The 71,041-nt window shown below is 43.4% G+C and overlaps 3 protein-coding genes across 4 annotated transcripts in view; 2 read left to right on the top strand and 1 right to left on the bottom strand.

Moving 5' to 3' along the window:
• Window positions 1-20,490, top strand: part of ALG8 (ALG8 alpha-1,3-glucosyltransferase) — a 24,697-nt gene extending 4,207 nt beyond the window's left edge. The window contains 12 exon segments of the mRNA XM_021704628.2: window positions 4,570-4,602; window positions 4,604-4,764; window positions 6,802-6,911; window positions 7,965-8,032; window positions 11,385-11,511; window positions 11,975-12,078; window positions 12,892-13,012; window positions 14,608-14,747; window positions 16,184-16,323; window positions 17,601-17,698; window positions 18,047-18,119; window positions 19,745-20,490. Of these exon segments, the coding sequence (XP_021560303.1) occupies window positions 4,570-4,602; window positions 4,604-4,764; window positions 6,802-6,911; window positions 7,965-8,032; window positions 11,385-11,511; window positions 11,975-12,078; window positions 12,892-13,012; window positions 14,608-14,747; window positions 16,184-16,323; window positions 17,601-17,698; window positions 18,047-18,119; window positions 19,745-19,976 (1,407 nt within the window). The 3' untranslated portion in view covers window positions 19,977-20,490.
• Window positions 20,491-40,530: 20,040 nt separating this feature from the next.
• Window positions 40,531-51,168, top strand: NDUFC2 (NADH:ubiquinone oxidoreductase subunit C2). 2 transcript variants are annotated; one of them, XM_021704743.1, is made up of 3 exons: window positions 40,531-40,906; window positions 48,101-48,244; window positions 50,987-51,168. In XM_021704743.1, the coding sequence occupies exons 1-3, from the start codon at window positions 40,738-40,740 to the stop codon at window positions 51,034-51,036; spliced, it is 363 nt and encodes a 120-aa protein (XP_021560418.1). In that variant the 5' UTR covers window positions 40,531-40,737; the 3' UTR covers window positions 51,037-51,168. The 2 variants fall into 2 exon arrangements, with proteins under 2 accessions (XP_021560418.1, XP_044775667.1); XM_044919732.1 differs by having other exon boundaries at window positions 40,545-40,906; window positions 48,170-48,244.
• A 750-nt stretch (window positions 51,169-51,918) lies between these two features.
• Window positions 51,919-54,704, bottom strand: LOC110593430 (thyroid hormone responsive). Its single transcript, XM_021704697.2, has 2 exons — window positions 54,167-54,704; window positions 51,919-52,719 (listed from the first exon to the last, which is right to left on the bottom strand). The coding sequence occupies exon 1, from the start codon at window positions 54,636-54,638 to the stop codon at window positions 54,186-54,188; it is 453 nt and encodes a 150-aa protein (XP_021560372.1). The 5' UTR covers window positions 54,639-54,704; the 3' UTR covers window positions 51,919-52,719; window positions 54,167-54,185.
• Window positions 54,705-71,041: the final 16,337 nt, after the last annotated feature.

Raw genomic sequence — 71,041 nt, 5'->3', positions numbered from 1 at the left:
TTTTTAAGACAATCTAAAGTTTTCTGTGAATTCGTTCTTGCTTTTTGGGTTTTTTTTAGCCAGATCAGAATAGTCCTTAATAGCTGAAAAACAATTGACCTAAGGGACCAAGTTCCTTCTCACATAATAACACTATAAGTATTTGATAGGAATATTAAGGATCTGTAAGTAATTTCTTTAAAGTATCTACTTTAAAGTATTTCAGTTTGCATGTATGCAGACTAATTAGAAGACATCATATGTGGCATAGTGGTCAAAAGCTTGCAGACTGCCCCTGTGTGACTTTCAGCTCTGCCACCTAATGCCCATGCTGGGTGACCATGGGCACACTGCTTGACCTCTCAAAGCCTCAACATCCCTGACCATTAATGATAATAAGTATTAGAGTGAAGTGAATATAATGCTTATAATACTTAGCACAGTCTTGGAACAGAAGTGCTCAGCAAACATTATTAAGGGTTATTAATAATTAGCACTATTCATATAATGACCCTTGGACTATAAATGAAAAGGCAGCCCCTATCTCCCCTTTCTCTCTGACCAGTCCCTCTTTGTTTCTTTTGCTAACTCTTCCTCACCTGCACACCCTTTCAACAGCTGGTACTCTCTAGGGTTCTCTTTGTGGTCCTTGTTCTTTTAATTCTGTATTTCTTTCTGGATGTTCTCCCTCCTTTACTTCTATAATTTTCACCACTGTCTCTTAGGACTCCTAAAACTCTATGTAGGCCAGCGCTATCTTCTTTATCAGTTTATTTTAGATAAAAGAGACTTATGTAAAAGATATTCTTGGGGCACCTGGCTGGCTCAGTCAGTAGCGTGTGCGACTCTTAATCTCAGGGTTGTGAGTTCAAGCCCCACGTTGAGCGTGTAGAGCTTACTCTAAAAAAAGATATTCTAGTAATCGTATACTTCTTTATTCTTCCTGCTCTCCTCAAAAATAACAACAAAAGCCAACAAGGAGCAAAACTCAGTTGTGGGCAAGGCTTGACTATATGTGAGAGGAGGCTCATAGTAGGAGATAAGGCTGGAGAGGTACATGTGGTCAGGTCTGGAAGGGTCTTTCTGCCATACTAAGGAGAGTGAACATGTGAGCAGTGGACTGCTTAACTGTGACTTCTTTTTTTTTAAAGATTTTATTTATTTATTTGACAGAGAGAGACACAGCGAGAGCAGGATCACAAGCAGGGGGAGAGGGAGAAACAGGCTTCCCGCGGAGCAGGGAGCCCGATGCGGGGCTCGATCCCAGGACCCTGGGATCATGACCTGAGCCGAAGGCAGACGCTTAACGACTGAGCCACCCAGGCGCCCCTAACTGTGACTTCTAACCTGCCTTTCTGCTCTGACTTCAGCTTAAATTGATTGGTCTACTGATTGGGAAAGACACAAAAAGACCCATAATAAATATTTATGGAATGAACACAGTTGTTTTGAATCTTCATATGAAGAGGTTGGATGTTTCTATATTTGAAGATACAGCTCTTGGAGAGAGCAAGATAGAGTCCCTCGTGTACAGCAGTGTGGTAAGCAGCCAAGAGCGTTGCAGCTAAGACCAGATACCGTGAAGCCAGCACAGGCTGACGACAGCCAGAACTGATAACCAGCAGAACCAAAAGAAGCCTGCAAAGACCCAAGACTGATTAGACTCATTTAAAAAGGGAGGACTTTTGCAGCAAATTGTCAGACTCTCCAGACATTGAATGCGGTGAAAAAAAGGTCAGCGTCTGATGAGTCTGATGGTTTGCTGCAAAAGTTCTCCCTTTTTAAACGAGTCTAATCAGTCTTGGGTCTTTGCAGGCTTCTTTTGGTTCTGCTGGTTATCAGTTCTGGCTGTCGTCAGCCTGTGCTGGCTTGACGATATCTGGTCTTAGCTGCAACGCCCTTGGCTGCTTACCACACTGCTGTACATGAGTCAGTGCTTGACATAAGTCATTGCTTGACATGAGTGACTCCATCTTGCTCTCTACAGTTCTGTTGTAGTAGCTTAGAACTAATGGATTTTGAGTCAGGAGACCCAGATTTGAGTTCCGGCTCTACCAGGTATTAGTTAAGTGGTGGAACTGTTCACTTGGGAGAAGATGATAGCTAATAGCTTCACTGGCTTCCCAAAAGCGGTTTAAGTAAGAAAATGGCCCCAGATAGAAATCCTTGAGGTCAAGAGAACCTTCAGGCCTAGATTTGGAAAGTCTTTGTGTGGGGAATAGGGATAGCATATAGAGACCCTCTGAGTGGTTTGGGATTGAGAATAGCAAAGAAAGGACAGGGACACTTTGTTTTGGAAAAATGACCATCTCCCAGGCAGTACCTGTCCCTCCCAATTTTTTTCAACGCTTCCTGGTCCCCATTTTATTTAAAGTAATAAACGTGTCAATAAGATAAAGTAGGCATGAACCTTTTACACTTCCTATAGAGTAAGTGGCTCTTTAAGTGTAGAGTGAACTCTGACATAGAAACTGTAGCTGGGAACTGCTGATGTTAATAAAGTCCAAGTTGATGTTGACTTTCTTGGAATTACATGGAGCAGTAATTTCTCAACTTGTTTCTTTTTTTTAAGATTTTATTTGTCAGAGAGAGAGCGCACAAGTAGGGGGAGTGGCAGGCAGAGGGAGAGGCAGGCTCCCTGCTGAGCAAGGAGCCCCATGCGGGACTCCATCCCAGGATCCTGGGATCATGACCTGAGCTGAAGACAGACACCTAACCAACCGACTGAGCCACCCAGGCATCCCCTAAACTTGTTTCTTAAGTATCTATACCCTAGCAAGAAAACATTTTTGAGCATTTACTACTCAGTGTGAGTTTATTTATAAGTTATAAAAGTACTGCTTTATTAATACACTGTTAAAAATAGGCATTAAGGGCGCCTGGATGGCTCAGTTGGTTGGGCGACTGCCTTCGGCTCAGGTCATGATCCTGGAGTCCCAGGATCGAGTCCCGCATCGGGCTCCCTGCTCGGCAGGGAGTCTGCTTCTCCCTCTGACCCTCCTCCCTCTCATGCTCTCTGTCTCTCATTCTCTCTCTCTCAAATAAATTAATTAAAAAAAAATAGGCATTAAAAAGGATGAGATTAAACGATAAAGTTTTCTAATTTTTCTATCTACAGTTTAATAGCTCATCTCGTTTACAGTCCACATTGGAAACCTGGGATTAGGGAAGGAACTTTTCGTGAGTGAGAGCTTAACGGGTAGGTTCATAGCTTGAGTGCCCTAGACCCAGAGCCTCTGGGTTTGCCTCTTCTGAGGCTTCTACATTTTTATACCTGCAGGGGGAGTAGTTAGGCTACTTCTTATCTGGACCTAAAGTTGTCATTTATCCTTACCACAAAGAGCTGACAAGTAGTTTATTTATTTCCTTAAATAATGTGAGTCTCTCTTAAATAAGAGTGAGTCTCTCTCACCTCATTTTATAACACAGAACAACCCTAAATAGTAGTCCCTGTGGACACCCAGTTAGTACCCAGTGAACCCTCAGTGCAATTCCAGAAGGAGAGGAGTTTGCCACTGAAAAGAGCAACAAGTGCAGAGTAGAGAGATTATTACGGTCTGAGCTTTTAGAGGTGCCAGGTACAGGTTTAGTTTTAGGGACATCCTATGGTGATAGTAATAATTTTTAAAATGATAGTAAATAATATTTATTGATATTGAGCTTGTATCTGGTTCAATGCTATGTAAACAGTATTTTATATGTGTATGTAAAATTTAATGCAATAACCCATGAGGTACGTACTATCATCCCTGTTGTTTGGATGAGGAAACTAAGACTTAAAGAAATCTAGGAAACGTAATATCCTGAAGTTATATACTTCATTTTCATATACTCTGTATTTCACATGATCTGCATTTTCGTTTACTCATTAGTGACTGCTCATTCACTTAACTAATGATTATTTAATAATATATCAGGCACTTACTAAATGTTCAGAATACAGAAATGGCAAAGAATGGCATTTGCTCTCTTAACCTCAGTATCTCATAACCTATTGGAACAAAAGATAAATAGCATTTGTGTTGCATTTTGTCATTTATAACTGTATTTCATATGTATTATGTCAGTTAGCCCTTATAATACCTATTTTACAAATAGGGAAATGAGTCCAAGACAGAACTTGAACCCAAGCTAGTGAATCATTTATTATGTCATAGCTCCCTTTTTATATTTAGACGAGTAGCATCATATCATTACCAAGCTTATTCTTGCAAATTTCATTAACTTCCTTTGAAATATACTTGATTCTAGTTAAGGAAATTGAAGACCATATTAAATAACTTAGGAACCAGGTTTTGGTGTTCTGCTCAGTCTTACATAGGAATTACTGTATTAATTTTGGTCATTTTTTTAAGTTTATTTTTTTTATTAATCTCTACACCACATGTGGAGCTCAAACTCACAACCCCCAAATCAAGAGTCGCACGCTTTTCTGACTGAGCCAGCCAGGCACCCCCTAGGTCATATGTTAAATGCAGTTTCATTTCATATGCTTTCTTAAAGACTAGAGAACGAGGATTTTCAATCTTTACACCCTCTTTGTTTATTCAGGTATTTTAGGATACGTTCTCTCTTTGATTTTTACCACAGGCAACTTCAGAATGGACCTTGGATTACCCCCCTTTTTTTTGCATGGTTTGAGTATGCCCTGTCACATATTGCCAAATATTTTGATCAAGAGATGCTGAATGTCCATAACCTGAATTACTCCAGCACAAGGACCTTGCTTTTCCAGAGATTTTCTGTCATCTTTACAGATGTACTCTTTGTGTATGCTGTCCATGAGTAAGTCTGAGAATGTCATTTTGTGTGGAAGGTGTTGAGGACATAATACAGTGTTAAGTAGTATTAACTGGTTCCTCATTTGGGGGAAACAAAATTCGTATAATAACAAATGTTAGAACAGTCCCAAACTCTGTATTTGTGTTTTAAACTGTACAGGTAGTAATTACAGTAAACAGTCTAGCTGAATCGTCTGGAAGAAAATGTGGGATAAGGTGGGGTTACAAGGCAGAGGTAGAACAAGAGATTGTGAACATTGTGAAAAGTAGTCCCAAGTAGAGTTCCATCACCATTTCTCCTGCCTAGAATGGTTCCGTATGCTTTTCTTTCCTTTCCGTATGCCCCCAGAGGCTTCTGTGACCTACCCTATTCTTTCGGATACACACACATACTTAGAGCACACCACACTCGTGTACACACATGCATTGTGCTGACCACCAATGGAGTTTCCACTCTAGTAAACTCAGGAAACCTTACTGAGTGCTTTTGGGTTTTGTTTCTGGATTCTTTCCTTCATGAAGACTCTTCATTAATTTTAAGTTACATTTATATTTTATATTCTTATGCTTTGTATCTCTTATTATAAATTAATTTTTAGTTGAATACACATGTATACAATGTCTTGCACAGTGACTTCCAGGTAGTAAGTTCTCAGTTACTGTTTGTTTCTATTCTATCCGAATACTTAAGCCTGCAGGTATGATTGTGACAGAGCACTAACTGTGTCCCTTCAGTGACCCTTGTCAAAAATGGATCTTTTCTCTTTGTGAGGCCCTGAACCCTTGCCCCATTCAGGGAAGAGTCCCTTGGGAATGTTTTAATCCCTGATCATTATCATGGAGTGTTTCCTATTTAACACCTTAACTTTCAGTCTGTTTATCACCTAGCAAGAGTTGGAAAGGAAGGTGATTTGTGATGTACTCCTTTAAACTCAAAACCTTTGAATTCAAGCTCCCAGGGCAAGTGTATATGTAGGCAGAAAGAGGAGGAGTAGAATTCATTTCCATCTGCAATGTAGAGGGAGCAGTTAAGTAAGATAAATTGTTGAGACCTATGTGCCAGTTTCTAGAATCAGGCACCAAGTATAGATAGTAATTTACTTAATTTTCTCTATTACCCTATAAGGTTACTGTCTGTTGATGAGGAAACAGTCTCCATGGAGGAAAAGCAGGTCACTTTTTGCTAACCCCTCTTTAATTGCATCGTTATTGTCTATTTTTTTGGCTTAGATTTCTGTTTTTAGGATTTGCCAATATTCAAATGAAAACACATTTTTAAAAATCTTTTTATAGGATTATACATCTGTGTCAAAATTTTGGAAAACAGAAATGTAACACATATATACAATGCATATAAAGTAAAAATGACCCATACTTCTCCACTTACAGCTATCACTGTTAACATTTTGGTGCATATTATTTCAGCCTCTCTTCTGTGTCTGAATATAATTTTTATAAAATAAAAATAGGATCATAATTTTTGTCATCTGCTATTGTCACTTAATAATAGATCTTGACCTTTAAATGATACACGTTTTTAATAAATGTTTTTAGAATTATTTGGACAATCAGGAGCTATAAGTTCATGGCTCTATTTTTAATTTGAGTGATATATATATATATTTAGAGTGCTATATCATCTTGGTCTGCATTTTTTTTTTTAGTACAGTTGACACACAATGGTACATTGTTATACTAGTCTCAGGTATGGTCTGCATTTTTTACTCAAGGACTGAAATAGTGTGTGCCCTCTCAGTTTTCAAAATCCTTTTGGGTTTATGGTGGTTGTTTTTTAATTTTTCGTTTTATTAAATGAAGACTTTGTTTCAAATCAGCATAGCTGAGAAAGAGACATGGAACTGGCCCTGAGGTCTTTGTTTCTGCTGTCACCTTCTTAAGCAGTCAAGAACAGCATGGACAGTTTATCAGGAACAGCTAGTAAAATGTATTTGAGTGTATCAGAGTATACTCTGTAATAGTATTGTGATGTTCTAATGAAGATCAAAGTTGTTTCTGCTTCCTTCCTCCTGTTTCAATGTAGGTGCTGTAAATGCATTGATGGGAAAAAAGCAGGTAAAGAACTTACAGAGAAACCGAAGTTTATCCTATCAGTGTTACTGCTATGGAACTTCGGGTTGCTAATTGTGGATCGTATCCTTCCCTTACTTATTCTGATATATACTAAGTATAAGATCAATTATTTCTACAATGATGATTCTGAAATGTGAGCTGCTTTTGAAAATGGATGTGGCATGGGTCATTGGGTTCCCCAAACTGGTGTCTATGGGTTCTCCAACTATACCAGATTCTGGTTGTTAGAGCACTTTGTCTCCGAAAAGTTAATGATGTTCAAGAACCAGTTAAACCACCAGTAAGTAAAGCAATATACTGGGGTTTGTGGTTGACTGTCTTTAGATTAATACGTATATCTTAAATAGTTCTATAACACATTATTCTAAATACCTTTTCTAAGAAAGGGTCTACCTCAGTGTTGCATATGGGAACAGACAGGCCTTCATCCTTTTCTGCCATCTTGGCTTACCACATATTAACAAGCAAAGTTCTTAAATCTAGAAGGTTTGAATGAAACTAAAATCTTAATGATAGAAGCCTAATATTTTATAATTTTCATACAGGTAGCCACGTGTGAGGAAAACACCCAGACTTTGGTTCAAGTCTGACCTGGACTCAGCTCTTAGCTATGGCATCACAGTAGCTTTAGGCTATATATGGATTAATGGCTCGAGCTCTGACTTCCTCACAGGTTCATTGTGAGGCTTACTAAGTAAGGTTGTGTATAGATACTCTAAAAAAGGGGGTGCTGCATGCTAGCGGCCTTGAGTGGCTTTTAGGCCCTTACTTTCTCATCCCTAAGTCTAAAAAACAGAACCAAAAAACTTGCCCTGTAGCTGCTAGGTCTTTAAGGTAGAAAAAACATTGGAAAGTTTCCTGGTTTTCTTCTTAAATGTAAATTTTTTTTATCCCCTATATAATCCTTGGCACTATATACATTTTAATTAGTCTGTCTAAGATTTGACTCTGTTTCTGAGAAACATATTTATGAGAAATCCAAATTGGGAGGAATATTTTTGTTTTTAGTTTGCCCATTAGGAAAGCATTTGCATTTTTATACTCAAAAAATCTGCTGACACAGTTGAATTTGAATTTGGTATCCTTGCTTGTCTTTCCTTAACCTAAGCCCAGATATTCATTTCCAGTACAATGGTTTTTTATTTGGATTAATGTTACTCTCCATTGCACGATTATTTCAGGTAAATGCAAAATAGGCTGATGAGATTTTTTTCCCCCTTAGGTCTGACTTTGAGCTTATAAAGGCAACAGTATAATGGGTGAGGGGCAGACTTATTTGACCAACTGTTTTGAATTGCCAAGTGCAACAGACACTTTCATTGAGTGTTTCTCACAAATCCCGTCTCCTCTTTTGATAATAACTTTCTTCCTTTTACGTGTAGACTCAAAACTTGTTAGAGGGTAGCAGGCCTGAAAAAAACTTGAGGTGCTATATTTGGTTGGAATCTTTTTTTTTTTTTTTTTTAAAGATTTTACTTATTTGACAGAGAGAGACACAGCGAGAGAGGGAACACAAGCAGGGGGAATGGGAGAGGGAGAAGCAGGCTTCCCGCCAAGCAGGGAGCCCGATGCAGAGCTCGATCCCAGGACCCTAGGATCATGACCTGAGCCGAAGGCAGACGCTTAACAACTGAGCCACCCAGGCGCCCCGGTTGGAATCATTTATCTAGGAATGAAATCTTCAGTTTTACAATATAATAACTGATGGTAGGGTTTCACCATCAGAAGTAGGTAGCATAGTGTAACAGAAAGTATGGGATTTTGGAATCAGAAGACTTGAGTTGAAATACTGACTGACCCTAATAAACTGTATGACTCAGACAGGGCTCACACAAATGCATTGACTGCTTTGGGTTAGGTACATTATATATAGTATCTTATTGAGTAAACCTCACAACTATTCTGTGAAGTTATTATAATTATTACCCTCCTCTTTGTAGAGGAAGAAATCAGAAGTTCGGATTTCTGGACCACCCCTCTGTACTCTGGCTCAGAATCCTTGCATCGGGGTTTCAGATTCTACATGGAATTTTGATTCACAGTCAGGTTTGGGAACCATTAACCCAAAGCAAGTCATTTAACCCCCTCAGCCTCAGTTTTTGCATCCATAAAATGAAATGTACCCCCTTGTCACATTGTTATTTGTAAAATGGGGCTCCCCACTGGGGCGCCTGGCTGGCTCAGTTGGTTGAGCATCCAACTCTTGATCTCAGCTCAGGTCTTGATCTCAGGGTTGTGAGTTCAAGCCCCATGTTGGGCTCCACACTGGGTGCAGAGCCTACTTAAAATGGGGCTTCCTACCTCACAGGGACTTTGGAAAGATCAAATTTGATAATCTGTTTTAAAGTTCTTTGTCAACTATAAATGTCTGGATAAGATTTTTCTTTTAACCATAAAAAGCTACATAGTACTTAGAACATAATTGGCATTCAATGATTGTTGAATAAATAAAGTTTAGCTATAGAACCAGCTAGACCTTCTCTGAATTTAAATAAATTATAAAATGGGTGACGAGAGATCTGAAAGCCCCCCATTCTCTTTCCTTATCATTCCTCACTCATCTATTCTAGACCACACCCAATGAGAGAGTGAGAGAAGGAACCTGGCCTTTCAAGGTCCCTTTGACTGTCTCCTTGATGAACCACAGGAACATTATCTCATTTGATCCCCAGATTCCTGTGAGGTAGGTAGAATTCAGATTTATTTAGTTATAGCCAACTTGGGATTTTTTTGTTTATTTGTTTTAAATCAGACCACCTTTAGTTTGTTAGGGTCAAGTACTGTACTTGATGCCTTCAGCCTGGTAGTACTATATGTTACCTGATCTGTAACAGCAGATTTAAATGGTTCTGTGGTAGCATAACATCATATGTATTCTTTCGTACTCTCATTCCCAGCTCCTCCCTGGAAATCAATTCCAGCTGTTGTAAAACTGTAAGGGGGGGGCGCCTGGGTGGCTCAGTCGGTTGAGCGACTGCCTTCGGCTCAGGTCATGATCCCAGGGTCCTGGGATCGAGTCCCACATCGGGCTCCCTGCTCTGCGGGGAGCCTGCTTCTCCCTCTCCCACTCCCCCTGCTTGTGTTCCCTCTCTTGCTGTGTCTCTCTCTGTCAAATAAATAAATAAAATCTTAAAAAAAAAAAAATGTAAGGGGGAGAGGGAGAGGGATTGGATTCTCTGGGCTTTAGATCTTTAAGGGGAATTTGTAATGTGTTGTTATGATGTGTCCTGTACCTCAGCGTCAAGTTTAGTATTGAATAAATACTTGTTGCAGTAATGAACTAGGCTCAGTATAAAAACTAACTGGAATCACTTGCCTGTTTCACCTTATATTGCATGTAGAATATTTGCCCGAATTTCAAAAACTTTTTATTATAGCAAATTTAAATCATATACAAAAGTAGAGAAAATAGTACAGTGATGTACACACACACACACACACACGATTATTTTTAAACACATCGCAGATGTAGTATTTCATTCATTAAGTAGTTCAGAATATATATTTTAAAATATGTATTTTTGTTGGTATATCTTATACCTGTAATGGATTGTTTAAATTATTATTTTTTTTTATTGAGACATACTGGACAGTATTATATTAGTTCTAGGTGTACAGCATAGTGATTCGGCAACTCTGTACCTTACGCTATTCTGACCAGAAGTGCGGCTCCCATCTGTCACCATACAACATTATTACAACACCACTGACTATATTCTCTATGCTGTACCTTTTACTACCATGACTTATTCATTCTTTTTTTTAATTTTAAACATTTTTTAATTTAAATTCAGTCAATTAACATGTAATGTAGTATTGGTTTCAGAGGTAGAGGTCAGTGATTCATCAGTCTTCTATAACACCCAGTGCTCATTACATCACGTGCCCTCCTTAATGTCCATCACACAGTTACCCTATCCCCCCACCCACCTCACCTCCAGCAACCCTCAGTTTGTTTCCTATGATTAAGAGTCTCCTATGGTTTGTCTCCCTCTCTGGCATCGTCTTGTTTCATTTTTTCCTCTCTTCCCCTGTGATCCTCTGTTAAAATATGTATTTTTTTTAATTGTGGTCAAATACACATAAAATTAACTATCTTAACCATTTTTGAGTGTATAGTCCAGTATTGTTAAATATATTCACAATCTCCAGTGTCTTTTTTTATTTTTTAATAATCTTAATTTTTAAAAGTAGTTTTAGATTTATGGAAAAGTTGCAAAGATAGTGCAGAGAGTTCCTGTGCCCCTCACCCACTTTCCCCTAATGTTACCATTTTATATAAAACTATGATACTTTCATCAAGACTAAAAAACCGTATTGTACACCTGAAACTCATATAACACTGTATGTTAACTGGAATTAAAATTAAAACTTAAAAAAAAAAAAGACTGAAAAACCAACATTGGTACATTCAGATGTCACCAGTTTTTCCACTAATGTTCTTTTTCTTTCCAGGATCCAACCAGGATACTACATTACTACATTTAGTTTACCCTGAATTTTAAAGTGATATTTCCCTTTTAAATCTCCTAGAAAAGGTATATGGAAGGAGCATTTCTCTTTGCTGTTCTTCTACACTTCAAGCACATCTACCTCTATGTAGCACCAGCTTATGGTATATACCTGCTACGATCTTACTGTTTCACTGCAAATAAACCAGGCAAGTTTCAGTGATAAAAGCAAAACCTTTATTTTATTTTTCTTTGGCTTGGCAGTTTGCCTCATGAGAGGATTTTATGAGGCACAACAGATACCGCTCGACTATTTTTTTTTTTTTTTAAGATTATTTATTTGACAGAGCGGGAGAGCACAAGTAGGGAGAGTGGCAGAGGGAGAGGCAGATTCCCCACTGAGCAGGGATCCCAATGTGGGGCTGGATCCCAGGACCCCAGGATCACCACCTGAGACGAAGGCAGACGTTTAACCAACTGAGCCACCTAGGCATCCCTGAGATACCTCTCAACTATTGATCCTACAAACCCTTTACCCATTCTGACTTTTCTTTGTGCTCTTGCCACATCGTAAAGATGGTGTACTGTCGGGATACTTCTAGATTTAGCACATTGTATAAGTTATCCATGGTTGTCCATGCTCCTACTAATGGTAATGTTGCTTTTCTGTAGATGGGTCCATCCGATGGAACAGTTTCAGCTTTGTCCGTCTTATTTCCCTGGGACTGATTGTTTTCCTAGTTTCCGCTCTTTCATTGGGTCCTTTCCTAGCCTTGGTAAGTCTTATTTTTTTTTAATAAAGTAGTATGTGTTTTTTGTTGTTGCTGCTGCTGTTGTTTAGAAAGAAAATAATAAAACCAAAAATGTATAAAATAAGCAAAACTACTTTTTTTCTTACTCCCCAATGTGACTCCCCAAAAATAGAATGGTATTCTTTCCAACATTTTTGTTCATAATCAGATATGTATGTGTATATTTATATGTTTATATGTCTCTCACACACATAGACACACACACTCAGAATCGATAATCATTGTTCACAGATTTCCATATTTGCTAATTTGCCTAGTTGCTATAATTTATTTGTAACCCCCAAATCGGTACTCGTGGTGTTTTCACAGTCATTCACTGACAGCAAACATTCAAAGTGCCTAGAATATTACGCATGTTCAACAGATTTTTAAAAAAATTGTTCCCTTCTTCCCATACCCTGAATTCCACTAATTAATTTTAATTCCTGCTAAAACTGAAAAGCATCACATCTTTTGTAAAGTCTTCCTTGGGGTCACCTTCTCGTCAGTAGACTTGGATAAGCTGCACTCTGTGTCCTCCTTTGCACCATAAATTCTTCCCTTATTATGCTTCTCTCATAACAGCACGGGACTGGTATTCAGAGTATCTTGTCCCCCCTCAACAGATGAGGTTAGACAAGAGGAGGTTCTGACAACTGCTCAGGATCACACAACTACTTGAAGGAACAAAGACTGGAACTCAGACCTCATAACTTTCCACACACCATGTCACATAGTTCCCTGGTTCTCTTTTTGAGTCTGGAAAAGATTGGTCACTGTTGAATCTCTTTTCTACAGAACCAGCTGCCTCAAGTCTTGTCCCGACTCTTCCCTTTCAAGAGGGGCCTCTGCCATGCATATTGGGCTCCAAACTTCTGGGCTTTGTACAATGCTTTGGACAAAGTGCTCTCCGTCATTGGTATAGTAGCAAGCCTTCTTACTTAGACAATGAATTTGGAAAGGACGAGTCACATTGGAAAATGGAAAACACTGCTTTGTGTTTGGAATGTGTTTGGAATGTGGCTGAAGTGTTTGTTCTGCAGCTGTGCATTCCAGCTTTCAGAATGAACGGGGGAGCAGCTCTAAGAACTAAGATCTTCAGGGCAGTAGACAGACTATGCTCCTTACGAAAGCTGTTTGTGGCCATGACCTTGTTGATCCTTTCCTTGGGAAAAAAAAGAGAGTAAGATGTTATTCGGCAGTTAATCCTGCTTTTAAACTTAGTATGTGCAGAAGGAAAGAAGAATGTATCAGTTGTGACTCTCGGTGTTAAACCAGTAAGGAAAATGATAGCCATATATGAGATGAGAAGAAATGGGAAACCTAGGCTAGGCTTTTAAGTTTGGGTTGTGATTTAAAAAAAAAAAAAAATTAAGATGGTCCTACTGAAAATAATTCATTCTAGAATAACTTGCAGTAGTTTGTGAATATAGCCTAGCTTGATGGGAAATGGTAGGATCAAGAGAAAGGTCGGTAAACTTTGTCTCGAGTGGGCCAGATAGTAAGTAGTTTAGGTTTTGCGGACCACATAAAATCTTTTTGTTTGTTTGTTTTGCAACCTTGAAAAATATAAAAACTCTTCACAGCTTTGGGTCTGTACAAAAGTAAGTCCCAGGCTGGAGATTTGGCCCTCAGGCTAGACTTTGCCAACCCCTGATCTAGAGTCTGATGGGTTGGTTGGAGGCCCACCTACATAAATTACTGGCCATGGCATTGATCAAGTTACTTGACTCTTCTAGTGATTATAATTAGGGGATAATATAAGTGACTGTACCCATGCGCCATGTCATAAGAAACACACAGTAATAAAGAAATGCTAGGTTGTTAGTAGCAGGGGCCTTTGGAGCCAAACAGACCTGGGTTTAATTCTACCACTTACCACTTGTATGACTTTGGACAAGTTACACATCTCTCTGTGCCTCAGGGGCCTGAAAGTAATGGCTACAAAACTCTTGGCACATGATAGCCGCCATTACTGTTTTTGGTACATACTTGTAGGAAATCATAATGTGATATTATCCCTCACCCACTGTGAATCCAGCCTTGATGTACCTGGATCCTTACAAGGAATTTCTTAGCATTTATATTTAAAAAACCTTAAACAACCAGCATGGTATGAGATTCAAGGGCCAATTTCCTTGTCTGAGTCAGGAAACTATGCTGTACCTTGTCTTTTTATATCTGTCTCCTCAAAGATGTCTTACCTGGAAAGTCAGTGGCAGGAAGGTAGTTACTAGCTTTAAGAGAGAATCATCAGACTGAAGGAAAAAGGAAAGAGGTTAATGAATACAAAATATTTTGGTATTCCCTATTCCAATGCAAACAGCTGCTTTGCATTGTGTAATCTGAAGATCAGAGGCATTTTAGGTAGAATAGTACAGAATTTAGTCATACATCTTGACCTTGAAGCAGGAATAAGATTTAGTAGCTTTTTTCTTTTTTCTCAAGGAGTTGGTTGATAAAATATGGTGTGCTATCGATAAAAACAAAACAAAGTATCTACTTATTCTGTAGGTTTAGAATTGAAACTTCTTGATCCCAACAAAATTCCCAAGGCCTCAATGACAAGTGGTTTGGTTCAGCAGTTCCAACACACAGTCCTTCCTTCAGTGACTCCCATGGCCACCCTCATCTGCACTCTGATGGCCATATTGGTAAGAATTCACCCACGGTACCCATTTCTTGAGTTTTCTCTGCTTTTCTTATGTGTGGCTGGTTAATTTCAGCTTTCAAGTTTTTCCAACCATAGGACAGATACCATGGCTGTGATCCTGTTGCAGATTGAGGTATTTCATAGCAATTCTTAGAGTAACTTTGAACACCTTAAGGAAAGATTTACCAGTAAAACCTCTGTGAGAAAGATCCCTCACTGCAGCTGTCAGATCATCTGTTCACCCTCAGATGAGGAAAAAAGAAAAGCCCAGGGAGGAGGGGCAAGGACTGCACTGGGGAGAAAAAGAGAAATGTGTGTAGTGGGGACATCCGGGTTTCTGCTGTTGTTTTCATCCATGGCTAACTAGTCAAAAATCCAAAGTTGTCTGGACTGCATGGATATTTTTGTCTTGATGATGACCGTGAGTTAAGAGAGTCAACAATAGCTGTTTGAGCATCAAACATTGAATCTAACATGAGTCAGATGCTGTTAGGCTTCATTCATAGCTGTTTTTATGTTAGCGAACACATGCTCTCAATTTCATGATATAATTTTAGTGGCATTCAGTATAAATAACTCAGTCCTACCTATAATTACACTCAGCTTTAATTTTGGTTTCTAAATGATCAAGCCCAGCAAGACACCTGACCCCGCTTAATTAAATGGCAGTAATGGTAGGTAATTAAGCTCTGCTGGCCTGCTTGTTCCCATGTTCTAACTAAGGTAAAAACTTTTTTTTAAAACCTCAGCCTCGTAAGCTGCATGTAGAAGGCCATAGTTTTATTATTTTTTTTAAGTTTTTTTTTTGTTGTTAGGATTTTATCTACCCATTTGACAGAGAGATAGAGAGAGCACAAGCAGGGGGAGTGGCAGGCAGAGGGAGAGGGAGAAGCAGGCTTCCTGCCGAGCAAGGAGCTTAATTGGGATCATGACCTGAGCTGAAGGCAGACACTTAACGGACTGAGCCACCCAGGCACCCCCATAGTTTTATTATAAATTACACTCCAGCCCACGAAGCTAGGTACGTCTTTATTAATATGGCAAAATCTAATTTATTATTAGCCCCAAAATGTTTATGGACTTTTGTAGTTAGACCTAATGGGTTCAGTGACTACTAATTAACTAATTCTGAAGATGTAATAAGGGGTTTTACTGGATATCCTAGAACTTAATTTTATCATTTATTATTAATTCTGATGAACAGAATTACTTTAATGACTTAAATATGTATTTCCAAAAACCTTTTTTTCTGAGTAGTTTTTTTTTTATAACTTCTGTTGGAATGTTCACAAAGTGATGAATTATCCCAGTTTAATGGAGAATAGCCTAAGATCTATGGTTTTTCAGAGATGATATAAATTGTATTTGTCTGAACAATGTTTCTGTAAAGCCTATTTTGAATGATATTGAGGTTTTATCTTTGCCTGTTGTTTCTAGCCCTCTGTTTTCTGTCTTTGGTTTAAACCTCAAGGGCCTAGAGGCTTTCTCCGATGTCTAATTCTGTGTGCCTTGAGCTCCTTCCTGTTTGGGTGGCACGTCCATGAAAAAGCCATACTCCTCGCAGTTCTCCCAATGAGGTAAGCAGATAACTCAGTCAGCTGGCATTTATGGCAGATTTCCCAATGACCCTGTTGTTTTCTGTTTGATCTGTCCCTTCTTGACATGTCCCGTGGGATAGGCAAAGGCAAAGATATACAGGAACAAATTTATACTAGGACAGGACAGGAAATTTGAACTTGCGATCCCTGGACCTGTGAAATTGCACGTATTGTTTCTGCATTTTTTTGTTAAGGGGTACTGTAGTGATGAAGAACTATGATACCAGGCTGTTAGATCTGGATATTGAATGGCAGCATAGTATAGAAAAGTGTGGGCTTTGGTGTAATCATATCTGTGAAAATAGGGTTCCACAGTTTCTTGTTAAGTGTTATTAGTCAAAGTCAGCATGGAGTCCATAATGGAATAAAATCTAATGTTTGTATAGCACGTCACATTTTGCAGAACTATTCTGGGGGTTTTGGGGGGAGGGGTATTTTGGGGTTTTTTGTTTGCATTTTTTTTTGAGCCTCACAAAAACCTTTAAGGTAATTAGGATAAGTGGATATCATCCCCTGTCTTAACATCTACAGAAACTGGGGCTCAGAGAGTTTAAGTGACTTACCCAAAGCCACACAGCTAGCAAATAGCACAGTTAGGACTGAAACCTGATATTATTGCTGATTCCCTCGATCTTTCACTGTACCATGCTTAAAAAAAAAAAAAAAAACTAAATGTAATAGTGTCCGTTCTGTATAAAATTAAAGCCTGATAGATGATAATAGAACTTGAGATGTTTCTTAAATCCTGAGAGAAATCATTTAAGCTCTGAAGGAACCATAAGCAAATTTGTCACATCAGTATACCGCTTGACTGGATTCATTCAGCAACGTGGAGTTTCCAAATTAAGAAATATAGCAAAACTTCTAATGTCTTTGGTTAGAATTCATACTAAGCATCATCAGGCACAGGGCACCACCCAAGAGAAGAGCTATAGGGTTGGAAACTCCTAAGTACTGTTTCCCTGGCTACCACCACTAGGCAGCTCCCAATCCGACAACATCCCTTTCTCTGGAGACGGCATTACTTAGGGAAGCAAGACTCTTTTTGAATACTCCCCAGTTCAGTGTGGTACATTCTTCTATCAGTTACTTAAATTTTCCCACTAAATTAATATTCTCAATTGAATTGGACTTGCAGCAAAGATCAGTATGTTATCTTATGCTTAAGCCAGTTCTAGATGCAGTTTATCAAGCTATCTGTAGTGCAAGTTTCAGTTGTTGTTTTAAGGAATTATTTTAAGAATTTTTATTTTTAGCCTTCTGTCTGTGGGAAAAGCAGGAGATGCTTCAATTTTTCTGATTCTGACCACAACAGGACATTATTCCCTCTTCCCTCTGCTCTTCACTGCACCAGGTAAACAGCTTTTTTAATTAAGTAATTAATTAATTTATTTATTTAGAGAGAGAGAGATTTGATTGCCATGCCCTTTTCATCAGGGCCTAGAGATCAATACTATCTGAGTTAAACAACCTTAAAATCTCTTGGAAGAAGAGAGCTCATCCATTATCTTAAATAAAACCCCTACTTTGTCACGTTATCCTCAGTATCTTTAGATGTCACAAAAATGCACTGTTAAGCTCAAAAAGCTTTGCTAGCACTATATAGCTGTGTCAATGTGCTTATTATATTGCCTTAAGTATCACAGATCATTTTCTTACCAACTGAATTATCATCTGTATTTTTTCTTTATTCTTTTAACAGAACTTCCCATTAAAATCTTACTCATGTTACTATTTACCGTCTATAGTATTTCCTCACTGAAGACTCTCTTCAGGTAATCCAAAAAAGTATATTTAAAATTATGTTTGCTCTTGTGAAATGTTTACTCCTAAATGGTCAGCTAAGCCTTTAAAAAATATTTTTTAAGTTGTAACAGTAATAGAACAGCATTACAAAAAATTGGCAAATTTTTTTTAGGGAGAAATTACCCATAATCCTATTACTCTGACATGACAACATAGTTCATGTCTTTATTTTGAGGGAATATTTGAGGAGGGACTACCTAGCTTAAATTAAAACCTTATATGAAAACTAAAAATTGGAATGTAAAATATACAGTATGAGTAAAACCATGTAAATATAGATGCATAAAGCTAAAATACATGTAAAAATTCTTGTTATAGAATTATGGGTGGAATTTTTTTCTCTTTTAAACTTAATATAACATTACCTGTATAATTTTTTTTTAAGATTTTATTTATTATTTGAGAGAGAGAGCATGCATGAGCAGGGAGAGGGGCAGAAGGGGAAGGAGAGAATCTCAAGCCAACTCTCTGCCCAGCGCAGAGCCTGACACAGGGCTCAGTCTCACCACCCTGAGATCCTGACCTGAGCTGAAACCAAGAGTCGGAGGCTTAACCAACTGAGCCTCTCAGGTGTATAATTTTTTAAAGCTTCCCTACGATTCATATCTGATTGTGTCCATGAGCCTCATATACTTAATTATATTAAAATTCAGTTATTACCATATGACCCAGCAATTGGACTCTTAGGCGTATACCCAAAAGAACTGAAAACAGCAGGGCGCCTGGGTGGTTCAGTCTGTTAAGTGTCTGCCTTCAGCTCAGGTCATGATCCCAGGGTCCTGGGTTCGAGCTCCGCATCAGGCTCCCTGCTCAGCAGGGGGCCTGCTTCTCCCTCTCCCTCTGCTCCCCTGCTCTTGCTCTCTTTCTCTCTCAAATAAATAAGTAAAAATTCTTAAAACAAAAAACTGAAAACAGGGACTCAGATACTTGTACACCAGTGTTCATTGCAGCATCATCCTGCAGCATCATCCACAGTAGCGGACAGAGATTGTATGAACTATCTAGAATAGGCAAATTCCCAGAGACAAAAAGTAAGTTAGAGGTTACAGAGTAGGGGTGGGGGAGGAGGAATGGGCAGTGATTATTGCTTAATGTTTCCAGAGATTCTGTTGGGGTGATGACAATGTTTTGAAAGTGGATAGTGGTAATGGTAGCACCACTTTGTCAATCTACTTAATGGTCCTTCCCCTTCTGCTCCTAATGGTCCTAACCTTAAAAATGGTTAAATAGCAAATTGTATGTGATTTTATCAAAACAAAAACATTTTACAAACCATCAGTTGATATTGTTTACCATATTCTGTCTCCAGTAGCACAACATCCAGCTGCCTTTCCTCCTCCAGACGCACAGCTGATTCTCTTGCCAGGTGACGGCGTAGGTGGATGATGATTGGCTGAATTTGGATCGTGGAGATAATGCAGTGCTATATCATTATCAATTTTTTCTAAATGTGAAATTTAATGCACTCTTTTGACTCTAGCTCTGACTGCTCTTCACATCAGGACAGTGCAAGTGGGAAGCTTTAGCTGAGAAATGTTTGCTACACCAAAATGACGTGTTTAAAATCAGACTTTTCTCTCCTTTTTTTCTTCAGAAAAGAAAAGCCTCTTTTTAATTGGATGGAAACTTTCTACCTCCTTGGCCTGGGGCCTCTGGAAGTCTTCTGTGAGTTTGTATTCCCTTTCATCTCCTGGAAGCTGAAGTACCCCTTTATCCCTTTGTTACTGACCTCAGTGTATTGTGCAGTGGGCATCACATATGCTTGGTTCAGACTGTATGTTTCAGTATTGACTGACCCTCCCATCCGCAAGACAAAGAAACAATGAATAAAGGAACTGCTTGGATGTATTCCAAACAATTATTTCATGGGAAATTAATCAGAACTTGAAGAAAGTTGCTGGTGGCATGAACCATTCATTTCAGTTGTTCTGTTTGGAGGACCATTCTTCTAAACTTGGCCTTGCCCAGCCTAGCAACCTGATTGTCACCATGGTGAGAAGCCATTTGTCCTCCAAAAGCAATGAAACACATTTGAAACAAATCTCGCCTTGCCCTGTTAAAATTGTCTGAGATCATTGGACTGCTGTGCTTGCTCAAGGCAAGCAGGGAGTCTACCAACAGCATGATTATTTGTAGCCTGTGATGACCATGGTCAGGCTGTAAAGCATAATTAGAATCATGTGCTAAGGGAAATGTAAATAAAATGCTGTTTTGTATTTCTGGACAAAAATGTTTTGGATCATTACCAGCTTCTACACTTTCCTGTTGGTGTGCACGCAAGCACATGGTGTGCTGTCCCTATTCTATAAATCTTGTTCCAGGAGATTTTTTTTTTTTCCACTGGAATCATACAATGACAATACTCACAAAGCCAGGGGGGAATGTTTAATGAACTGGTTTGGCCTGTCAGCAGAGGCTATAAACCACATCTACGCCTGCATTTAGTTAAGGACATCTTGTCCAGTTCATTTATTCTAACAGCAAGCAGTTAGTTTTTGATAAGGCTGCCACTTCTTAAACTTTCCTCATGTGAACAAACTTAAGTGGTTTTTTAGTGGTTTTTGCAGCCTGGCCTTCTGTAAGAGTACTTCTTACACACTTTTTATCCAGGACCTCAGTCTGCCTAATACCTACTGCACGCTCAAATTCAGCCAACATTTATCTAGCCAACACCAGGAACTTTCACATTTTCTTTACCCATTATCCCTTAGAAGAGCAGAGTCCAAAGCCAATGGCAGCCTGGGATGCTAATCCAGCTATGTGCCATCCCTTAAATTCACTCAACTCTCTGAGACTTCCTTTGAGTCTCATTGAAGAGATAAAGATAGGAATTTTGCCAAAGGGGGAGAGAAGCATAGCCCCTATGGCCTGTTTTCCTCACCACAGTCCCCCTCGCACTTTGGGTTCCAGCTGTCCTAACTGAAAATTGCCAGAGTGCCATGCTATAGTGTACCTCTGCTTTCTTTCATTCATTCTGCTTCCTCTTTCTGTCTCTCGGCTGACTTTTCTACCCTGTCATCTGATGGTACATACTTCAAGAGCAAACATAACTGCTACCAGATCTATGAATATACAGGTAGTACAGTGTAGTGATTAAGAGTAGGAACCCTGACTTAAAATCCTGCCTCCAGGGGCACCTGGGTGGCTCAGTCGTTAAGCGTCTGCCTTCAGCTCAGGTCATGATCCCAGGGTCCTGGGATCGAGCCCCGCATCGGGCTCCCTGCTCAGCAGGAAGTCTGCTTCTCCCTCTGCCACTCCCCCTGCTTGTGTTCCCTCTCGCTGTCTGTCTCTGTCAAATAAATAAATAAAATCTTTAAAAAAAAAAAAAAATCCTGCCTCCGTCATTTTCTATCTGTAGCCAAGTTATTTAGCCGTCCTTTGCCTCTATGTCCTTGTCTCTAAAATGATCACCAAAAAAATTAGAACCCCGCCTGACACATGAATGTTCAATAAATTTCACTTGATATTTTTATGAATCCTTTCCTCTCCCTCTCCAGTCTCTCCCCCTCCCCCAGAATTGAGTACCCTCACCATGGGTGCTCCCATGCTGGGGAGTCTCCTTCTACCATTAACTTGTTTATGTATTCCCCAGGACACACTAGCAGTTTGAGAGCAGAAACCACACTTGCCCTTAATAGCCCCAGTTTTTGACACAGTTGAATGAATCATGACCACACAGGCCATGATTAAAATCCAGGTGTTTACTAATACCAACATTAACACAAGAGACTCAGTGAAGTTCCCATCTTGGCCAATTGGTGTGCAAGCCAAAAAAAAAAAAAAAACAAACCAGAAGTTAAATTTGGACGCATCTCTATAAGGCCAAATTTAATTGTACTTTGTAGGTGGTTCTGTGAAGTCGAAGAGCTTATCTGGTGCAGAGATTTCCAGAATATTCTGCAGAGCCTGGGATGTTCTTGAGAGTTGCCTCAGAGGCTCTGAGCCCTGTCCCATCTTTTACCAAAGCAAATATGCTTTGATCTATTTCATATATTGGGCTTCACATAAATTTTTGTTTAACCAAAAAGTTCAAAGTCCAAATATATTCTCTTTAAAGCAACTTAACCTCTTATGTTATCAGGTCAGGAGGGAAATGGCTCCAGAGACAGGAATGGCTTGTTGGTGCCAACACAGACTAGAACCCAGACTTCCTGCCGACAACCCATGACTCCCAAGTATGACTCGTCGTATTCATGTATTTAGACTTTGTGAGCTGTGGCCCGTTTTCAAGAACAAAATTCCTAGGTTTCAGCAGTTGGTAAATAAACCAAAGTGCTGCTTCCAAATGTTCTGAAATCTAGAATTAAGCAATGTCAAGAACAAGCTAAGGTTACTATCAAAATTTAAATAAGATATAAAAATAACTCATTTTTTATCTGCTCTTTAATTTGTATGCAGTGTGCCAACGCTTAACAAGGTAAAAGAAAAGAAAGGTGGGAGGGACTTGGTATTCTTGGTCAGTGTCTTTCCCCAGGCAGGGGGTTAGAGCCAGAACCAGAAGGGAGCTACGGGGAAGAGGCGCTGCCTTTCCAGCCTAAAACTGGCACGGCTTTCCTTGTTCATGACTCCCGCCCAAAAGCTGCTCCTTGCGAAGGAAGCACTTCAGTGTCAGAGAGATGCCCCCTACGTGTAGCCCAGGTGGCTGTTTGCAGTTAATGGGACAGAAAAGCATTCCAGCAACATACGGCCTTTGAAAAAGATGTTTTACTCTTGAGTAGTTTGATGAAATTACATTTCCAGCATGATTGTGGTAAAAAGCAAATCTTGTGACCCCTCTCTCCCCTTTCTTGTGCTTCAAAGAAGCAGGCTACTATGCTAATGGCAGCCGAGATTAGAATAGACTTATAAACCTCAAAAGCTTGAATCAATACAGCCATTAGTATCTCACGATGAAGTCCCATTTGCAGCATCCTCGTTTTATAGAAAGGTCGATAAATGTACCAGTTTTTTGTTTTGGTCTCAGGAGTCGGAAATAAAAACAATATGCTTGTATACATAAAACAACTATGAAAAGGACAGGACCCAAAATACACCTATGTACAGAATCACAGAACTTTAGAATCCTAGAAAGGCTCTCAGAAGATCACTCAGGCCACAGTCATTTTTTACAGTTTTGATGACAGAATAAATAGGCAGTGTGGAGGTGTTCACCGCTTTGTAAAACAGCCCCTCCCATGTTTCGTAGGGCAGTTAGTGCTGAATTAATATTTTTCTTCCTCTGACTTTTACCAGTTAGTCTCTGGAGCAGTACATAATGAGGTTCTACTCCCATTTATGACAGCCCTTCAAGTGATCCACCAAGGGAAAATCCCATATTTGTGTCCCTTCTGTTGGGTGCCAAGTATTCTGTGAGGGAATCAAATTCATTCGTTAAAAAGAATTCACTGAATTCCTACTGTTTTGTACTGTGCTAGGTGCTAGAGATCAAAAAGTAAATGAGAGACATATTCCTGCTTTCAAGGAATTTATATTCTAGTGGCTGGAGGGTCATGAAAGCCAGAAAGAGTAGCATGCGTTGAAGTTGGAGAAGTAGGCAAGGTCCAAGTCATGTAGGGTCTTTTAGGCCATTGTAAGGAATTAAATTTTATTTTAACTACAATGGGAACAAAAGGGTTTAAAATTTGCTGAATTACATTTTCATGTATATGGAGCAAAATTCAGAAGGTCCGCAGCCACCGAGTTCCCCTACCAAGAGGGCAACCATTGCTATCAACATCTTGTGTATCATTCCAGAGATACCAGACATACTCTATGCACAGACAAGTGTTTATATACACACAAATGATACCATTATACTCACTGTTATGGCCTTGCCTTCTTTATCCCCTTAGTGTATTTTGGAGTTCATTCCATTATCAGAACATATAAAATGGCATCATGCTTCTCATAGCTGCATAATACCTGCATCAGTTATCTATTGCTGCATAACAAACTTCGTGGCTGAAAACAGCACATTTCTTATCTCAAAATCTCTAGGTTGAGAGTCCACATGCAGCCTATCGGGTCCTCTGCTTTGGGATCTCTCACAGGCTGTGGTCAAGGTGTCACTTGGAGCTGTGTTCTCATCTCAAGGTTTGACTGGGGACTGATGTGCTTTCATGCTCACACAGTTGTTGGCAGAATGCAGTTCTTTGTGGGTTGCAGAACTGATGCCCTCAGTTTCTTGCTGACTGTTGGGTAGAGGCGACCCTCAGTTGCCTGCCGTGTATGCCTCTCCATAAGGTAACTCACAACATAGCAGCAGGCCTTATCAAACTAAGCAAGGGAGAGAGTCTGCTAGCAAGACAGATGTACATTATCTTATGTGATATAATCATGGAAGTGACATCCGGTCACCTTTGCCCCATTCTGTATATTGGAAGGAAGTCACATGTCCCACCCACACCGAAAGGGAGGGTATTACACTTGGCATGAGTACCAGGAGGCAGAGATAATGGGGGGCCATTTTAGAGTATGTCCATTAAGGTATCCATTATATAGATGGACCATAATTTATTTAACAAGTTTCCTCTTAGTGGACCTTTAAGTTGTTTCTAGTATATTTGCTAGTATAAATACTGCAATAAGTATTGATACTTCATTCTGCACATGTCCTAGGATTGATTGCACACATCATAGGATTAAATTTCTAGAAGTGGTTTCTGGGTTGAAAGCTAAGTGCATTTAAAATTTGGTTGGGGTGCTTGGGTGGCTCAGTTGGTTAAGCAACTGCCTTTGGCTCAGGTCATGATCCCAGGGTCCTGGGATCAAACCCCATGTTGGGCTGCCTGCTAAGCAGGGAGTCTGTTTCTCCCTCTCCCTCTGCCTGCCTCTCCCACTGCTTGTGCTCGTTCTCTCTCTCTCTCAAATAAATAAATAAAATCTTTGAAAAATAAAAAATAAAATTTGGTTGATTGCAACGACGTGGATAGAACTAGAGGATATTATGCTAAGCGAAATAAGTCAATCAGAGAAAGACAAATACCATATGATCTCATTCATATGCGGAATTTAAGAAACGAAACAGCATAGCGGAAGGATAGCATAGGCAAAGGGAGGGAAAAATAACACAAGATGAAATCAGAGAGGGACACAAACCAAAAGAGACTCTTAACAATAGGAAACAAACTGAGGGTTGCTGGAGGGAAGAAGGGTGGGGGATGGGGTAGCTGGGTGATGGGCGTTAAGGAGGGCACGTGATGTGATGAACACTGGGTGTTATATACAACTGATGAATCACTGAACTCTACCTCTGAAACTAGTAATACACTGTGTTAATTAATTGACTGTAAATAAAATGAAATGTAAATAAATTAATTAAATTTGGTTGAATATTTGTTGTTGCCAAATTAGTCATAAAAAGCATACCACCTGGGAATACCTGGCTGGCTTAGCTGGTACAGTATGCAATTCTTGATCTCAGGATCGTGAGTTCAAACCCCATGTTGGGCATAGAGCAACTTAAAAAAGAAAAAAAGAAAGAAAAGAAAAATTGTGCCAGTTCATGTTCCACAGGCAATGCATGAGGATGGTGGCTTCCCCCACAAACTTGCCAACTTCATGTATCATCAATCTTTTGATCTTTGCCAATGATGTCTGAGTCATTTTCTTTTTTTTTTTTTTAAAGATTTTATTTTTTTATTTGACAGAGAGAGACATAGCGAGAGCAGGAACACAAGCAGGGGGAGTGGGAGAGGGAGAAGCAGGCCTCCCGCAGAGCAGGGAGCCCAATGTGGGGCTCGATCCCAGGACCCTGGGATCATGACCTGAGCCGAAGGCAGACGCCTAACGACTGAGCCACCCAGGCGCCCGTCTGAGTCATTTTCATTTGCAGTTCTCTTACTGGAGAGATTAGAATCTTTTCACATGTTTAAGAGCCATTTGTATTTTCTCTTCTGAAAACTATATTCTTTGCCACTTTTCCTATTAGATTTTTTACTTTTTCGGGGCTCAGTTGGTTGAGTGTCTGTCTTCGGCTGGGGTCGTGATCCTGGGGTCCTGGGATCAAGCCCCACATCAGGTTCCCTGCTCAGAGGGAGCCTGCTTCTCCCTCTCCCCTTGCCTGCCACTCCTCCTGCTTGTGCTCTCTCTCTGTCAAATAAATATATAAAATCTTTAAAAAAAAAAAAAAAGATTTTTTACTTTTTCTTATTGACCAGTAGGTCAATATATATTTTTTAAAACTCATTCCACTTGTGAAGAATTACCTGGGTGCAAGACTGGAGTTTGACAGAAGAGTGGTGGCAGGGTGATGGAGAAGCATATGGGCTTGGAGTTGGAATTGACAGGAGTTGGAAATGGAAATGGATTCAGTGTAGGGCTTGGGGGTAAGGACGGACCCCTTGTGGCCCCTGTATTTCGTGTGTTGCATCTGGATGGTTCGTGGCACCATTTGCTAAGATGGGAAAATTGCAGAAGAAGCAAGAAGATGGTAAGGTGGTATATGAGCTTTGTTTTGGAAATTGTAAAAAGAAAAACTAGGACCTTGGTTTGGAAAGATTTTATTTTTTTAAAAAGATTTTATTTATTTATCTGAGGGAGAGAGAGAGCATGAGCAGGGGGAGGGGCAGAGGGAGAAGGAGAAGCAGACTCCCCACTGAGCAGGGATTCCCAGACTCGGGGCTCGATCCCAGGACCCCAGGATCATGACCTGAGTCAAAGGCTGACACTTAACTGCTTAACCAACCGAGTCACCCAGGCGCCTCTGGAAAGATTTTCTTAAAGACACAAAACAAAGGATAAAGAAAAAGATTAGATTGATAAATTTTACTAAATTAGAATTTTAACTTCTGTAACTTCTGTGTAATAGGTGGCCTTATAAACAAAGAGTTAAAAGACAGACAACAAATTAGGGGACAGTATTTAATAATACATAAAACAAAAGATTCATATTACCTCACACAAGAAGTTTCTACAAATCATTTATAAAAAGACAACTCTAAAGGAAATAAGCAAAATATATGAATAGGCAACCAAACAGAACGAAACCTAAATGGAACCCAAATGGAAAATAACTGTTTTCACTGGATAATAGAAAAATACAAATTAAAACAAGATTGAGATCCCATTTTTCACCATCAGATAAGCAAAAATTAAAGTCTAACAATAGAAAACATTGCTACTTTCACATATGTTCTGGATGGAAATGGAAATTGAATCAGTCTTTTTATAAAGCAATTTGATGGTATCTAGTAAATCAAAATTTCATATGTTTTGAAACTCAGCAGTTCTAGTTCTAAATACAGACCCTTAAGAAACTCTTGAACAAGGAGAGATCACAACCAACACCAAAGAAATACAATTATAAGAACATATTATGAGCAACTATATGCCAGCCAATTAGATAATCTGGACGAAATGGATGCATTCCTAGAGATGTATAAACTACCAAAACTGAACGAGGAAGAAATAGAAAACCTGAACAGACCTATAACCACTAAAGAAATTGAAGCAGTCATCAAAAATCTCCCAACAAACAAAAGCCCAGGGCCAGATGGCTTCCCAGGGGAATTCTACAAAACATTTAAAGAAGAATTAATACCTATTCTTCTGAAACTGTTCCAAAAATAGAAATGGAAGGAAAACTTCCAAACTCATTTTATGAGGCCAACATTACCTTGATCCCCAAACCATACAAAGACCCCATCAAAAAGGAAAATTACAGACCAATATCCTTGATGAACATGGATGCAAAAATTCTCACCAAAATACTAGCCAATAGGATCCAACAGTACTTTAAAAGGATTATTCACCACGACCAAGTGGGATTTATCCCTGGGCTGCAAGGTTGGTTCAACATCCACAAATCAATCAATGTGATATGATACATTAATAAAAGAAAGAACAAGAACCACATGATCCTCTCAATAGATGCAGAAAAAGCATTTGACAAAGTACAGCATCTTTCTTGATCAAAACTCTTCAGAGTATAGGGATAGAGGATAACATACCTCAATATCATAAAAGCCATCTATGAAAAACCCACAGTGAATATCATTCTCAATGGGGAAAAACTGAGAGCTTTCCCCCTAAGGTCAGGAACGCGGCAGGGATGTCCACTATCACCACTGCTATTCAACATAGTATTGGAAGTCCTAGCCACAGCAATCAGACACAAAAAGAAATAAAAGGCATCCAAATCGGCAAAGAAGAAGTCAAATTCTCACTCTGCAGATGATATGATACTTTATGTGGAAAACCCAAAAGACTCCACCCCAAAACTGCTAGAACTCATACAGGAATTCAGTAAAGTGGCAGGATATAAAATCAATGCACAGAAATCAGCGGCATTCCTATATACCAACACCAAGACAGAAGAAAGAGAAATTAAGGAGTCGATCCCATTTACAATTGCACCTAAAACCATAAGATACCTAGGAATAAATCTAACCAAAGAGGCAAAGAATCTCTACTCAGAAAACTATAAAATACTCATGAAAGAAATTGAGGAAGACACAAAGAAATGGAAAAACTTTCCATGCTCATGGATTGGAAGAAAAAATATTGTGAAGATGTCAGTGCTACCTAGAGCAATCTACACATTTAATGCAGTCCCTATCAAAATAGCACCCACTTTTTTCAAAGAAATGGAACAAATAATCCTAAAATTTGTATGGAACCAGAAAAGACCCCGACTAGCCAGAGGAATGTTGAAAAAGAAAAGCAAAGCTGGTGGCATCACAATTCCAGACTTCCAGCTCTATTACAAAACTGCAATCATCAAGACAGTATGGTACTGGCACAAAAACGGACACATAGATCAATGGAACAGAATAGAGAGCCCAGAAATGGACGCTCAACTCTATGGTCCACTAATTTTCGACAAAGCAGGAAAGAATGCCCAATGGAAAAAAGTCTCCTCAACAAATGGTGTTGGGAAAATTGGACAGCCACATGCAGAAGAATGAAACTGGACCATTTCCTTACACCACACACAAAAACAGACTCAAAATGGTTGAAAGACCTAAATGTGAGACAGGAGTCCATCAAAATCCTAAAGGAGAACACAGGCAGCAACCTCTTCGACCTCAGCCACAGCAGCTTCTCCCTAGAAACATCGCCAAAGGCAAGGGAAACAAGGGCAAAAATGAACTATTGGGACTTCATCAAGATAAAAAGCTTTTGCACAGCAAAAGAAACAGTCAACAAAACCAAAAGACAACCGACAGAATGGGAGAAGATATTTGCAAATGACATATCAGATAAAGGGCTAGTATCCAAAATCTATAAAGAACTTATCAAACTCAACACCCAAAGAACAAATGATCCAATCAAGAAATGGGCAGAAGACATGAACAGACATTTTTCCAAAGAAGACATCCAAATGGCCAACAGACACATGAAAAAGTGCTCAACATCGCTTGGCATCAGGGAAATCCAAATCAAAACCTCAATGAGATACCACCTCACACCAGTCAGAATGGCTAAAATTAACAAGTCAGGAAACGACAGATGTTGGCGGGGATGCAGAGAAAGGGGAACCCTCCTACACTGTTGATGGGAATGCAAGCTGGTGCAGCCACTCTGGAAAACAGTATGGAGGTTCCTCAAAAAGTTGAAAATAGAGCTACCCTACAACCCAGCAATTGCACTACGGGGTATTTACCCCAAAGATACAAATGTAGGGATCCGAAGGGGTACATGCACCCCGATGTTTATAGCAACAATGTCCACAATAGCCAAACTATGGAAAGAGCCAAGATGTCCATCGACAGATGAATGGATAAAGAAGATGTGATATATATATACAATGGAATATTATTCAGCCATCAAAAGGAATGAAATCCTGCCATTTGCAACGACTTGGATGGAACTGGAGGGTATTATGCTGAGCGAAATAAGTCAATCAGAGAAAGACCTGTATCATATGATCTCACTGATATGAGGAATTCTTAATCTCAGGAAACAAACTGAGGGTTGCTGGAGTGGTGGGGGGTGGGAGGGATGGGGTGGCTGGGTGATAGACACTGGGGAGGGTATGTGCTATGGTGAGTGCTGTGAATTGTGCAAGACTGTTGAATCACAGACCTGTACCTCTGAAACAAATAATACATTATATGTAAAAAAAAAAAAAAAGAAGATAGCAGGAGGGGAAGAAAGAAGGGGGGGAAATCGGAGGGGGAGATGAACCATGAGAGACTATGGACTCTGAGAAACAAACTGAAGGTTCTAGAGGGGAGGGGGTGGGGTATGGTTTAGCCTGGTGATGGGTATTAAAGAGGGCATGTACTGAATGGGATACTGGGTGTTATACGCAAACAATGAATCATGGCACACTACATCAAAAACTAATGATGTAATGTATGGTGATTAACATAACCTAATTAAAAAAAAAAGAAAGAAACTCTTGAACATGGGGGCGCCTGGGTGGCTCAGTCACTAAGCATCTGCCTTCGCCTCAGGTCATGATCCCAGGGTCCTGGGATTGAGCCCCACATCAGGCTCCCTACTCTTCGGGAGGCCTGCTTCTCCCTCTCTCACTCCCCCTGCTTCTCTTCCCTCTCTCGCTGTGTCTCTCTCTGTCAGATAAATAAATAAAATAAAGAAAAAAACCTCTTGAACATGAAGTTAAGGAGGTAATTTATACAGAATGTCTAGAGCTTTAAAACCACACACACAGGGGTGCCTGGGTGGCTCAGTCGTTAATCGTCTGCCTTCGGCTCAGGTCATGATCCCAGGGTCCTGGGATCGAGCCCCGCATCAGGCTCCCTGCTCTGCGGGAGGCCTGCTTCTCCCTCTCCCACTCCCCCTGCTTGTGTTCCCTCTCTCACTGCGTCTCTCTCTGTCAAATAAATAAATAAAATCTTAAAAAAACACACACACGCAAAAATTGTTTTATATTATTCATGAATTTATTTATTAATGTAAATGTATTAATATGGACACTAATATACATATGGAATTTAGGATCATGGTTGCCTCTAAGAAGGAAGGAAAGAGACTGGGATAGGATGTTGCTCTTATGAGGTCAAGAAGAATTTTAGCTCTGTACTATATTATTTATATTTTTGCAAAGGAGAATATATACAAATGTGTGCATGTGTGTATAGACATCAAGAAATAATGATTTGAGGTAAATGCAACAAAATGTTACAATGGTGAAAATGTGGGTATTTGTGATATTGTTCCTTATACTTGAAAAAATTTTTTTTAATTTTCTCAGTGTGAAGAAGACTTATTTTTGGGCATACTTAATTTGAGATGTTTGTAAGATATCCTGGTAGAGCCTCTAAGCAGGAGAATAGATGCATCATTTGAGCTCAGAAAACTTGAGTTGGGCTAGAGTAATACATGTTGGAGTCATCAGTATATACATGATAATTAAGGCCGAGGGAGTAGCTAAGGAAAGAGAATAAATAGTAAAGAGAAGAGGACCCAGGACAAGTCTTGAGGAAATCTAACATTTGCAAGCTGAAAAGAAAAAGGAAAGAGACATCAAAGGAAACTGATAAAATGAAGCCAGGGAAGCAAGAGAAAAATCAGGAGAGCATGGTGTCCTGGAAGCTAAAGGAAGAGAGTGTTCATTGAAAGGATGGAAAGGACGACTGAATCTAATACTGTTAGGATGTTGAGTAAAATTGTTACCAATGGGTGTGGTATCATGGAGGTCATTGGTTTTCTCATTAGGGTAATTTAATTTAAGGTGAGAACAGAAAGACATTGTCATGGGTGAACAAGATTTCTTAGACAAGACACACAAAGCAAAATCTCAACGGGGGGGGAAATGAATAAATCTGACTACATAGAAACAGTAAATTTCATTTGTGTTGAGAGTATCTGTGGAATTATTGGAGACCAACCAGTAAAAAAGATGATCAAAGGGGCACCTGGGTGGCTCAGTCATTAAGCGTCTGCCTTCTGCTCGGGTCATGATCCCAGAGTCCTGGGATCGAGCCCCACATCGAGCCCCAAAGCGGGCTCCGTATCGGGCTCCCTGCTCAGCGGGAAGCCTGCTTCTCCCTCTCCCCCTCCCCTGCTTGTGTTCCCTCTCTCGCTGTCTCTCTCTCTCTCTGTCAAATAAATAAAATCTTAAAAAAAAAAAGATGATCCAAAAGAAAAATGAGTAAAAGATAACAATCAACTAATTCACAGAAGAGGAAGCTGGAATAGTCAATAAATATGAAAAGATATTCAACTTTACTAATAATCAAGGAAAGGCAAAACAATAATGAAATAGCATTTCTACCAATAGATTGGCAAAATCAAAGTCTGGCAATGGCAGCAGGCAAGGGTTAACGAGGATGTGGGGAAACCAACAGAATCAAGTAAAAAACTATTAGAACTAGTAAGAGTTTATTTTTTTTAAGATTTTATTTATTTGAATGGGAGAACAAGTGGGGGAGGAGGAGGGACAGAGGGAGAGGGAAAAGCAGACTCCCCACCAAGCAGGGAGCCCCACATGGGTCTCCATCCCAGGACTCTGGAATTATGACCTGAGCCGAAGGCTTATGCTTAACCAACTGAGCCACCCAGGTGCTCCTGAACTAATTAAGAGTTTAGCAAGATGCTGGACATAAGAGCAACATCCTAATTAATGATTAGAAAAGGTAATAAAATATAAGCTATCATTCCTAACGGCAAAAGAAACTATACATACCTAGAGACAAACTAATAAAAATGTGTAATAATTTTATGGAGAAAACTACAATGTTTTAATGAGGGATATAAAAAGAAAACTTGAGTGAATGGAGAAATAAATCTCTATGCATGAGAAGGCTCAGCATTCTTTTATAAGATTGTATTTATTTATTTGAGAGAGAGCGCATGCACGAGTGGGGTGAGGAGAAGAGGGAGAGGGAGAGGGACAACCAGCCTCTGTGCTGAGCATGGAGCCTCTCACGGGGCTTTATCTCACAACCCTGAGATCATGACCTGAGCCAAAATCAAGAGTCCAATGCTTAACTGACTGAGCCACCCAGGTGCCCCTCAGCATTTTAAATATATGATGCTCCTCACATTAGTTTATAAATTCATTACAGTTCCAACCAGTACCCCCAATGAGATTTTCCAGGGAATTTGACAAGGTGATTTTAAAATCATGAGGAATAATAGAACTGTACAAGTAGTAGTAATAACTGCGAACATTTATTGTGAGCTAGCTTTTGAAAAAACAATGTGGGGGACACACCCTACCAGATATAAAAGAATATTACAAAGTTGTAGTTATTAGTGTGATATAGGTACAGTATTTGGCAAAGAAATATGTGAAACAAAATAGAGTTCAGAAACAGACCATAGCTGTTAACCCACCCTTCTGTGGTAATCATTTCACAATATACATGTGTATCAAATCATCACATTTTACACCTTCAATTTGTATATGCTATATTGCAATAATATTGCCGCAACTCTGGACATTTTTTTTTATTTAAAAGAAAAGTAAATCGACCATAGTGTTTCTGAGAGCGTGATGTATATTGGAGTTGATTACTGGTGGGGAAATGATGAACTATTTAATACATGGTGTTGGGTCAGTTCTCATATGTAACATTCCACACACTCAACACAAAAATAAAATCCAAATGGATTAAAGATTTAAACATGAAAGACTAAAACTTGAGAAGAAAATATAGGATCATGTCTTTATGATCATGGAATAAAGGTTTCTTAAACAATATGAAAAACCCAGACCATAGAGAAAGATTGATATATTTGACTAAATCAGTACTTTAAACCTCTGTATTACAAAAAAAAAAAAAAATCTTCCATAAATAATGTTCAAAGGCAAGCAACAGATCTGGAAAAGATACCTGCCACATATGTAACAAGGGATTAGCATAAGAATAGATAAAAGAATTTCTACAAATCAATAAATAAAAGACAATTCAAAAGAAAACAATGGGCGGGGCGCCTGGGTGGCTCAGTCTGTTAAGCGTCTGCCTTCAGCTCAGGTCATGATCTCAGGGTCCTGGGTTCACGCCCCAGGTTGGGCTCCCTGCTCAGGGGGGAGCCTGCTTCTCCCTCTCCCTCTGCTCCACCCCACTCATACTCTCACCCTCTCAAATAAATTAAATCTTTTAAAAAATATATTTAAGAGGGCGCCTGGGTGCCTCAGTCGTTAAGCGTCTGCCTTCGGCTCAGGTCAGGATCCCAGGGTCCTGGAATCGAGTCCCACATCGGGCTCCCTGCTCGGCAGGAAGCCTGCTTCTCCCTCTCCCACTCCCCCTGCTTGTGTTCCTGCTCTCGCTATCTCTCTCTCTGTCAAATAAATAAATAATAATAAAAAAATCTTAAAAATATATATATATATTTAAGAAAAAAATGGGGGTGCCTGGGTGGCTCAGTCAGTTAAGCATCCAACCCTTTTTTTTTTTTTAAAGATTTTATTTATTTATTTGAGAGAGAGAGAGAATGAGAGACAGAGAGCCTGAGAGGGAGGAGAGTCAGAGGGAGAAGCAGACTCCCCGCCGAGCAGGGAGCCCGATGCGGGACTTGATCCCGGGACTCCAGGATCATGACCTGAGCCGAAGGCAGTTGCTTAACCAACTGAGCCACCCAGGCGCCCAGCATCCAACTCCTGATCTCAGCTCAGGTGTTGATCTCAGGGTCCTGAGTTTAGGCCCCAGGTTGGCCTCCATGCTGGGCGTGGAGCCTACATTAAAAAAAAAAAAGGAAGGGAGGGAGAGAGGAAGAGAGGGACAGAGAGAAAGGAAGGAAGGAAGGAAGGAAGGAAGGAAGGAAGAAAGAAAGAAAGAAAGAAAGAAAGAAAGAAAGAAAGAAAGAAAAGAAAGAAAGAAAGAAAGAAAGAAAGAAAGAAAGAAAGAAAAAGAAAAAGAAAGAAGTGATGTTGGCACATATTGACACCACATTACCAAAATAATCTTTAAAAAGAAAGTTGGAGACCTCACAATTTTGATTTCAAAACATATTACAAAATAATAGTAATCAAAATGGCCGTTTGTCTACAACCTGATTTTTAAATGGTCAAAGGACGTGAATAGACAATTCTCCAAAGAAGATACACATACGGCCAACATGTTGGTATTTGAAAAGAAGCTCAACATCATTAATCATAAGAGAAATGCAAACCAAAACCACAACGACTGCCCGCTCTGCCTGCTTGTGCTCTCTCTCTCTATCTCTCTGTCAAATAAATAAATAAACTCTTAAAAAAAAAAACCCACAATCTCACACTTAATAGGATGGCCATTATCAAAAGAAGAGAAAGCAACAAGTATCAGCAAGGATGTGGAGAACTTGGAACCCGTAGGCACTGTGAGAATGTAAAATGGTGTAGCCGTTATGAAAAACAGTATAGAGGTTCCTCAGAAAAATAAAAAATAGAATTACCATATGATTCAGCCATCCCACTTCTGGGTATATATCTAAAAGAATCCAAAGCAGGACTTAGGATATTTGCATACCTGTTTTCATTGCAGCGCTACTCATAGTAGGTAAAGAGGTGGAAGCAACCCAAATGTCCATTGACAGATGAACAGATAAAGAAAATGTAGGAGGAGGGACGCCTGGGTGGTTCAGTGGGTTAAGCATCAGCCTTCAGCTCAGGGTCCTGGGATCGCCCCGCATGGGGCTCCCTGCTCAGCGGGGAGTCTGCTTCTCCCTCTCCCTCTGCCTGCCGCTCCCCCTGCTGTGCTCTCTTGCTCTCTCTCTGGCAAATAAATAAATAAAATCTTAAAAAAAAAAAAAGAAAGAAAGAACAGAAAAGAAAAGAAAGAAAGAAAATGTAGGAGGCACCTGGGTGGTTCAATCAGTTAAGCATCAGACCCTTGATTTTAGCTCAGGTCATGATCTCAGGGTTGTGAGATCAAGGCCTGTGTGGGACTCCGCGCTCAGCCGGGAGTCTGCTTCTCTCCCTCTGCCTCTCCCCCCGCTTGTGCAGTGCTCACTCTTTCTTTCTCAAATAAATAAATAAATATTTTTAAAAATCTTTTAAAAAAATCTTGTAGGGGCACCTGGGTGGCTCAGTCGTTAAGCGGCTGCCTTCGGCTCAGGTCATGGTCCCCTGCATCGGGCTCCCTGCTCCACGGGGGGCCTGCTTCTCCCTCTCCCACTCCCCCTGCTTGTGTTCACTCTCTCGCTGTGTCTCTCTCTGTCAAATAAATAAATAAAATCTTTTAAAAAAAGAAAAAAAATCTTGTAGTATATGTATTTTGTGATCGAATATTATGTAGCCTCAAAAAGGAAGAAAATCCTGTCACATGCAATGACATGGGTTAACCTCAAGGACATCATAGTAAGTGAAATAAGCCAGTCATGAAAGGACAAATATTCCACACATAGGAAGTATCTACAGAGTTCAGAATCATAGAAACAGAAAGTAGAGGGGTGGTTGCTAAAGCTAGGGGGAGGAGGGAAAAGGAATTAGTGTTTAATTGGTATAGAATTTCAGTTTTGCAGGATGAAGTTCTAGAGATATGTTGCACTACAATGTGAATATACTTAACACTAGTGAACAATACACTTAAAAATGGTTAAGATGGCTGGGGCGCCTGGGTGGCTCAGTCGTTAAGCGTCTGCCTTCGGCTCAGGTCATGATCCCAGGGTCCTGGGATCGAGCTCCACATTGGGCTCCCTGCTCTGCGGGAGGCCTGCTTCTCCCTTTCCCACTCCCCCTGCTTGTGTTCCTGCTTTCACTCTCTCTCTCTCTGTCAAATAAATAAATAAAATCTTTAAAAAAAAATGGTTAAGATGGTAAATTTAATGTTATGTATTTTTTACCATAATGAAAAGCTAAAATTTTAATTTAGCAATATAAATTTATTATTACATTAAAGATACCATAAATCCAAAAGTGTGTAAAATGCATATGTAAAGTTAAAAATAATAAAATGTACACCCATATACCCATGACACAGCTTAGAAAGAGAATAGTATTAATATCTTAAAGGCCTTCTATGTGCTTTTCCTTCCCCAGAGATAACTATTCTGAACATCTATGTTAATCCTTCTCTTGCTTTTCCTTCCAGTTTTACCACTAATATGTGTATCTCTAACCAATGTATTTTTGCTTAATATTGAACTTTATATAAATGTAATTATATATTCCCCTGTTGTTCCTTTATCGTTCGTTCGCTTTTTTAACATGACTCTCTTTTTTGAGATTCATCATACTAATGCATATATACACCTTTCTATGAAAATACCACAATTTATTTTCTGTTCTGTTCTTAATGGACATTTAAGATGTTTCCAGTTTGGGGGGCGCCTGGGTGGCTCAGTTGGTTAAGCGACTGCCTTCGGCTCAGGTCATGATCCTGGAGTCCCGGGATCGAGTCCCGCATCGGGCTCCCTGCTCGGCAGGGAGTCTGCTTCTCCCTCTGACCCTCCCCCCTCTCATGAGCTCTCTCTCTCTCTCATTCTGTCTCAAATAAATAAATAAAATCTTTAAAAAAAAAAATGTTTCCAGTTTGGGAGTATTACAAATGGCTAGTCCTCCTGTGAATATTCTTGTACATCTCCTAATCCTGGTACATGTATGCAAAAGTTTCTCTGGACACTAGAGTATAGGCTTAGAGTATAGACTTTCAAGGAATTGAGAACAATCTAAATATCCATCAAAAAGGTAATGATTAAATAAAATATGACAGGGGCGCCTGGGTGGCTCAGTCGTTAAGCGTCTGCCTTCGGTTCGGGTCACGATCCCAGGGTCCTGGGACCAAGCCCCGCATCCGGCTCCCTGCTCAGCAGGGAGTCTGCTTCTCCCTCTCCCACTCCCCCTGCTTGTGTTCCTGTTCTCGCTGTCTCTCTCTGTCATATAAATAAATAAAATCTTTAAAAAATAAATAAATAAAAATGACATATTTATGTGATGGAATATTATACAGTAGTCAAAAGGAATAAATCATTACATTGAAAGATAAAAGTGAGAGAATAGAGGCGCAATGAATTATACTATTCAGGTAAAAAGAAATTAAAAACACACATGACACAATACTAAATATATATAAAAATATAAAAAATGAACGGGAAGTATATACACTAAACTCATTATAATGGTTCTCTGGGAAAGAAAGGAAAGGGGAATTCAGCTATATCTACAGTGTTTTATTTCCTTTTAAAAAAAAGGTTAAAAATAAATATGACAAGGGGCACCTGGGTGGCTCAGTGGGTTAAACGCCTACCTTCAGCTCAGGTCATGATCCCCAAGTCCCACGATCAAGCCCTGCATCAGGCTCCCTGCTCCTCGGGGAGTCTGCTTCTCCCTCTTCCATTCCCACTGCTTGTGCCTTCTCTCTGTCAAATATATAAATAAATCTTTAAAAAAATAAAATAAATATGACAAAATATTAATGGTTGTTAATTTGAGGTGATAAAATATGGGTATTTGTTATCTTGTTCTTTGTAATTTTTTTAAGTTTTGTTTAAAAAAAAAAAGTCCCAAATTGGACTCAGAAGAATGTGGGGGAGAAGAATGTGTAAACATCATTTAAATATTTTTAAGTGTTCGCCTAAGAGTTCATCTAGTATTCAAAATAATCTTTTTTTTAAATTTTTTTTATTCTTATGTTAATCCCCATACATCATTAGTTTTAGATGTAGTGTTCCATGATTCATTGTTTGTGCATAACACCCAGTGCTCCATGCAGAATGTGCCCTCCTCAATACCCACCACCAGGCTAACCCATCCTCCCACCCCCCTCCCCTCTAGAACCCTCAGTTTGTTTTTCAGAGTCCATCGTCTCTCATGGTTCGTCTACCCCTCCGATTTCCCCTGCTTCATTCTTCCCCTCCCGCTACCTTCTTCTTCTTTTTTTTTTTCTTAACATATATTGCATTATTTGTTTCAGAGGTACAGATCTGAGATTCAACAGTCTTGCACAATTCACAGCGCTTACCAGAGCACATACCCTCCCTAGTGTCTATCACCCAGTCACCCCATCCCTCCCACCCCACCCCCCACTCCAGCAACCCTCAGTTTGTTTCCTGCAATTAAGAATTCCTCATATCAGTGAGATCATATGATACATGTCTTTCTCTGTTTGACTTATTTCGCTTACTGTGGAAAATTTTTAGTGGTTTTCCTTCTTTTGATGTAATTTTAAAATAAACACTGTGGGGTTTTTTTTTTTTTATTGCAGAACAGCTTTTTTATATGTTATACTATTTCCATAGGACAGATTCCCAGCCCTGTAATTACTGGATCAAAGAATGTGAAACTTCAAAACATTTGCTGCACTCCAGGAAACTCCCAATATACATTACTTCAGGAAATCCTAACTTGAAATATTATAGATCTGGGAGTGCTTTTTATAGGCACAAAAGGTCCATCCTTTAACCACTCTCTCTCTCTTCTTTAATATTTTTTTAAAGATTTTATTTATTTATTCATAAGACACAGAGAGAGGGGCAGAGGGAGAAGCAGGCTCCCCGCTGAGCAGGGAGGCCCCATGTGGGACTCGAACCCAGGACTCTGGGATCATGACCTGAGCGGAAGGCAGATGCTTGACCATCTGAGCCACCCAAGCACCCTTTTTAAAATATTTTATTTATTTATTTGACAGAGAGAGAGCACAAGCAGGGAGAACAGCAGGTGGGGGAGAGGGAGAAGCAGGCTCCCCGCTGAGCAGGGAGCCCCACTGGGGGCTTGATCCCAGGACCCTGAGATCATGACCCAAGCTGAAGGCACACGCTTAACCGGCTGAGCCAACCGGCTGAGCCATCCAGCGGGCTCCTCCCCCCCCATCCTTTAACCTCTCTTAACTGATATTTAATTCTACTACTTTGGAGCTCAATACCTTTCATACATATACCTTTGCATTAACCTCTGGTTTGATCAGCATTCATCCAGGTAAAATGTTGATCTCACTAATAAACACACCTTCACACAAATCAGAAAGGGTTTTCTAAAGAGAGCCGTTCAAATATAGAAGCTCCTCATTACTGGAGGCAGGTAAGCAAAGACTGGACAGTTACTTGGCAGAAAATTATAAATTCCTTCTTTCTTTCATTCCTCAGACCTTTAGGTTACAGCTTTTCCTTCTGCCACGTGCGAGGACCTGAAGACCCAGAGGTGAAACATTTTAGGGTGCTGCCATCCAGGCTAAATATCAAGAATTTGGCTAAATGATCAGGTCCTGGTGTCCGCTGAATTCTCTGTTGCTGGCTGGACCCTAATTTTAGGTTCTGGAAGGTGTGCCTGTGAACGTTGGGAAACCCAGGAAATGCAAACTAGCTTTTATGAGATTTCGATTAATTACGTTTCTTAGAACAATCTATCAAGCCTACCTGTGGGTGCTGGATACAGAGAGAAATTCTGGAAGAAGGACCATTCAGGGTCAGGGGAGGGAGAGGCAATTCCTGGTGGGGTAGGTTGAGCGAAAAAAAGCAGTATCTACTAGTTTTCTTCCAGTTTTGCTCAATTCGTGTACCCGCGACCCCACGGCATCAAGCCCCCAAACCCTACCTGCCAGAATTAGCGGGGGCAGGAGCTGGAGCAGGGTGGGCCATTTAGTATCCCGGAACCTCGTGCGCGGGGTCCCGGCAGCAGCGTGCTGCGGGAAGTGTTTGGGCTGTGCACCGCCCTGCGCCATGCCCTTCAACGGCGTTCTCGGAGGAGAAAGATCGCGGCGTGCGCCCAGGCAGTGGTCCTGGTGGTTTTCTTTGTAATTGGCGGTCCGAGGCCAGGCCTCAAGCGAGAACGGCGTCACCATGATGAGCGGAAGGCCGGGCCGGGTGCCCTTACAGTTCTTGCCGGATGAGGCCCGGAGCCTTCCCCCGCCCAAGCTGACCGACCCGCGGCTCGCCTACATCGGCTTCTTGGGCTACTGTTCCGGCCTGCTTGATAACGCGATCCGGCGGAGGCCGGTGGTGTCTGCGGGTGAGGGCTGCGCGGGCTGGGTCGGCTGGGAGGAGAGGGGGTCGCGGGGCTGCGGCCGGTTCCCCCATAGGCTGTCCAAGGTGCTTTCGTTTTTCCGGGCCTTTTCACCTAGCAGGCCCCGCCTAGCCTCCCTGGGGCATCTGCGTCCCGTGAGCTCTTCAGAACCCGGTAGGGCCAAAGTGTCATTTGGCACTTCAGGAAACTGAGGTCATTGAAACCCACGAACCCACAAGTGAGTCTGTGAAGGACCCGGGACCGGACTGCAGGCTCCTCTCTCGGTTCGCGCTGTGGTGTGTGCAAAAATGAGCGTATAATCTGTGCCATGCACTACTGACATTACGTGCATTGTAGTCTTTATCCTCAAAATCCTTTTTGGGGAATGACGAAACAGAGATTTAGAGGGGTTAACGCATCTTGCCCAAGGTCATATGGCTATGAAGTAGCAAGCCTGTTTTTAGACCTCACATACATATTCAAAGTCAGTGCTTCTCAAACTTAACTGTGCATACTAATAACCTGGGGATCTTGTTAAAATGTGGATTCTGATTCAGAAGGTCTGGGAAGAAGCCTGCTGTTAACAAACTCCCAGATACTGCTGGTCTGGGGACACCCCCCCCCCCCTGCTTTGAGTAGGAGAGGCTGAATCTCTGGGCTGTATTCATTCTAATCTATCTATCTATCCGTTCATTTATTATTTACTTATTTAAGAGAGAGAGCACGAGCGGGGAGGAGAGGGAGAAGCAGGCTCCCTGCTCAGCGGAGAGGCAGGGCTGGATCCCACAACCCCAGGATCATGACCTGAGCTGAAGGCAGCAGAGGTTTAACCGACTGAGCCACCCAGGTGCCCCTGGGCTGTATTTTCTAGTAGTGTGTCAGTGGTCTTCTGTCAGATAATAGCTGACATGGTAGCTGTGCTAAGGGCAATGGATTTCCAAAGGGAAAACAGGAGGGAAGCTTTGGAAGAGGTGTCTTTGAACTTAGCTTTGATTTATCAGGCAAATACTAGGAGAGAGCCTTCCAAGCCCATGGGAGGCTAGTGGAAGTAAATGGAGACAAGGGCCTCTGAGCCTAGAAGAGTTTCATGATTGAGTGTGCGGGGTAGGGTGATAAGGCTAAGGAGGAGATTTAGGTAGCTAATGGCAATTTATTCTCTGGGCAGACAGGAAACCTTTTTAGCTTTTGAGAGTTGTTGGGGGGTGGTGCAGAGTGGAGAGATGCAGTAATCAGGCATTGTGTTTTTTTGTTTGTTTTTTTTAAGTAGGCTCCATGCCCAGTGTGGGGCTTGAACTCACCTTGAGATCAAGAGTCGGATGCTCTACCGACTGGTCCAGCTGGGCACCCCCAGGCCTTGTGTTTTATTATTTATTTATTTATTTTTAGAGAGAGAGCAGCCTCCGAGATCATGACCTGAGCTGAAATCAAGTATCAGACACTTAACTGATTGAGCCACCCAGGTACCCCTGGGCCTTGTGTTTTGTTTTTTTTAAAGATTTTATTTATCCACTTGTCAGAGAGAGAGAGACCACACAAGCAGGGGGAGCAACAGGCAGAGGGAGAAGCAGGCTCCCCACTGAGCAAGGAGCCCAACGCAGGACTCGATCCCAGGACCCTGGGATCATGACCCCAGCCGAAAGCAGATGCTTAACCTACTGAGCCACCCAGGCGCCGCTGGGGGCCTTATGTTTTAAAAGGAAGGTCAACTTGGGGTGCCTGGGTGGCTGCTCAGATCATGATCTCAGGGTTGTGAGATTGAGCCCCACGCCCGGCTCCCTGCCCAGTGAGGAATCTGCTTGAGATTCTCTCTCCCTCTGTTGTGTCTCCCCCCCCATCCCGCTCTCGCACATGCGTGCTCTCTCTCTCTCTCAAATAAATAAATCTTAAAAAGGGGGGGGTCAACTTTGTCAATGCAAAGCACTGATTGGAGCCAAGGTGCTCAGTTAAGAAGAAAGCTAATACAGTGGTTCGGGCAACCAGGAATCACCTCACTTGTGCCTCTTTTTGCCACCTTCCAGCTCTATGTCATGCCTGAAGGCCAGCTCCCAGCTCACCAAATCTCAGCATTTCCAGTGCTCAAATAGTGTTGAAATCCCATCTCCCTTGGATATGACCCCTCTCCACAGAAAGGAGTGATCTGTGTCTATTTCTGTCTTTAGGAAGATGAGGTTTTCTTCCTTTTCATCACCACTCCACATTTCCCCAAGCCTGTCGTTTGTTGTAAGGAAAGAACTCCACTTTGGAACTAAATGGCCTTGCTCCACTGTCTCCTATCTGTGTCAGCTTGGGCAAGTTACTTGGTCAAGCCGTTCAGAGGCAAAAAGTATCTTCATCTCTAAAATGAGTAACTGGGGCACTTGGGTGGCACAGTTGGTTAAGCATCTGACTCTTGGTTTTGGCTCAGGTCGTGATATTGGGGTTGTGACCTCAGGGTTGTGAGATGGAGTGCCTTGTGGGGCGGAGTCTTCTCAAGACTCTCACCCTCTGCCCTCCATCTCCCCCACCCGTGCTCACTTGCTTGCTCTGTCTTGCTCTTGGTCTCTAAATAAATCTCTTTTTTTTTAATTAACATATAATGTATTTGTTTCAGGGGTATAGGTCTGTGATTTATCAGTCTTACAAAATTCAGTGCTCATCATAGCACATACCCTCCCCAATGTCCATCACCCAGCCACCCCATCCCTCCCACCCCCCTCCACTCCAGCAACCCTCAGTTTGTTTCCTGAGATTAAGAGTCTCTTATGGTTTGTCTCCCTCTCTGGTTTCATCTTGTTTTCATTTTTCCCTCCCTTCCCCCATGATCCTCTGCCTTATTTCTCAAATTCCTCATATCAGTGAGATATGATAACTGTCTTTCTCTGATTGACTTATTTCACTTAGCATAATACCTTCTAGTTCCATCCACGGCATTGCAAATGGCAAGATTTTGGGTTTTTTGATGGCTGCATAATATTCCATTGTATATATATACCACATCCTCTTTATCCGTTCATCTGTTGATGGACATCTGGGCTCTTTCCATAGTATGGCTATTGTGGACATAGCTGCTATAAACATTGAGGTGCATGTGCCCCTTCAGATCACTACATTTGTATCTTTGGGGTAAATACCCAGTAGTGCAATTGCTGGGTCGTAGGGTAGCTCTATTTTCAACTTTTTGAGGAACTTCCATACTGTTTTCAAGAGTGGCTGCATCAGCTTGCATTCCCACCAGCAGTGTAAGAGGGTTCCCCTTTCTCTGCATCCTCGCCAACATCTGTCATTTCCTGACTTGTTAATTTTAGCCATTCTGACTGGTGTGAGGTGGTATCTCATTAAGATTTTGATTTCTATTTCCCTGATGCCGAGTGATGTTGAGCACTCTTTCATGTGTCTGTTTGCCATCAAATAAATAAATCTTTAAAAAAAAAATGAGAATAATTAGTCTTTGCATATTTGTTGTGAGACTTAAGTGAGATTCTATAGATAAAATGCCTGGCACACAGAAGGTGCTGGACAAAGTTTCCATTTCTTAGCTGTTGTTACGCAAACAGTTTACAGTATGTTTGTTCAACATTTACTGAGCTCTTTTCTCTGTGCCAGGCAGTATTACATACCAGGTATATGGGGTGAAGAATACCATCCCTGACCTTGAAGAGCTCTTAGTCGAGTCAGAGAGACAAATAAACAGTCCATTATGGGTCTAAGTATGACAGAGAATGTATTTTCATAGAAGTAGGTGAGCGGTGAGCACTTTGGGAGCACAAAGGAGGTACAGGTTGAATCAAGACTGTTCCAGAGGAAGAGCATAGTAGTCAAGAGCACATGATTTTAGGTTTGACACCACCTCCATCCTACTAGCCATTTGATTCTGGGGAAGTTATTTATCTCCATGAGTGTTCGTTTCCTTCTCTATGAAATAGGGATGCTATCTCCCTCCGTGTGTTTGTGCGAACTGAATGAGATGATGTATAAAGCCCTTAATCTAGGGCTAGGGGCCGGAGTTCCTGAGTTCCCTGGGTGTCCCTAAGTTGCTGTGGAAAATTTAGGTTTTGGTATGGTATCTAAATGTAGTCCACAAAATTAAATATATTTATTGATTTCTAGGTTTTTTTTATTGATTTCTAGTTTAATATATCAGTAATTTATGGTGTTCTGCAAAGAGCACCATGGCTTCCAAGTTTAGAGTCACTTAATAAAGAAAGGGAAAATGATTGTGGAGGGGTTGTGGATGTGGTGGGAGGGAGACCACCATTGAGAGGTAGATAAGAGGTTAGGGAAAGGCGGACAAGGTAAGAGGCCACACCATGCCTTTAGGGCTGGGACACTGACATCATCATCTGAAACATTCAGGAAGTCTTCTGTGAGGGATATGGGTAAGCACAGAGAGTCTGGGTCTTTGTGTAGTCCAGTGGCACACAGTAGAACCCAGCACACTTTGGTTTGCTGTATTGCAGGTGGCCCATTAGGGGAACCAATGGCTGTTAGGGATAAAGGAGAATGCAAAAGAGTCTGGGCCCTGTCCAGTCCCAGATCATAGTAATATTTTGCATTTTTATTGTTTTACACATTTTTCCAAAATATTTTTACACGTATTTTTTTTTGGTTTACATAACACTGCTGTAAGAATGATATGATAGGTATTCTTTGTTTAAAGGTAGTAAATTGACTTGCCCAAGGCCATTTATCCATTTATTAAAATTTATTAAGTGCTATCTGTGTTCTGGTACACAAAGATGAATTAAGCATTGGCTTTGCGTGGTAGTAGATGGAAATAATTTCTATAGCAGTTTACATATTAATTGAGAAGCATTCATTCTGTTAACCCCATTAAGGAAGGTTCTGGGAAGACTTCTTTTTTTTTTTTTTAATTTTATTTATTTATTTGAGAGAGAGAAAGAGAGAGAGAGAGCACATGAGAGGGGGGAGGGTCAGAGGGAGAAGCAGACTCCCTGCTGAGCAGGGAGCCCAATGTGGGACTCAATCCCGGGACTCCAGGATCATGACGTGAGCCGAAGGCAGTCGCTCAACCAACTGAGCCACCCAGGCGCCCTCTGGGAAGACTTCTTAGCAGAGGTGATGTCTGAATTGAATCTTGAGGAGGTCTCTGGGCAGAGACATAACTGGTGGGTGGCATAAAAAAGCATGAAGGAGTCTAATTTGCATGAGGAATTAAAAGTAGTTCAGCATTGCTGGAGCACAATGTGCGTATCGGGGTAGTGTCAGATGAAGATGAAGAGTCAGTTCATGAAGGGCCTGGGAGGTCATTATCTAACATCTTGGTCTCCTATTGGGTATCGTTGAAGAACAAGGGGCTGACAAGCTAGGTTTGTATTTTAGTAAAAATTCCTCTAGTGACAGGGTAAAGGCTGGGATAAGTGAAATGGAAAATGAGATGGAAGAGAGAGCAGTTAGTGTGAGTGAGAGATGAGTTCCCTGAAGTGAGGCAAGGAAATATTTATAAGGACTTGACAGGACTCAGTGACTGGATGGGGGGGATGAGGGTAAAAAAAAAAAGGATGATTACTGTATTTATTTCCCAGGACTTGACTTCCTGTGTGAATGGTCTTATCATTCTCTGAATTAAGAAGAGGTATGAATAGGAAGAAAGGAAGTTCATTTGGGGGGTATTCAGGGGAACATACATGTCAAACATTTGGATATATCTGTTATTCAGCATGGGTGTCTAAGTTGAACACACTTGCAGGTCACCGGTATATGGACAGAAGATAAAACTATAGGAATAAATGAGTTCTTCAAAGGAATACGTGTGGGATAAGAAGAGGGCTGGGGAAAGAATGCTGGGGCATAGCTAGAAAATCAAACTTGTCCGCTCCTTCTGGGCCTCCCCGCTCCTCCTGGGCCTCATGATCCCTTTAGCTAGCAGTCCTGCCCCTGTCACCGGTCAGAGCTCCTCTGGAATCTGCAAGGGAGAAGACACCTGGAATGAGCTTCCGTGTGGTCGGAGCCTGCCTTCTGCTTGGGCCCCATGCGTCAGGCTGGTGTGCACTTAATCTGCCTCTGCCCCCCTCCCCCCAAGAGCACATCTGAATACAGCCCCCTGAGGAGGGGCCTGTCCTGGCTCCAGGGGCCCACATGCCACTGTGCTCCAAACCCCCACCCCATCTCTGCCTGGGCCTCCCTTGTCGGGGACTTGGGTTCCCAGCCCCAGGGCTGAGCCCCCAGACAGCGCCATGCGAGACCCTTGGCCTGCCCCACCACCCAGACCAGAGTGCCTGGATGCCCCCCACTCCCACTCGACATGGTTCGCACACACTGGTCTCTGGGCCATTCAGGGGATGCCCTTTGTGGACATGCAGAATTTCTATGAATATAGTTTTTTGTAAACATTTTGTAACAATTTGGGTTTCATAGGAACTGTGTTACTTGCCAGTCATTCTAGGCTGATGTAAATAACTTTCCAAACAAATCTGATTATTTTCCTTTTTAAGACACTATGATATATCAAAGTGCACAGTTTGCTGTATGAAGTAATATGGTTTTAAATGTTAAATAAATGTTTCTAGGGAAAAAAAAAATCAAACTTGTAGTTAGCCTTTTTAAAAAGATGCTTCTCTGTATAAAGTTCAGACCTTTGGATCTCCCCTTCAGAATTTAAATTTTGGCTTTCCCTAGATCACATGACTTGATCCTCCCCAGTCTCATTATTATAGGATGATTTTTTTAAATATAGTTTTTGAATAGGTAATTCATACACATGGTACAAAGTTTAGAAGTTAAAAAGAGAATTGATTTTTTGTAGAGTAGCTGGCTGCTTTGGTAACCAATAAATATGCCAGTATAAATTGGTATATGGAGACAAACCAAATTGCTTTTCAAGCATAGTAAAGGACTTCATCTCTGTCACATCACATCCTGAACAGGTCCTGGAATACAAGTTAGTTTAGGTTTTCAGGATTTTGTAGTAATCCAACTTTTCTCCTGAGGAAATTTATAAAACCTGAATTTAAAAAAATCTTGGGTTCCATTAATAGTTATGTTTGTAGATTTAATGTTGCCTTTCATAATTGCCAGATTTCTTTAGGAAGATATATCAAGGTCAAGGCTGTTTTTTCAAAAGAGCTATGTAGAAGAGCCTTTTTTTTTTTTAAAGAATGATAGAAGAAATAACAATAAATTGTATGTCTGAACTGCAGAACTGATTTTAAATATACATTGACTGATTTTTGCTTTCTTTGGGATTTGTCATTTGAATTTTAGGTTTGCATCGCCAGCTCCTATATGTTACTTCCTTTGTCTTTATTGGATATTATCTTTTAAAACGCCAAGACTATATGTATGCTGTGAAGGACCATGATATGTTTGCTTATGTAAAATCACATCCAGAGGATTTTCCTGAAAAAGGTATTTCAAGTTAACTGTAGCGAACCTCTTTCTTTTAATTTTTTAAAATTTTAATTTATTTATTTTAAGATTTTATTTATTTATTTGTCAGCACACAAGCGGGGGGAGCAGCAGCAGAGGGAGAAGAGGGAGAAGCGGGCTTCCTGCCACGCAGGGAGCCCGATGCGGGACTCGATCCCAGGACCCTGGGACCATGACCTGAGCCGAAGGCAGACGCTTAACGACTGAGCCACCCAGGCGCCCCTTTTTTTTTTTTTTTAAGTGTTTATGTATTTATTTGAGAGAGAATGAGAGAGCGAGCACAAGGGTGGAGAGGGAGAAAGGGAGAGGGAGAAGGAGAGAAGCAGATTCCCCGCTGAGCACAGGGCCCAATGTGGGGCTCAATCCCAGGACCCTGAGATCACGACCTGAGCTGAAATCAGGAGTCAGGCTTAACTGACTGAGCCACCGAGGCGCTCCTCATTAATCTTACAGCTGCCTGTGGCTTCAGGTACCTTCAATATTCTGGGGCTCCCTATCTTTGCCTATCAACTAGAATTCTCTTGAATTTGTATATCCAGTTTCTGGCCGAGTACCTCTGTGTCCATCAGGCAGCAAACAGAATTTATGTACCCTCTCCCTGTGCAGACTTCCTGTTCTGTGTTCTGCTCCGGAGAGTGGCACTAGTGTCCACCTCGTTCCCCCAGCCAGAAGCCCGGGAAGCATCTTCCAGTCTTTCTTTGAATTCTCATTCGTCTTCAAGTCTTGCTGTTCTACTTCCTAAGTATTTTTCAATTCTAAACCTCCATCCCTCTCCCACTGCCACTCCCCCGGTCCATGCCCTGATAATCTCTTGCTTTTGCACCAGCCTTCATTTCACCTCTGCCTTCAACCTTACTGAAGATCAGGTCTCTGGATAAATGTGGATATGCCTAAAAGGGATTGCTTACAGTAGCTGCCCATGGCCTTTAGGATAAAATCCAGACTCTGAGGAGGGCTTATTTCCCCAGGCTGAGCTAATTGTCTGCTAGAAGGACTTTGCCCATGCCTTTTATCCAGCACGTGACATGCACGTGTCTGTTCCCTCACTAGACTATAAATTCATCTTTGTTTCCCCAGCCTCCAGTACAGAGCCTCTGCTAGTAAGCAATAAATAATAGCTGACCTGATCTACACAGAACCCTGCATTTGGGGCGCCTGGGTGGCTCAGTCGATAAGCGTCTGCCTTGGGCTCAGGTCATGAACCCAGAGTCCTGGAATCGAGCCCCACGTCGGGTTCCCTCCTAAGTGGGGAGCCTGCTTCTCCCTCTCCTCCCTGTTCATGCTCTCTCTTGCTATCTCTGTCGCTGTCTCTCTCAAATAAATAAAATTTTAAAAAAGTAAAAGATTTAAAAAAAAAAAAACCTGCCTTATGAAACGCTGTGTCCTGAACTTGCTGTGTATCACTTTGCACACCCTGTACCTTCTTTCTTTTTTTTTTTTTAAGATTTTATTTATTTGTTTGACAGAGAGAGAGACACAGCAAAGAGGGAACACAAGCATGGGGAGCGGGAGAGGGAGAAGCAGGCTTCCCGCTGAGCGAGGAGCCTGATATGCGGGGCTCTATCCCAGGACTCTGGGATCATGACCTGAGCCAAAGGCAGACGCTTAACGACTGAGCCACCCAGGCGCCCCCACCCTGTACCTTCTTGATCCTCCTCTTGTTCCATCTTTACCTGTCCACTGAGCGAATTCCAGATTGAGAGTCATACCATCTTAAAGAAGCCCTGGCCCAGCGACAAACAGGAATTTCCTCAGCACACTCTACTTACTGCTCTTCAACTATAAATTTGATTGTACTATAACTCTTTTATTGTTTGTATTTTACATATATACACATAATATAAATGTGCACATATGTGAGTGAGTGAATGAATGAATGAATGCAGAAAATTTTTGAACTTGTAAATATATAGATTTTAAATAGATTTTCCTATTCATATAAATGTGTAATATTAAGCATTTAAGTTTCATTATACGGAATGATGGTCTCTAAGGTCCTGTTTAGCTCTAAAATTTTATTATTTAATAGCCTTCAGTCACATGTGATGTTTATGGTGGATCAAGAAAGTACAGCTTTTTTTTTTTTTTTTTTACCAACAAAGAGTTCAAAGACTAGAGTACAAAGCCATGAATACTGGATGTATCAGAGACGGGGAATACTCAAAACTGCTGGGTGTTAGAGTTGGAATCTTGGGAATATTGATTCCTAAGAGTGAGACCCAGTGGCGGAGCAGTCCTCAGTCCCCGGCCTCCGGCTTCTAGCCTCCTCTGTACACTGGCTCCCTCTGTCGGCACGAGCTCGAGTTGCTTCACAGCCTCATTCAGTCTCTGAGCGGCAGATGAGTGGCAGGTGTGCCAGCAGCCTCCTGCACTGACAGCAGGGATCTGGGGCTTGACCACCTTGACTCCCAGCCCTCCCAGCTGACCTGTGCCCCTCCCTGTTCATTCCTTCCTTTACCCCTTCAGCCAGGACCCCCGGCAGCACTTTGCCCCTCCAAGCAGCCATCTGGATGGATGTCAGCACAGATTCTTTCAAAGTTATCCTTCATCCGGTGAAACGGAATGTCTCAGTGGTTGCCAAACTATGGTTGAGGACAAGAACATAAGGAAATTCTTAGGAGTTTATGTCTATAAAAATATTAAGTGTTAATTTTTCTGTAGGAAATATGATTTCTGAAACATAATTTAAAAATAAATTTTTTGTGATCTTTCCCTTTATAGAAAAGAAAACTTACAGTGAATTTCTTGAAGAATTCCATCCAGTGCGTTGAAGTCTCCAAAATGCCTACTTTGGTTTCACAGATAGCAGTTATTTCTGAATTTTGTGGAACATGTTTCCATGATATCTGAAGTTTATGTTAATCTGTATGTTAACACCTTATGATTAAAATGGTCATCATGAACACTCTGACTTCATTTTTGTCATAAGAAAAATAATTCATCAGAGAATGATCAGTTTCCATTCACCCAATTTTAAGAAGACATCTGACAGATTTAAAGTGGGGAGTTTAGCTCCGAGTTGGCAAGCAATAGCCTGTGAGCCAAATCTTGTCTGTTGCCAGTAGGTTTTATTGGAACACAGCCATGCTTATCTGTTTACATGTCAATGGCTGCTTCCATGCTACAAGGGTAGAGTTGAGTGGTTGTGACAGAGACCTTATGGCCTGCAAAGCTGGAAATACTTAATATATGGTTCATTACAGAAAAGGTTTGCCTGTTCTGGTTCTAGTAGAAAGCAAAACAAAGCAAGCCAGATTATGGAGGGTTTTCTGAATCGTGCAGAATAATCTGTACTTGATCCTGTAGGTGGTGGGAAGTCACTAAAGGGTTTTAGTGGAATGACATGGTCAGGTTTGTATTTTTGAGCTCTGCAACAATCAGTATAGAGGGTGGTTTAGAAGGAGAAGGCTCAGGACCAGGAAAACAGAAGACTGATACTGCAGAGGGGACTTTGCTTGTACTGGATCATCCTGGAGAAAGTGGGCTCAGCAGCTAACACTGTCTACAGCTACACTTGGTGCCATTAAAAGGAAAAACCCCCACCTACCTGCAATAAACTTACTCTTGATGACTTTTTGAGTCCAAATGTTTGTCCAAAAAGTTTCCAAGCTCAGATTTTATTTTATTTTTTTTATTTATTTATTTATTTCCAAGCTCAGATTTTATAATCAGGTTAGTTTTGGGAGATCTGTAAGATTATTTCTGTGCATGATTTCAAATTAAAATGAATATAAGCCACTGGTTTCTGGGCAAAATCAGGTGAGTTCCATGTCTATTCAAATCATGCCTGAGAAATTAGAAGCTAAGAAAGATAAATACAAGTTTTTATTTTTTTATTTTATTTTTTCATTGCTACTCCAACAAATATAAATGAACTATATTGTTCATTCATGCTTGGCAGGTATAAGAGTGTGAACCATTCATCCCAAGGGACTTTGCTATCCCTTTGTTCTGGAGGGTAAAAAGTAAGGGCTAGACCAAATACAAGGTGAGGGTAGGAGAAAAAATTGTTTAATTTCCGTAACAATCTTGTGAGGTCAGTAATACTATCCCATTTTAGAGATGAGGAATTTTAGGCTCCAATGGGTTAAATAACGTCCAGGATCACGTGGTGAATGACTTCGGGGAGAAAGGATGTGAGTTTCATTGGGTCAGATGCGGAAAACCCACGTGCTGCCATACCATGGCAGATAACATCTAGCTCCTTATGAGCCACTGGCCACCACCCCAGCTGGAGAGAGGCATGAGGGGAGTCGTGAATAGCAACAAGCATCCTAAAGGTGACCTGGTGCCAAGTCCACAAACTGGCTCTCCAAGGGAGGCAGGGAAGCATCCCAGAGAACCAAGTCGCCTCTGCTTCCAGCTGCAGGTCCAGGCCATTCCGGTTTGCCTCAGAGCTAGTGAGCTGTTCCATGTCCTCACCACACAGTCTGCCTTCTGTCACTTAAAGGGATCTGCGGAGAGCAGAAATTTAAAAAAACAAGTCAGTGAAGTGGGAGGAGGGGTTTACTGACAGGGAAACAGCAATGCGGAAAGCTGAAATACGTTGTCCAGGGGCGCACAGAGGTCAGTGGTAGAACCGGCACAAGAGCCCAAGTTTTTTTAACTTCTGCTATACCAGATCGCCTCCATGAAAACCAGGTCCCGGTGTGCTGACACACGACGCGGAACTGCTGCCCTTGTCTCTGAAGGAGTTGGGCTGGTCAAGGAGTGCGCTTTTGTTCTCTTTCTCCTTTCTTCCTTTTTTTTTTGCAAAAGTTGACACCAAGTTGGATTTTTTTTTTTTTTTAAGATTTTATTTATTTGTCAGAGAGAGCACAAGCAGGGAGAGCGGCAGGCAGAGGGAGAAGCAGGCTCCCCACTGATCAAGGAGCCCGATGCCAGGATCCCGGGATCATGACTTGAGCTGAAGGCAGATGCTTAACTGACTGAGCCACCCAGGCATCCCACCAAGTTGGATTTTTGTTCTAGTTCCTTTGTTTTAAACATTTATTTGTTTGTTTATTTGAGAGAGAGCCAACAGAAAGAGCACGAGCAGGGGGGAAGAGCAGAGGCAGAGGGAGAAGCAGGCTCTCCGCTGAGCAGGGAGTCCAGATGTGGGGCTCGCTCCCAAGACCCTGGGATCATGACCCTAACTGAAGGCAGACACTTAACTGACTGAGCCACCCAGGCACCCCTGTTTGTTTTTTAACTGAAGTATAGTTGACCCACAGAGAGGGGGATTTCTCTCTACTCTGTCATCCCCAATCCCCACCTGCAGCCAGGCTGCAGAATCCTAAGGTGCTAAGGCAGTCCACTACCATAGAGAAACTGGATTCGAGTTATCCCAGGGCTCATTCACATGTTGGCTCTGCCGTTCCCTGAGTAACCTTGGACTCCTTTCACTTCTCAGGCCCCCAGTTTTTTCATCTGTAAAAGGGAATGATGGTTCCATTAGAAAATTGACATGCAAGTGATTTTAAAACTATAAAACCATTCAAATGCCAGTAGTTATTTTTACCATTACTGTTACTCTTCAGTGAAGAAACGGAAACCCAGAGAAGTGAACTGGTGAAACCAAGGCCTTAGTGGTGGAGTCAGAACTTGAACCCGGGCTATTGACCAAGCATTCACATACTTACTAGTAAATGCACAAATGTGCAAGCACACACATGTGCACACAGGTATGCATTCACGGGCCACCTTTCCTACTATCACCCTGCAGTTCATGGCCATTACTTACCAAGCCTGGGTCAAGACAGTAAGACAGGCCTGGCCTTGAGCCCTCCCAGGTCATGGCCCTAATACCCGGAAGTGAGGGTGCCTGTCTGAGACCCAGGTTCTCCCGCTCCCACTGGGTTGGTTGCATCTCCCCTGGAATGTCCCTCAGTGGACTCTGACCCACACCAACGCCACCATTACCTTCCCTAGAGTCCGAGGCCTACATGGCCTGTCCCAATATCTCCTGGTATTTCCTTGTCATCTCCTCAGCTTTCAGGGTAAGGTGGGTTAGGATGTGATGAAGGCTGGAAAAGTGCAGATGGAACTGAGCTTCCAGGTCCAGCTGCCCCAACACCCTCTCCTCCTTGTCCTCCTCTGTCTCTGCAGCTTCATGCTCAGCCTCGTGGGCTCTGACACCTGCCACCTTGGACCACCAGTCCTCTCGGGGCAGCAGCCCATAGTCCACATCCACGCGGATGGCCTTGAGCATGGTGAAGCAGTTATAGAGATCGAGGGCCCCATCCTGAGCCTGCTGCCCCTGCCCATTCAGCTGCATGTCCCGCAGGAAGCTGGGGAGCATCACCACCTGCTCCATGTTGCGCACCACGGCCGAGTAGCGATCCATGATGGTCAGCAGGCAGTTCTTGGGGTAGTGCTTGGTTTGCACCTGCATGGTGGCTGCTGCTTGCCTGCTAAGCCCAGCACACTGTCCCAGCACTATTTCGACACTATTTTTATGTCTGGATGTGACAGCAGTTTGACAGCATGCCAAAGCCCAGCCAGTGGGGCCACACAACCCTTCTTTAGGCCAATCCCAGGGCTTGGGCACCCATGTCTATATCAGGTGATCCAGCTGCCCGAAGACAGACCCACCAGCTCCCTGTCATTTCAGCACTCCGAGACTGCCTCTGCAAGAGCCCGCCCCCTCCTTCCTCAGCTTGACCTGCCAGTTAGAGGGAAGCGTTTCCCTGAATTCTTTCAGGTTCTCTGAGACCGGGCTGCCTCATCACTGCCAGCCTCCTCACACACGGTGCAATTTTTCAACCCAGGGTTCCCTGGCTTTGAAATGAACTGGGGAGGAGGGTCTTGACATGAAACAGCTTAGTGTGGGACAAAGAGCACTGACATGGGAGCCAGAATCCTGCCACTTCCCAGCTGTGTTTTCTGGTTGTTTGCTGGCTGACACTTATTGAACACCTAACTTCACATCAAGCTCTACACTGGGTTAGAGTGACTTGCCTGTGGCCCCATTAGACCTGGGATGCCAGCCCAGCCCCACCTCTCTCCCACCTCCAGTCAGTACTCTAGACTGATGTACGAGGCTGCCTAAGTTACACAAGTTAACTGGATCCATTTCCTTAGCTGTGAATTTGAGGTGTTGAGAGGATCAAAGCAGATAAAGCCCATGAAAATGCTTTCTAAACCACAAAGCACGGTTCCCGGCTGATCCTAGATGAATGCAGGTCTCTCTCCACTTTAACCTGTAATTCCACAAGTTACAGTGTTTCTTCACCACTGACCTAGTCCTTTGATCTGCAGTCCTGGAAGACAACAATCCTTTGCACAGCCACATTGTCACAGTTCACACACTGCATTGGCTATATTTATTTACGGCGTAACAAGGAAAATTGAGGCCCAAAGAGAGGCTCCCAGTTGTGCAACAAATGTCAGAGTCAAGTTCTGGTTCAGGCACCTGCTCACAGCACCTGGGTGGAAAGATCTGCTACGTACCTTCTGCCCCAGCTGTGGGGAGAGAGGAGGAGGAGAGCACAGGGAGGGGATCTTCTCTCACCTAAGCCACCCTCACCCCCACCCCAGGGTGGGAGCCGCCTCTGCACCCTCCTGACTAACCATCGTCCGCTTGTCCACTCCCTCCCATGCCTATGGCCAGAGCTCTAAGAAAGTTCATCTTTATGTTGAACTGAATTCTACCTCCCTTTAGCTCCTCCCTAGTCTGAGCTCCTGTCTACTGGTGATCCTGTCTGAGCCTCGGCTTCCTCCTCTGGTGTAATCACAATGACACTGATTGAGGGCCTACTTTTCGAAACAAAAGTGCTTAAAACAGAATTCAATCCTCCCAACAATGACAAGTGTGGTAGGAGTTCCCCATTTACCCAGGAGGAAATTGAGGCCTACGGAGGTAAAGTAATCTGCCTAAGAATACACGTTGTTAGTTCTTAGGCAAGGAGGAGTTGGGATGAGTAGTAATCCTACTGACAGGTCATTGTGCAGATTACCCTTGATGTTATCAGATATCTGGCATATTGCAAGACCTCAGTAAAGGTGCACTGCCTTCTGGCACTTCTGTCTTCACTCTGCTCTCCCAAGCCCTCTTTTATTCCTCCATTCCAGGACCTGCTACACACATTTCAGTTCATTTTGTACCTGTCCCAGGGCCCAGAGCAGCAAATGCTCCATAGATACGAGCTGAGTAATGACCATTAGATTCACTTCTCCATACATTCTAGGGTCTTTGGTCATAATGTCCAGTCGCCTTGAAAAACAGAGTCCCTGGGGCACCTGGGTGGCTCAGTTGGTTGGGCGGCTGCCTTCGGCTCAGGTCATGATCCCAGGGTCCTGGGATCGAGCCCCGCATCGGGCTCCCTGCTCTGCAGGAAGCCTGCTTCTCCCTCTCCCACTCCCCCTGCTTGTGTTCCTCTCTCGCTGTGTCTCTCTCTGTCAAATAAATAAATAAAATCTTTAAAAAAGAAAAGAAAAGAAAAGAAAAACAGAGTCCCTGGCTCAACAGGAGGCAGTAGTGAGGACTCTGGCAGGCGAGGGAGCCCAAGCGGCTGCAGCCACACCTGGCCCCCCAGGACTGGCGTGCAAACGCAGGTGCTAACGGGAGCCTCTTTTCCAGAATCACTCCTCAGGGAAGGAAGGACGTGCCATGCTCCTGTCCCGAACGTCTGCATCGTCCAGGTTGCTCTCCCAGTACTTTACTGGAAGCAAAACTCTTAGCAAGACACACGACCCCAGGATTACCTCCACCAGTCAGCGGGATGAAGCTTTTGCATAAAATTGTTTCCTAAACTATGAGTAGAAAAGAGCAAGTTTTCGAAATTAATAAAGTGAAACAATTTAATTTTTACAGTTTACTTAAGTAAAGATTTGATTGATTCATTTCCAGCTCTAAAACATTTTTTGCTTGTTTTTGACCTTTATTGGGGAAAACATTCTTTTTTTTAAAGATTTTATCTATTTTTTTAGAGAGAGAGAGAGAGCGAGCAGGGTGGGGGGAGGAGCAGATGGAGAGAGACAAGCAGACTCTGCACTGAGCGCAGAGCCCAACAGGGGGCTCCGCTCGGGGCTCGATCCCATGACCCTGAGATCCTGACCTGAGCCGAAATCAAGAGTCAGAAGCTGAACCAATTGAGCCACGCAGGCATCCCAGGAAAAATATTCTTTAAAAAAAAAAAAAGATTCTATTTATTTGAGAGAGAGAGAGCACGAGCAGGGGGAGATGCAGGCAGAGGGAGAGGGAGAAGCAGGCTCCCCACTGAGCAGAGAGCCCGACGTGGGGCTCAATCCTGGGACTCCAGGATCATGACCTGAGCCGAAGGCAGTTGCTTAACCAACTGAGCCACCCAGGTGCCCAGGAAAAATATTCTTAAAATGTTTTCTCCTCAGGAAAGTGGGGCTTCCTTTGTATTCAGACATCCAGGATGACTGAGCAGTGGGTACAGCCAAAGACCACGAGGCTGGACCCTGTGGTTTGGGTTTGGGGCTGCCGCCAGGCCCTCTTACAAGTAGACTCCCTGGGCTCCGGTGTCCATGGCTGTAAAGGGAAGGGTTGGGAGCTCTCTGAAGGGAAGGTCCTGTCAGCCCTGTTGTATAACTCCTTCTGAATCCATGTCCAGGTCTCTGAGGGCATGACCCTGCCTTTTGAACCCAGCCCCCAGTCTCTGGCTCAGGACTGGAAAGCGTGATGTGGACAGGGCTGGGAGAGCTGATCCTGGCATGGTGGGCAGGCCAGAAGCGCCCTGCAAGTGGCAGCTTATTCATCTTTGACCCAGTGGCCCGGGGCCAACCGAGGCCTCCCTGGGCCTCCTCCACCCCATCTGTTCAACAAGGGGGCTGATCTTTGTGAGGGCCCCTCAAGCTCAGACTTTGGGGGCCTCCACCTGAGCACACGGTCGCCGTGCCTTCTGTGTCATTCTGCCTCTGCATTCATGTCCTAACCCCATCTCGGGCCAGTCCATTCCCAGATGGATTCTACGAGTGAGTGTGACGGACGTGAGTGAGTGAGTGGATGGGTGGGTGTTAGTGAAAACTGGAGAAAATGAGCAAATTGGTAATTGGGAGAACAAAGGAGCCATGTGAGTGAACAAGTGCAGAGCATACAGGAGTCCTGGGGAAGAGGGAGAGGATGGGGGCCGGCGTTGTCCGGCCAGCAGGCTACAAACGGAGACTGCCTTCAGGTCTACCTGGCAGATGGAAGGCCCCGGATGAAATGTTGCTGAATTAGTGGTTGCCCAGCTCTCAGATTCGTGGACAGAGAGACGGGATCTGAGGGGATAGGCCGAACTCAGAGAAGTTCTAGGAGTGGGTAGGGGAATGGAGGAAGGCAGGAAAGAAGGAACATGGGGTCTTTACTTTCAGGGGGTGTGGTGGGGCAGGATAGGTGGCTCTGCTTCAGCAAGGTCCACTGGACTCAGAGGTCCTTGCTCTCCAGACGCTACATCCCAGAGTTGGGAGATGATCTGGTCCAGCTGGGCCACTGCTAGTAAGGAAGTCCTGGCCACCGGGGAGTGGGAGAGGTAGCAGAAGCTAGACTAGACCTCAAGCATTACTGGGTTTCCCCAGGCTTCCCCCTCTCCCCCTCCCTTGCTTCCCTGCTCTTAGGTGGGGAAACTGAGGTTGAGCGAGGCACTTCCTGGAATGACCTCCACAAAGCTGCCGGTGGCCTCACCCTCAGGGGATCTGAATTCCCCAAGTTGGATAAACTGATCCGGGCCCCAGATGCACTGGGGTCAAGGCCCCCAAGGGTCAGGTCAGGAACACCATGTGAATGTTGTACAAAGGGTAAGATGACCAAGTAGTGCTCAGGAACTGCCAGGGTCCAGGCAACCCTGGCTGGGCCTGGGTCCAGGCAGCCAGAGAATGAACTCAGACTGAGGTTGCGACAAGTTTCCTAATTTTAAAAATGACTTTTATACATATGCACCATCTGCTATCTGCGGGCCTCAGACTGTTTTTCTTCACACTGTTACTTCAGTCCTGACCTATTGAGAAACACAAGGGGGCAAGAGTCAAGAGCTGTTCTACCCCCAGATACTGAACCCCTTTGATGCGTTCCTACTCCCCACTATGCCACAGGGAGGCAGGAGGAAATAGGGCATCTTGGTCCCTGCCCTCCAGAACTTGGCCCCTTTGTCACCCAGGGGACCTCATATATTGAGGGCTTCCTGTGTCTGCACTGTGCTGGGCCTGGAGATAGAACAAGGCATGAAGCAGACAAGGCACCTCACTCAGGCAGTTTGTATCTAGTAGGGAGAAAGCCACAGTGAACATATGCACAGATAAATATGATACTATCCCACTGTGACATGTACTAGAAACAAAGTAAAATAAAATAAAATAAAAAAGCTAGAGCCTTGCTACTTACTACAGGTGTGGTTTGCAGATCAGCAGCATCTAATCACCAGAGAGCTCGTCAGGAATGCAGATTCTCAGGGCCTGCCCAGGACCTACTGAATCGGAAACTGCATTTCTTTCTTTCTTTTTTTTTTTTTTTAAAGATTTTATTTATTCATTTGCTAGAGAGAGAGAGCCAGAGACAGCACAAGCAGGGGGGGCGGCAGGCAGAGGGAGAAGCAGGCTTCCCACGGAGCAAGGAGCCCGATGCTGGGAGTCGATCCCAGGACCCTGGGATCATGACCTGAGCAGAAGGCAGATGCTTAACCAACGGAGCCACCCAGGCGCCCCTGGAAACTGCATTTCAACAAGATGCCCAGGGCATGTCTGTGGCCAGGGAGTCAAGCATTCACTCCAAACATAGTTATTACCCCAGGGGAGAAGAAATACCTGTGCTGAGGCCTGAATGCTCTCAGTTTCTGGAGGATCTATCTCCCAGGGAGAGGGAACAACCAGTACTACTGATCATAAAATATTCTCCTTAAAGACTCAACTACCTCCCTGGGTAACCTTAAACAAGTCACTCTACCTCTCTGGGCCTCAGTTTACCAACTGCAAAATTGAGGAGTTGGACTAAGTAGAGACTCTTTCAAGCTAAAAACAAAAAACAAAACCAAAAAAAACCCCCCAAACCCCACTGTCTCCTGAATGGAGGATTTTGAGGCATCAAGAGTCCATTGACCAGCTAAGAGAGAGCTATTTGAGGGAGCGGCAGGGTCCCTTCTCTGGAGTCCTCAGGTCACCCTAAGAGGCCCGGGCCTTTTCTGTTACTTGAGAATACAGGCATCTCTGCAGTTCGGGGAATCCACCGCAAACTGTTTGCTGACCAGAGGAGACCCAGGAGACTGGCAGGTCTTTCCATCCAGCCTCCACTCCCAACTTCCTCCCTGTCACTCCCCTCCCTCAGTTCTGGGAAGGCCCAGTCCTTCCTCCCACGGATGCAACTAGGTTGGGGTCAGCCTAAGGGCTTCTGGGCTCGCTGAGTGAGAGGCAGAGGCAGAAGGGCTCCCTTGCGGATGGGTCAAAGGTTGGGTGTATTATAGGGATTATGCAACCCTACTTCTACTTTATTGACAAAAAAACTGAGGCTCCAATTTATACTTCTTTTCTTTTCTTTTTTTTAAAGATTTTATTTCTTCATTTGAGAGAGAGAGAGCACAAGCAGGGGGAGAGGCAGAGGGAAAGGGAGAAGCAGACTCCCTGCTGAGTGGGGAGCCTAACGTGGGGCTCGATCCTGGGACCCTGAGATCACGACCTGAGCTGAAGGCAGATGCTTAACCGACTGAGCCACCCAGGCGCCCCTCCAATTTATATTTCTAATCGTGTTTTATTCACTCCCCTGGAAGGACTTCACTGCTATATGTATCACTTACAATAGGGCTATGATATTTAAAAATTCTGTGACCAGGGGCGCACCTGGGTAATCCAGGATAATCTTATCTCAAGGTCCACTGATTAGCAATCTTAATTCCATCTGTACCCTTCATTCCCCTTTGCCATGCAATCTAACATAATCACAGATGCCAGGATTAGGACATTGCGCCTACCACACTCCTCAACCCTTTCCATTTTATTTTAACCTACCATGCTAGTTCTTGAAATGAAACTTTGTACAGAAGCCCAATGAATAAAATAGGTTGAGAAGTAACTGATTTGGCTGAAGTAGGATGAGAGGGACTACAGCTGCATCTTCTTGACCATCTTCCAGCTTCCTGAAGGGATAACAACTTTGTGGAGTTAGCAAGTCAGACAAAGACGAGAACAATCTTAAAGGCAGGGTGGTGAGGGGGGGAACATTTCTCCCTCTCTCTGTACATATATTCATATATACATATTCACTATATACACAGTACATGCACTATATACTATATATATACTATACTATACTATACTATAGTATATTTGAAAGTATACATATATAGCATATATTCTATACAGTATATATAGAAGAAAGGCTATATCTATTAAAATTTTTCTGATTTCCTGCATCTATATTTATGAATACATACATAAACAGTAAATAAAAATTTACATGGGAATGAAAACATGAATTTAAGGAGCTACGGGGTGATGGTGAAAGGGTACTTTATATTTATTAGGTCTTATTTCTCAAGCTGAGTAATGGGTACATGAATATTTTCATATTCATTCTCAATATATTTGAATATATTAAGTTCTTTAAAAAAAAAAAAAAAAAAGGAAAAGTGGGAAATGTTTTCCAGGCAGAGGTACCAACTTGAGCAAAAAGCCCAGACACACAAAAGAGCAAAAATACTGATGACTCCTCAATATGCCCGCACCCTCCTGAACTCCGCAGTAACTTCCAAAGCCTTGCTTCCCCTCTTCCTACCTCACCTCCTTTTGCCCGGGCTCACCCCCGCCCCTGACGTTTCCGACCAGATCGGCTCCCTCCCCTATCATATAGGCGGCCCCGGTCCTGGCTGCAAGAGTACACCCTTCGTCCGCCCGCTTCGCGCACCAAGGGGTGCCCCGCCGCAGAGACTGCGGGCTCGGGGAAGGCTGGGCGGGGCGCCGGCCTCTGCGGTTCCCGCCAGCAGGGGGCGCTGCGGGGCCGGCGAGGACCTCAGCTCCGCAGCCTGGAGCGACGGGGATCCTGAACCCCAGCCAGCGAGCCGGGACTCGTCGCCAGCGGAAACACACGAGTTTCCAGGCGGTAATTGTCCGCCTCGTTTTAATAGAAAAGGGTTGGCCGATAGGGGAGAGAGTGGGAGGAAAATCTTATCATCGTTCCAGGACCCCCACTCACAAGATAGGCGTCTTTAATGTTTTGTAGCTATTTATTAAAGGGGCTTGACTCAGCAGGTGAAAGCACAAAGGCGATTTCTTTTTTCCCTACCATTGCCCTTTCGAACGGATTCTGTGGACTCATGCTTCACTGTTCCCGGATGAAATCTCGGCAGGTCCCCTAGCTTTTCTGAGTTTCCCGTTTCTTGATGGGTGATTACTTAAGTGCAGGCCTGCGTTACAGCAAACCTCGGGCTGGGACACCTGCGGGCTGGGGAGGAGGCTGGGCGGCCTGGCGCTGCCGCTGCTGCTCCCGCCCCTCCCCCGGGCAACTTCTGGTTGGCCGGGGCGGCGGGGGAGGAGAAGTCACAGCCTCGGAGGTCACTTGGGCGTGGCAGGGTCCTTATGCGGACACCTTCTCTTAGGGGCACTTTGATGGGCTCCTTGGAGACGCAGCGCACTGTCCAGTGCAGTACCCCTAAAGAAGGAGGTGCCTCCTCCTGCGGGCTGCTTACAACCCCTCTGCTTCAGCATTCCTCCTTACACCTCCAGCCTCTTTCTGCTGGGGTTCCCTCACCCCTAAATGGAAGCCCTCTTCTGCGGGGTCCTTTTCCAGAAGGCCTACATTCTGCTCCTTTCTGTGGGGTCTGCACGTGCTGCACAGGAAACAGCCCCTTGCCAGGAGCCCCTCCATTTGCCAGCTGCCACCAGATTCCAGACCCCAGAACCTCCCTTGCCAAGACTCCCAAAATAGTTCTCCTGAAGCCTCTCCTGGTTTGAGGCGAGGGGAGGACAGCTTCTTCCAGTCCCTGGTGAAGAGTGGGTTGGAGGCCAGGCAGAGCTGAGTGCTCCGACAACTCTCCAAGCAGTGTCCTCCCGCGTTCCTGGGGGATTTAGCTTACTCCCTGTGGCCAGGAGTAGGTGAGGCGGCGGTCTTCGCGCTGCCCTCCCTCCTTCGGGGTACTGCACAGGTGGTCCAGCCTCTCTGTTCAGGGTCAGCAACTCTCCCAATGTTTCAGCCTTTGGGGCCTCAGCTGAAATTCTGAGGTGACTGGGAAAGACTTTGTTTACACCTTACAAGTTTCCAGACTTTGCCAGAGACCAGGGTCTCTAACCTCAGCCCAGAAAAGACCTCATCAGAGGATCTACCCAAAACACAAATTCGGGTCAATCGATTGTCACCCCGCCACCCACCCCGCGCAGAAAACCTTTACTCTCCCGCTGCTCCTCTCAAGGCATGCTGCATTTCAGCTCCTGGGCGTCACAGACACTTCCCTAACCTCATGCTTTCTCTCTAACCTTTGTCTTTCCTTTCCCCAGAAGAGTTCTAGCTCCGCTTCTCCACTTAGCTGACTCCTTGTGGTTTTTGAAGGCCAGAGCCAAAATGTTGCCTCCTCCAGGAAGACTTCCCTGATGGTGCCCCCTCCACCGTGTTTCTGCAGATCTTGTCACAAATGGTGTTTTGTTGGAATCATCTCAATCTCACTCGATCCTGAGCTCTTTGAGGACAAGGATGGTATTTGTTTTGTTGAGTGTGTTTACATTTTTTTTTAAGATTTTATTTATTTGACAGAGAGAATACCAGCCGCGCGAGCGGCAGGCAGAGGGAGAAGCAGGCTCCCCGCCGAGCAGGGAGCCCAAAGCGGGACTCGATCCCAGGACCCCGGGATCACGACCTGAGCAGAAGGCAGCCACTTAACCGACTGAGCCACCCAGGTGCCCCCATTTTTTGTATGAAAAATACCCCCCAAATCCAAAATTACCCATAATCCCACCACTTCTTTTTTTTCTTTTTTAAAGATTTTATTGATTTATTTGACAGATAGATAGAGGGCACAAGAAGGCAGAGAGGCAGGCAGAGGGAGAGGGAGAAGCAGGCTCCCCGCTGAGCAGGGAGTCCAACAAGGGGCTCGATCCCAGGACGCTGGGATCATGACCTAAATCCAAGGCAGCTGCTTAACCGCCTGAGCCATCCAGGCACCCCTCTTTTTGATATCATAGAAAGGACAAAGAGTCTCCCTTTTCCTGCCTGTCCTGTCAATCCTGACCTCCAGTGACAACCACTTTTAAGAGGGTGGTGTGATTCCTTATTGTCTTTTCCTGGCATGCACGTGCACGCACACACACACACACACACATACACAGAATTTAATAATTCTTACTATACTTCTTGGTCCACAATTTCCATTTTCACTGAACAATCTATCTTGGGTATCTTTCCATGTTAGTGCATGTGATTCTACCTTATTCTCTTTTCTTTTTATTGTGTATATATATTTATATATATAAAACATAAAATTTGCCATTTCGACCATGTTTAAGTATACAATTTAGTAACATTAATTACATTCACAGTATTGTGCAACCATTGCCAACCTCCAAAATTTTTCAACACCCCAAACAGGACCTCTGTACCCCTTAAGCAATAACTCCTTAATCCCTACCCCACAAACCCTGGTAACCTCTAATCACCTTTCTGTCTCTATGAATGCTGCATTCTTTTCTAATTATTATTCCACAGTAGGAGACATCATCATTTATTTAACCATTCTCTACTAATGGACATTGTATTCAAGGTGTTCTCAATTTTTTGATAATACAAACAATACTGCAAAAAAAAAAAATCCCCGTGCATAATACATGTGGGAATATTTTGTTAGAAGAAAGTCCCAGGAGTTGGCTACTAGAACAGAAGGTGTGTGCATCTAGAAGTCTAACAGATACTGGGGCACCTGGGTGGCTCAGTCAGTTGGGCCGCTGCCTTCGGCTCAGGTCATGATACCAGGGTCCTGGGATCGAGCCCCACATCGGGCTCCCTGCTCAGCGGGGAGCCTGCTTCTCCCTCTCCCTCTGCCTGCCTCCCTGCCTATTTGTTCTCTCTCTCTCTCTGTCAAATAAATAAATAAAATCTTAAAAAAAAAAAAAAAAAGAAGTCTAACAGATACTTGCCAGCCTTTACATCAAAATTATCTTTGGTGTGAAGGTTCCTGATTCCCATCCCCAGATATTCTGGTTTAATAAAGATGAATTAGGGCACAGCAACCTGAATTGTTATAAATATCCTACCTGACGATTGTGATGTGAGGCCACACAATGACAAACACGGTTGTGGGGCCTGAATCTGCTGCATTCCTGGGTCCCCAGCATCCAGCCCTGGACCTGCCCACAGAGAGGGGGTGTCCTCCCAGGGGCAACATCATAAACTCCAGTGCCCCTCCCCACCCCCTTGGCATGGCTGCCACCATGCCAAGGCTGTCCTTGTGAGTCATCACGCACAGCATGCTGGCCCCCAGGATGACAAAGCCTCTAAGGGCAGCTTGACTGATGGACGGTGATTCTCCCAACCTGGAAGCCCTGAGTCATGCTGGTTTACGAGGCACCTCCCCATTCTGAGATCAGTTAGCTTTGCCCTTTGTAGGAGGCAAACTCACTGCTCCTTCAGATCAAGGCCTATCAGGGAAAAGGCTGCCTTATCTCCCGGGGGAAATTATGACTCACACGGCAGGAGTGGTGGGTGGAGGACAGAGAGCCACTGAGGGGAAGGAGAAAAGAGACAAGAGAGACGAGGCTGAGTTCCAGGAGGAAGATGCAAAGGTGAGGGAAAAGAGTAGAGCCGCAGAGGAAGCAGAGAGAAAAGAGGCAGAGAGAAAGAAGCCCCAAGTCAAAGGGGAGACAGAGTGGAGACGTGGAGGGAGAAGGAGAAAACAAAAGGAAGGAGAGACAGAAAAGGAAGAGAAAGGGAGGAGAAGGAGGAGGCAGGAGAAAGAAAAGAGAACATGGAGCAGGAGGTGGAGGCGGGGTGAATGGCTTCGCTGGTGTGTCTGACCAGTACAGAAAAAAATCAATGCTCCCGATCCCAGGAAGCCACGGGCGGTGGAGGTGACCTGGCTGAGTGTCAGGCCCTGCCTGCAAAGCAGCTCCTGTGTTCAGCTCTTGTAGCCCGCTGCGGGGTCTGCGGGGTCGACTCTGACCTTGGGGCAAAAACATATTCTGAGGCAACCACACCGCGTGCGCCTGGATGGTGGGCACAGCCTTCCTCGTCATTTGGCAATGAGGAGTAAGATCCTCAAAAAAGTGCATATTCCTTGCACAGTGCCTTACATGTAAAGGATGCTTCTTGCAGTGCTATTTATAGTAAAGGAGAAAAAAGAAAGAAGGAAGAAAGGAAATGTGGCCTGATAGATTTATGATACATACATACAGCACAAACCGTGTGGTCGTTACAGAAGGGGTTCTGCAGAGCCCTTAATGCTATGGGGGATAGCCTCACGATCCTAGATGGAAAAAAAAAGGCATTCATGTTCAAACCAATCTTTAAAATGGTATGCTTCAAATCTTATTAGTGGATGTGTGTAATGGGGGCGGCATGACCTCTGCCCCAACTCAGAGGACATTCACAGCCTTCTAAGAAGTTCCCTGGTTGTTCAAGGAGCTGGAGCTTGTCACCAGAAGCACAGTCTGACACTCCTGCTGGGGTAAGCTGCAGGAGTTCTGTTCCCACCACCTACTAGGTGTGCACAGCAGCCCCCTTCCTCTGGGTTAAGGTGTGCTGGGGCTGTGTGAGAAGCAGGGGGCCCCCACACTAGGGCAGGCAGCCAGTGAATGGGGAGCTGGATGGGACGCAGATCATTCCTCTCCAAGAACCTAAGGGCAGAGGTCCTGAGTACAAGGCATGGGAGCTGCTCTTCTCAGTGACAGTAGGCGGCAGTACGCTAGCTCCCATGTAGTATCTGGGCTAGAGGCTGCTAGCATGCCCTAGAAAAGCGATCCGGGGAGGAGTAGGGAGGGTACCCAAGCTCTCACTCAGCCTGTACCAGAGGGAAGCCTTCAGGGCTTCACCAGATGTCAGGGCGGGGTTGTGGGGGCTGTCCACGAGGAGCAGGGACCCGAGGACTCAGGAGGTCCCAGGAGGTCCCAGGACTTGGGCCACTGCCCATATTGCTTCCTTCGTGTTACCCTGTCTCTGCTGGGCAGGCTTCTGTCAGAAACTCTTAGATGAGAAGGGTCTCTGGATGGGTTTGAGGGAATATTGAGGGAGTATTGGGGAACCCTGGGGCAGGAGTGTGTAGCAATGATTTATTTTTATTTTATTTTTATTTTTATTTTTATTTATTTATTTTTTTAAAATATTTTATTTATTTATTTGAGAGAGAGAGAATGAGAGACAGAGAGCATGAGAGGGAGGAGGGTCAGAGGGAGAAGCAGACCCCCCACCGAGCAGGGAGCCCGACGCGGGACTCGATCCTGGGACTCCAGGATCATGACCCGAGCCGAAGGCAGTCGCTTAACCAACTGAGCCACCCAGGTGCCCAATGATTTTTTTTTAAATAAACTTTTTATTGACGTATAATTTGTCCACAGAGGAATGCACCCAAGTAATTTTCACAAAAAGTAAACACACCTGTGTAACGATTTCCAGCTCAAGACAACAACAACAAAAACATGACTCCGCATCTCAGAAGCTTTCCCGCCCCCCCTTCATTTGGGTGGCAATGATTGTAAAGAGGGAAATGGGCAGGGTCTGGGAGCAACTGAAGAAGGAAGGAAAAGATCCTCCCCCCAGGCTCGGCTGCTGTGTGGTCCTGCAGACTCAGCAGGAGAGCCCCTTGCTTTGTTTGCACCAGCTGGTGACCCGTATGCGGATCTCAGGGACACACCACACACTTGGTATCCAGGACCCGCCCTCGGAATTTGGCAAGCAGATGATTAGCCATGGGCAGCTCTACAGAGAAAGGCAAAGTACAGGGTGTTTGCAGAGACTTACAGACCAGATAGGGCCAGGCTGAAAACAAGAGGGCAAACAGGGAAGAGAATGGTTTCCTGGCTGGGCTGGCAGGGTATGTGCCCAAGAGGGTCTGGGAGTGGCTGGTCCCAGGGGAGTGGCCAAAGCAGACACTATTTGCTCCCTGAAGTTTCTGTTTGTCCAGGAATGATTCATGCGAGTTCCGCTGGTCAGTCCCTCCTCCTCTTTGCCCATTGTGAGCACCTGAGTAGGGCACAGAGGGGCACCCTGGAAAAAGCACAGCTGTGACATCAGGGAGACCTGCGTTGGAACCCTGGCTCTAAGCTTCATGACTTTGGGAAAGTCGCACTCCCTCTCTGACCTCAGGTTCGTCATCAGTGAAATGGGACAATAACATGTACCTCCTAAGATTGTTGTGAAGAGAAAATGAGATCGTCCATAATTGCATTGGGCAAGCGCATAATAAACGTTTGTTCCTTTCCTTTGCCACTTTTTTATTTAGCAAACATTCCTTTGGGACCTAGCATGTAGCAGGTGACTGTGCCAGGCACGGGAAGAGACTGGTGAACAGGACAGATATGGAAACTGGCTGCCTCACAGAGCTTAGAATCCAACGGGTTGGACAGACGTTAAATAAATAAGCAAACAAATACTCGTCACAAGGGAAAAGCACAGGGCACTATGAAGAAGAATCTCAGAGGGCACCTGGGTGGCTCAGTCGGTTGAGCCACCAACTCTTTGATTTTAGCTCAGGTCATGATCTCGGGGTGGTGAGATGGAGCTCTGCTCACTCAGTGCAGAGTCTGCTTGTCCTTCTTCCTCTTCCGCTCACCTCCCCCCTCTTTCTCTGTCTCTCACTCTCTCAAATAAATAAATAAATAAATAAATAAATAAATAAATAAATAAATAAAGTCTTTAATAAAAAAGAAGAAGCTCAGTGGTGACTTCCACTGGGTGGTCAAATGCAGTGGTCATGGAAGGCCTCTTGAGGAAGGTGACATTTAAGCTGAGACATACAGGATGAGAATGAAGCCGGCATTTTGGAAAGTGGCACCTGAGGGGCTAAAAGGCACGGGGTTTAGATACAGACCTATGTAGGATTCCAAATCCTGGTTCCACTGCTACTCAGCTGTGAGACTCTAGGTGAGTCCCCTTTCCAATCGGGGCCTCGGTTTTGTCTTCTGTAAGGTGTGGCTAAAAATACCTAGTTCACAGACTTGTGAGGATGAACCCAATTGTGTGGAGAAGGTGCCCTGTGTGGAGCCTGGTGCATGGTGGATACCCAGTAAAATCAGTTCCCTTCCTGTCCCAGCTCATGATTAACTCTCAAGTGATGGGGCGCCTGGGTGGCTCAGTTGGTTAAGCAACTGCCTTCAGCTCAGGTCATGATCCTGGAGTCCCTGGATCAAGTCCCGCGTCGGGCTCCCTGCTTGGCAGGGAGTCTGCTTCGCCCTCTGACCCTTCCCCTTCTCATGTGCTCTCTCTCTCTCATTCTCTGTCTCTCAAATAAATAAATAAAATCTTAAAAAAAAAACTGTCAAGTGATGGCACAGCAACAGTGCATGCGCATGTGAGCACACACGTGTGCATACACACACTCACACTCAAGAACACCCATAGGCAGGACACACAAGAGCTCACTCGAGCTGCAGATTTGAGGAGAGTTGAATAACGGCACTCTTTATAAAGGTATGGCAGCACCAGCCCTGAGGAGTGGTGCATCCCTGGGGCTATTAGCAGGAGGCAGCCTGCAGAGGGTGAGGGAGAGAGCAGTTACCAGAACCCCAGAGAACAGCTGTGTGGCCAGGGCACCTGACAGGAGGTGGGACCTTCAGATGAAAGGAGCAGCTGGCTTACGGGCCCTGGGCCGGGAGGGGACCAGGGAATAAGGACTCTCACCTCAGCCTCCCCTTACCTTCTGATATCCCGCTAGGCTTCCCGTGGGACTAATGTGGGAGGAAGCCAGAGAGCAGGGAGCCTGTGTATGTGATCCCTGAAGATCAGCCTCCAGAGTGCAGAGCAGGGAAGGATGAGGTAAATCTGGAGAAACAAATGGCAGAGATACAGCACAGGATTCCTACCCCCTGGGCCTCTTAAGAATGTAAGTGACAGGGGTGCCTGGGTGGCTCAGTCGTTAAGCGTCTGCCTTCGGCTCAGGTCATGATCCCAGGGTCCTGGGATCGAGCCCCGCGTCGGGCTCCCTGCTCAGCGGGAGGCCTGCTTCTCCCTCTCCCACTCCCCCTGCTTGTGTTCCCTCTCTCGCTGTGTCTCTCTCTGTCAAATAAATAAAATCTTTAAAAAAAAAAAAAAAGAATGTAAGTGACAGGGGCGTCTGGGTGGCTCAGTTGGTTAAGCGACTGCCTTCGGCTCAGGTCATGATCCTGGAGTCCCTGGATCGAGTCCCGCATCGGGCTCCCTGCTCAGCAGGGAGTCTGCTTCTCCCTCTGACCCTCCTCCCTCTCATGCTTTCTGTCTCTCATTCTCTCTGTCTCAAATAAATAAATAAAATCTTTAAAAAAAAAAAGAATGTAAGTGACGGATAGATCCAATGTGAAATGGCTTAAGTCCCAAGTGAATACCCGAGGTAAATAACTGGACTAGGGCCTTAGCAATAGCTTGGTCAGTGCTCCAGTGAGAGCTAGAAACGAATTTCTCATCCTCTCTCAATTCTACTTTCCTTTGAATGTCAACTTCATTCTCAAGCTACATGTAGTGGCAAGATGGTGGCTTTAAAGGAGGGGTTGGTCCCCGGAGGGAACCCGGTCCTTTACAAGGAAGGATGGTGAGTAGAAGGCAGGTGGAAATGTTACACCTGTCCGCTACAGGTCATGTCCGGGTGCTTACCTTCCACAAACTCAGACCGGGATTGGTACTACTGAGGCTATGCACAGCGGTCTCCTCTGCTTCACTGTGGCCAGTTGGGGGAATGTGGATCACTCAGGGCCATTCAG

Source organism: Neomonachus schauinslandi, chromosome 11 (assembly GCF_002201575.2).
Source record: "Neomonachus schauinslandi chromosome 11, ASM220157v2, whole genome shotgun sequence".
NCBI classification, from domain to species: domain Eukaryota; kingdom Metazoa; phylum Chordata; class Mammalia; order Carnivora; family Phocidae; genus Neomonachus; species Neomonachus schauinslandi.
This window is presented reverse-complemented; position numbering and strand designations above follow the sequence as displayed.

Bases quoted from the DNA above. Each gene is read 5' to 3' on its own strand.
- NDUFC2 (XM_021704743.1), top strand. From the start codon at position 40,738: ATGATGAGCGGAAGGCCGGGCCGGGTGCCCTTACAGTTCTTGCCGGAT. The intron at 40,907-48,100 runs GTGAGGGCTGCG...TTTGAATTTTAG, and splicing joins GAGGCCGGTGGTGTCTGCGG to GTTTGCATCGCCAGCTCCTA. The intron at 48,245-50,986 runs GTATTTCAAGTT...TTCCCTTTATAG, and splicing joins AGAGGATTTTCCTGAAAAAG to AAAAGAAAACTTACAGTGAA.
- LOC110593430 (XM_021704697.2), bottom strand. From the start codon at position 54,638: ATGCAGGTGCAAACCAAGCACTACCCCAAGAACTGCCTGCTGACCATC.